This window comes from Triticum urartu, chromosome 7A (genome assembly GCF_056163025.1).
Source record: "Triticum urartu cultivar PI428250 chromosome 7A, HENAU_Tu73, whole genome shotgun sequence".
In the NCBI taxonomy this organism is placed as follows: domain Eukaryota; kingdom Viridiplantae; phylum Streptophyta; class Magnoliopsida; order Poales; family Poaceae; genus Triticum; species Triticum urartu.
The window spans coordinates 665,375,874-665,447,801 of record NC_141879.1 but is presented as its reverse complement, the minus strand read 5'-3'; the positions used below and the strand labels follow the sequence as shown (position 1 = coordinate 665,447,801).

At 48.8% G+C, this 71,928-nt stretch overlaps 4 protein-coding genes and 2 pseudogenes across 4 annotated transcripts; 1 reads left to right on the top strand and 5 right to left on the bottom strand.

Moving 5' to 3' along the window:
• Positions 1-3,061: 3,061 nt before the first annotated feature.
• Positions 3,062-4,505, bottom strand: LOC147961211 (uncharacterized). Its single transcript, XM_087535950.1, has 2 exons — positions 4,479-4,505; positions 3,062-4,360 (listed from the first exon to the last, which is right to left on the bottom strand). Exon 2 carries the CDS (start codon positions 4,312-4,314, stop codon positions 3,223-3,225), a length of 1,092 nt encoding a protein of 363 aa, XP_087392076.1. The 5' UTR covers positions 4,315-4,360; positions 4,479-4,505; the 3' UTR covers positions 3,062-3,222.
• A 5,298-nt stretch (positions 4,506-9,803) lies between these two features.
• On the bottom strand, positions 9,804-13,227 carry LOC147961210 (uncharacterized). Its single transcript, XM_087535960.1, has 3 exons — positions 13,141-13,227; positions 12,137-12,311; positions 9,804-11,218 (listed from the first exon to the last, which is right to left on the bottom strand). Exons 2-3 carry the CDS (start codon positions 12,292-12,294, stop codon positions 10,168-10,170), a joined length of 1,209 nt encoding a protein of 402 aa, XP_087392086.1. The 5' UTR covers positions 12,295-12,311; positions 13,141-13,227; the 3' UTR covers positions 9,804-10,167.
• Positions 13,228-17,539: 4,312 nt separating this feature from the next.
• On the bottom strand, positions 17,540-20,132 carry LOC147961209 (pentatricopeptide repeat-containing protein At1g71490-like). Its single transcript, XM_087535931.1, has one exon. It carries the CDS (start codon positions 20,122-20,124, stop codon positions 17,977-17,979), a length of 2,148 nt encoding a protein of 715 aa, XP_087392057.1. The 5' UTR covers positions 20,125-20,132; the 3' UTR covers positions 17,540-17,976.
• A 16,753-nt stretch (positions 20,133-36,885) lies between these two features.
• Positions 36,886-37,320, bottom strand: LOC147961208 (uncharacterized). The gene has a single exon (XM_087533713.1). The coding sequence runs from the start codon at positions 37,318-37,320 to the stop codon at positions 36,886-36,888; it is 435 nt and encodes a 144-aa protein (XP_087389839.1).
• Positions 37,321-44,085: 6,765 nt separating this feature from the next.
• On the bottom strand, positions 44,086-51,804 carry LOC147961207 (heat shock 70 kDa protein BIP1-like; annotated as a pseudogene).
• A 6,378-nt stretch (positions 51,805-58,182) lies between these two features.
• LOC147961206 (uncharacterized) lies at positions 58,183-59,183 on the top strand (annotated as a pseudogene).
• The last annotated feature ends 12,745 nt before the right edge of the window (positions 59,184-71,928 follow it).

Sequence of the window (71,928 nt, the reverse complement as noted above, 5' to 3'; positions counted from 1 at the left end):
CACAAGGGCCGACGCGGGAGTGTTGGACAAAGTATATATTGGGCCTCGCCCTGCGCTGGCAACCTTTAGGGGCCGCCGATGCGGGCCCCTTTTTTAGCCGGCAACCCCAAAGTCTTTTCGGGGTTCCTTTTCGGGGCTGCCGGTGGAGATGTCCTTACGTACGTACGTGTTGCACTAGTTAGCCAGGCCCAGGGGTGGCAAGAGCATGGTGGAGTCGTCAGACAGGGAGGGGAGGAGGAGGCAGGCCGATGACCTACCATTTGGAAATTAAAATATTTGTCAACATTTCCAACTTATATCAAATATAATATTTAGGAAATGCAGTGTATCAAAGTTCATAAATAAGAGGCATTTGACACCGCCCATTAACATATAGTTTCTTTATATGTGGTATATGCAAGGTAGATAGTCCAATACACATTAATAACATGATAGCATGGATTAGCTCAACATAGAGGAGAGAGAGAAAAATACAGCACAAGTGTCAATTTAAAATTAGAGATAAACAAATACCTTTATGTCTGGAAATTCTGTTGTGTGAATATCAGCGCTATTTGAAGAGTCCCTCTAGCAGCTGGCAGCTTTATCAATGTTCAACTGTAAGTAACACAATGAACTTCCTGGTACAGGCTTGTTAACAATGATAGTATGGCTGACTTGTGTGCGAAAGTTAAGGAGCTGAAGGCTAGGTTTATTCAATCTCAAATCAACCATGTTTTGAGGGTAAGTATCTCATATTTTCATCACTTCCTTTTCTTGTCCAAGTTTACCATGCATCTGCCAGCTTTAGGTTCTGATGTATGAATGCTTGGCAGCATATTACATTTTTTTTCCTGATAAAGGCACCATATTAGAAACGTTGGTACAAATGCCTACTGTTGGTATTATTAATGTTGGTACAAATGCCTACCGTGTTTTGTAACAACTGTTTTATTCAATGGCATGAGAAGCAGCACAACAAGACACTTGTTTAGGCATACTTGTACTGTTTGTATAAAAGCCTACAGTTTTTCGTAACAAATATTTTTCAATGGCATGAGAAGCAGCACACCAAGACCCTTGGTTGTGCAATTCACCATTAATATCTTTCTTGTCTCAAGTTAATGCCAGTTGCTACTTCACATATTTTTTGATGGTGCAGAGCTGGTTCGAGTAACCTAGCAGCGCTAGCGATGGAGCACTTCCAATTGGAATCCAAGTATGGATGGCTATTCTTCATAGGTTTGTTTTTGTTTGTCGCTATGGTGCAGTACTTGTTATTTGCTGGCATACAGAAATGTTGATTTATCTTTTTAGGCATCGATCTGTAGGCCCCAAGCAGAAACTGAAAGCAGAATCAAGGTGGGGCGCGAGTGTGGAGGCGGAGGACCCCTGACAGTTGCATTGTGCGAGGAGCTCGATATGGATGTTTGGGCACTGCGGGAGGGTAACAACCAAGAGGAGTGTTTTTCTTTTTCTTTTCGAGCTTTTTGTTTAGATGGATTGGGTGGGTAAGTTGGGTTGTGCGGGATTTGAATGCATATAGATGGGTAGATCTCAGATGACTTCTGTTTCCAGTCCAATTGAAGCGAGAATTTCAGCTCGTTGGATCAGCTGCTGTTACTCTGTACAAGTTGTTCAAGTGAACTAGTTGTAATAATAATAATACAGGCTATACATCATACGTGTGTAAGTTGCTCGTTATCAATTTTGGGATTGATGAACGCCTTCCTGTAGTTGGAGCAGTAGGAAAAATCCACAGGTTTGAACAAGAGCGGTATTCTGGAAAAAACTGAGTATGCAGCAAACTGGGAGTGAGATGAAAAATGAAAGTCAGAGTGTTATGGATGTATGGTGAAAACTTGGTATTTCTGCTTAATCCCTGTCGTTTTCGATATTTGAATTTTCCAGGTAGCTGGTATGCGTTTTGAGCTCCTCAATTCGAGAAAATCAACTTCAGGATTGTTGATTTTTCCGAACTATATTATTCAGGCTGACAAGGAACAGAAGACGAGGCTCCCTACACATGTTGAGCGGATGCAGGCCAAGGCTTTACATTTTCCACACTAACAAATGTGTCAACATAATTAGCTATAAGACTAAGGAGCTGTTCGGTGATCCACTAGCTCCACCAAATTTGAGGATCTGCATCTCTTCTCCCTTCTTCTCTCTTCTCTTTCTCTTTTTGCATCTGTAGTTTAGTGTAGGGTTTAGTGTAGGACTTGCAAGTACTCCCCTTGTGCCTTCCATTCCCTTCTCTTCTCTGAATGCACTCCCCTCTCCACAAATGGAGTACTTATCACCACAAATGGAGTATCTCACAGCTAAGCTCATTACTGAAGGAGCCTAAACTAAGATAATTATGTCCCGTAAGTACCCCATTATTATCTGAAGAAAAAGATGATCTCACTGTTCTTGGTGATTCATTGACTAGTAGCACTCCAACCATGTTTAAGTTTCAGTGTAGTTCAGCAGCTGTGTGCTTTGTTTTTGTGTTGTGTTGTGTGAGCCCATGGTTACTGAACCTGATTGATATTCAATGTTGATATGGCTAGCAAATTATTCATGCGTCCACTCACTACTATGGGGTTATAATCTTGTAGCTGCGGTCTGTGTGCTGCTGGGTCCTAACTGATTCCATGTCCATGTCAGTTTTTGCCAAAATGACCATTAGGTAAAATGCAAAAGCAAAATATTCTGCACTTAACCGCGTCTTGACGGTCAATTTCTCACCCACTGCTACATTTTGCATTCATCATTTCTATTGGCTTGTTTTGCAGGTGTTCTTCATGTTGTGATGTGAAACAAATTCGGAATCAACACTATAGTAGTAGCAGGTATCTTCTTGGCTTGTATGGAAGCTTGTGTTATTGCTTACTAAGGTACTGAACTGATCAGAACTTCAGAACAGTGAGCTTTACATACTAATTTCAGTGTGCAGAGGCGTGGCAGAGGACTCACCTACAGCAGCAGCGAGGAGTAGAAGAGTAGCGAGGAGCAGCAGCAGCAGCAGAGATACTCCAACAGCAGCAGCCACCTGGTCGGAGAGTCCCCAGCGACAAGTATTTAGGAACAGAGGGAGTATGAGGTACATTTGGGGCAGCAAACGGAGCAGGAGGAAATTTACATTACAACCAAATCAAATCGCACACAAGTGCTGCTGTACAAGAAACTAGTCAATCCTCACATCACATAGCACTCGTCTAGAAATTGTTTGCTCCCGTGCTAGTACTTGGCATTGTTCTAGAGGATACACTCGATCTCATCCCTGGTAAACTTGTAGAACTTGGACTTGTGCTTGACCATCACGAGTTTGGATGGCTCGCCGCGGCGCACCACCTCCAAGCCAGAGATGACAGCGCCCATCCCCAACCGGTCATCGCCGACGCGGAACTCAAAGATTTTGGCGACGCAGAACCTGCCGCCGCCCAGGTACACCATGCTGCAGTCCATCATCACCCAGTCGTCCGGCAGGCTAAGGTCTCCCCAGCTGTACGCCAGCCCCGGAGCCTCGGCTCCGGCGCCGGCGCGGAGGGAGTAGAGGTCCATCGCGCACAGGTCGTAGGGCCAGCCGGCGCCGATGCCAAACCAGAGGTTGTCGAGCTCGCTGACGCGCTCGGCGCGGCCGACGAACGGCAGCGTCCAGCGTCCGGCCTTGAACCACCTGTTGGTGGAGGTGTTGAAGCAGTGGGTGCCAACGCCGCTCGTCTTGGCGGACGAGACGACGAGGACGGGGTCGCCTTCGTCGTGGATGAGCGCGTGGCACCTGACGGCGGAGGCGGCGGCGCGAGGCACGGGCGGCGGCGGGAGCTGATGCCACCGCCAGCCTTTCCTGCCGCTGGAGGGGCCGCAGTACATGAGGGTCTCGGAGTCAAAGTAGTCGCAGCACCTGCCCATGACGTACAAGGCGTCCGCCCGCCCGGGGTCCCGGGGCTCCCTGTCCAGGATGGAGAAGGAGACAGGGTTGGGCCCCTTGGGGGTGCCGAGGCAGGGCATCGAGTGGAGGAGGCCGGCGTCGGTGTCGTACAGGACGGTGCGGCCCTCGGCGTCGACGCAGAGGATCTTGCTGTGCCCGCCGCTGCCGCTGCCGCGCTCGTAGAAAGGAAGGAAATCCAGCCTCTTGTCCTCCCTGGAGACGGGGAGCTCCAGCCTCAGGCTGGGCGCGGGCATCCTGGAGATGGAGATGGCCTCCATCTCCCCCGTGCCGGATGCTTGCGCCTCCTTGGTAGATGGGTAGAAGAGCTGCTCCTCGGGCTTGATGCGGCTCACCGCATAGAGGCTGCTGCCCATGCCGTACCTCCGCATCACCACGTTCACCAGCTGCCGCGCCCTCATCTGTCCGAACTTGCTCCTCCTCTTCTCTCTTCCGGATCCGGACGAACTATAGACAAAAAGACGGAAAATCAATCAGAACGTGCCACTTGGTTCCCCAAGAACGAGCAACTCCAGGAAACGGGACGAATCGAACGGGAAAGATTAAGCAGCGGGACTCGACGAACCGAAGCAGGCGCTGCGGCGGCGGCGAGATTTTGGGGAATGGAACGAGACGCTCCGTTCTTCTCGTCTTATATGGTAAACCATGGGCCGATTGGGCCATATTACCAAGCATCAGCCCACACCAAGCCTTGTCTTCCCTGGACTCTTTTGGGTATGTGTTTTGAGTATATATACAGGAGTGTTGGGGAGTGCAGCAGTTTATGGTTCAATTGTTCGAGAGACTTTAGACCTTTTTTTTTGCGAGGAAGAGAGACTTTAGACCACTCCAGTTTATTTATTACTACCTATCTTTATCTTTATCTTTATCTTTATTTTTATCTTTATCTTTACCTAATATTAACGGAAATGTTAACGCCCACACGTGTGGGCGTTGACCATCTCGACCACACGCATCCATCACCGTTCAGTAACTTTTGCACGAATCTTGGCACGAATTAGCTGATTTTGTATGCCACGTAGAACAACTCGTGTGTGTGTGGTGTGTGAGAGAGGTCGCCCACACATCCGTTTTACCATACGGAGGGGCCGGTGTGTGGGCGTTTAGCAGTTCGCCCACACACTAGTTTTCAATCACGCGCAAGGGCTGGTGTGTGGGCGTTTGCCATCTCGCCCACACGCCCGCCTCCTCTCCCACACCAAGCTGCCAGTTGCCATGCGTTTTGCAGTGTACATGGCAACTGCCCTAGTGTGATTGCAAGCAGATGGCAACTCTCTCTTTTTTTTACTCGAACATGTCAGTTGCCATATGTTTTGCATGGTAAATGGCAAAGTGCCCTAGCGTGCACGTAAGCAGATGACAACTCTTTCTTTTTAAATGGCAACTACCCTAGCGTGCTTGTGAGCACATGTCAACTCTCTCTTTTATCCGAACATGTTTTTTGCCATGCATTTTTTGTAGCGCTACATGGCAACTGCCTAGTGTTAGTAGGTGGCAATTCTTAAAGTTTTGAAATCATGGCAACTGCAGTAGACCAGACCACACATGGCAACAGCTGTAGTTGTCCAAAAAATGGCAATTTGGAACTTTGACTTGAGATGGCAACTGCATTTGAGCAAACATGGCAATTGTAGTTGTCCGACATGGCAACCGTAGTTCAGCGACATGGCAACTGCACTTAAACGAACATGGACGAGGGTCCTGCCCATGGCAACTGCGGGGCGCGCGGTAAAGTGTCACGTGAGGCGTGCGGGACCACGAGGTACGAGGCCTGACGTACCGGGCGTGTGGGCGTTATCTATTTTGCCCACACACACGCGTATAAGAGGGACCAGGAGGAAGAAAAAGAGACGTGTGGGCGCTAGTTGTTTTGCCCACACACAGACGTGTGGGCGGGTCCTCTTAGGCACCATACAGAACGTGTGGGCAGATTTCTTAACGCCCACACGTGTGGCAGTGATCGGCGTCCAATATTAAAGAAAGAATTGTTTCTCTAGTTTTTTTGGTTTAGGGTGGGACCTAGATAATTTTCATACGTCAAAAAGCAAATCACAGGACACACACGCGTATAAGAGGGACCAGGAGGGAGAAAAAGAGGCGTGTGGGCACTAATTGTTTTGCCCACACACAGACGTGTGGGCGGATCCTCTTAGGCACCATACAGAACGTGTGGGCAGATTTCTTAACGCCCACACGCGTGGCAGTTATCGGCGTCCAATATTAAAGAAAGGATTGTTTCTCTAGTTTTTTTGGTTTAGGGTGGGACCTAGATAATTTTCATACGTCAAAAAGCAAATCACAGGACGCACAGGCCGCAATGGGCCGGCCCATTGGCGTACGAACAGAAACAAAAATTCCAAAAAATTAATACTGCAATGCTAGGAATCGAACACAGCAGCTCACGCTGGAGCGTTTAGAATGCTATACCACTAGACTAAAAAGACTTGGTGAATAATTGGCCGCACGAAAATTTAAATTAAACTCACACTCATGCCTGTTACTAAGAGAAAAAGTTGTTTTTAAGTGAATATATTTTATAACGTGAATTTTTACAAAGTTTGTAACAAATTTTTTAAAAATCGAACATTTTTATAAAAAAGAACAATATTTTTATTTATTTTTTCGAAACCTGAAACTAGGAGGTACTGTTCTGATTATTTTTCAAATTGGCAAACATTTTAAAAAATATTTTATTTAAATTTAAAAAGGAAAATATTTTTTAAAACATGATTTTTTTAATCTAACTTATTAGTAAGACTTGGGGAATTTTTGAAATGTGCCCACTTGATGCATTGTTTTAGACTAGGATATGAAAGGAATCTTTTTATCTGTTGCGTCTTCATGTACGACCAGTCTCAGTCGGCCCAGTGACTCCCGTCAAAATGCATGAGGAGTCCAGCTAGGTTTCATGGTCTATCTGACACAAACTACTCAATTTTCATGATGACAATGACATATATTATGTGTGCTTTTCCCTATTATATTAGCCAGATTATTAAAAAAAACGTTGTTCAACGCTTTTGATCTTTGCCGGACACGAAGGCGGCTCAACAATCCAGCTGTTAGACCTGGCCAACCTTGGTTAGTGATAACTGATACTGCGACCACATGCGACGAGGATAGCAAAGATGACAAGCGGAAAACATGTGTCTCGTGTTATATTGAAATGGAGGATGTGGACTTGAGGATGAGGTATTAGTCATGTTTATTATGTTATGGGCATGAGAGTAAGGTCTTTAGCAATATTCAGCGGGTAAGGACGTGTGAGGACTGTTTTCTCCCATTGCAACGCACGGACATGTTGGCTAGTATATCATAATACTCCCTCCGCTTTTGTTTTGAACCCGTGTAATCAGTTAGTCTGAACAACAGGAAAAATAACATTTAGTCAGATATGCACCCCTAAATCATGTGCCAAAAGAAGAAGGAAAAAAAAGTCCTAATACATGTTTGTGAGAAAACAAAAAAACAAATGCACATAGTGCTGGGGCCTGCAACGAGCGGATGATGCATGGTACTGTAGGCGACATCGTCTGAGAGCAACGAGTGGATGGAGTCAGGCGGGGTGGTGGCACGTTGGGCAGGAGGAGCGGTGGGGTGTCCGCTCGGTTTTGGAGCACGGGCGGACACGGTGGACATCACATGAGCCCAGACAATGGGCCTGGCTGCCTCTAATTATTTATCAAACCGGCTAACCCTCTTTGCGTGTTTTGTTCAACAGATCACCCCAAATAGTGGTGTTTTGTCGTCTAAAAAAATAGTGGTGTTTTGTGAAGAAAAAAACAATTTGTACTTTTACACGAAGAAATGAGTGGCAATAAGATTCGATCCACATGTGTGGGTACATATATACACCCATATTCGAATAGCAGTGTCCATAGTTTATAGACGACTCAATGAACCGTAGCGTTGCATTAGATAACTACTGCAACCTTAACAATTGCTAAGGTTGGAACAAGGGAGAATTCCTGGGATTCTTGTTGGGGTTAAGTTGAAAGGATTGATGGTACTCAAAGTTGTCGCTACCTCACCCTTATTATAAAACTGTTTCGTGGTCGGTTTACATCTGTTTAAAGCAATTGTAGCTAGATAAAACTACCTTTCTTCCACACAAAAAAGCCATGTTGATACCCGATGCATTCTTGAGTTCAACAGCACTGCACGAATGTAGCAAAGATATCATCGGACCACATAAATACGCAGACATCAAGCATAAAGCATACATGTCACAAATATAATCAAAGAAACGCAAACTGCCTAGAGGCATATGATAGGAGGTTAGCTTGAATTAAAATAGTGAGTTTTCTGAGGGTCTTGGGAGGGTCATAAACAATTTGCAGTTAGGGTTCCTGCAACACCGACTCCACGGAATCGAATGCAACATATAAATAAATACATAACTAAAATATTTATAATTTTAGAAAATTCTGAAACCAGCACCAATGGATAGCAATCTCCAAATAATGAATTAAAAACTTATAATTACTCAATTTGGAGCTAAAGATGATTCAAGCTCAGTAGCAGTAAAGATGATTCAAGCCGACGACGTTGATAGGTCGATGTATTCTTCCTTGGTGAAGAAGATAAAGTATCTTGTGAGTCTTTGTAGAACTAGTATTACTCATATTAGTCGGTCTCAGAATAAAGTTAGTAATTCGTTGGCGAACTTTGCTCGTTTAGAAGGTAGGACTATGACCTGGCTAGGGTGCGGGCCACCTGAAGCTATTGAGCTGAACAACATTGATTGTAATTTTCTGTGATGTGAGTAGTACAAGTTTTACCCGCAAAACAAAAAAGCATCATCACCAAGTTGTTCATGTGCGACCGTTAGTTATCGTCCGCTCACCCGCAGGATAGATATCTCGGCTCGCGCTGAACTGGCGATGATAGCGTACTCCACCGAATACGCCTTCGCCCATGGTCACGTCGGCAGGGTTGGACAGACGGTCTCCGGCGACGGTTCCGGACGACTGGGACCTCCATTTGCGCCTCCGAGAACGCGTACGTGCTCCGGAGAGCGGCGCGAATCTCTGGGTATACCCCTCAGTGGCCGGTTGAAGGGCGGAGCTCCGGCGAGCTTCTTCCTGGTGGTCGAGCGACGGCGAGCTCCTCAGCCTGGGTTCGACAACGTATCCCGCGTAAGATTTGGATATCGGGCTCTAAGTAGCAGAGGGCGTTGCCGTACGTGGTTGGTTCGGCAGATTATTGTGGCGAACTAGGGCACCAAGAACAGCTGCGAGAAGGCCGACGGCGAGGCAGGGCTGAGCTGATTCATGCTCTGGCCATGCAAGACACGCACAAAGCCATGCCGCTCGCATTCCCGCTGACCCAGAGCTCCCAATGCTCGCCACCGGGGGCGTCTTTTAGTAAAACCAGCTACATGGTGGGTGTAGGGAACTGATGGCCGGCGTGTGTGTGCGCTCCGGTCGATGGCGTCTGCCTTCGTGTGCTTTGTTCCTTGTTGCATGTTGGTGCGTCGGCTCCATGGACATCTACTCCCTCCATTCCCAAATATTTGTCTTTGTAGACATTTCACATGAACTACAACATACGAACGTATGTAGACATATTTTAGAGTGTAGATTCACTCACTTTGCTTTGTATGTACTAGTCACTTGTTGAAATCTTTAGAAAGACAAATACAGTACTATTTAGGAACAGGGGGGTAGCAGATAAGACTTGTCATTGGAATCCCTTCAAATCTTCACCTGCAAATAAGTACTAAAGGAGCGTCCATGGGCACCCGGAGTAACACAAAAGAGCTGTAGCCAAACTTATCAAACCACATGGACCAGCCACCCGGAGTAACCACAAGAGAGCTGTAGCCACACTCATCAAACCACCTGGAGCAGGTTGCGCACAACTCAGCAGAGTCTCATAGACACAAGAATGATGACCCTAGACAACAATCTCCAAGAAACCTGACAAAATGGAGCACCAACGCACTTTGTGCTCCTCGCCTTCCTGTTACAATAGGTCGAAGATACAACGCCACAGATAACATCTCAACTCCAGTAAGATACCACACAAAGACACAACGCAGCAACCACAATGTGCCCCGGTTATCAGAGAACTCAGAGGAACACATGCAGGTAACCAGCCTACAAACAGCTACAGCAGGAGCACTACAACGACAACAAAGTGGCACTATCCCAAACATTTCGATGACAAAGCAAACCAGCAGTATGACATTCCAGCCACTTGCGACAGGAGACCCATTCATTTGCCTGATTAGCCGCTTTGGGTGTTGATGCCTATGTCAGCAGCACCAAATTCTTCTCTTTTAGTTCCCGCACTGCCTGAATATCCTTCTCGAGTGCTTCAATGGCAGTCCTCCAGGTCTCTGGGGTCTCGAAGAATATCCCTTCGATGCTGAGGAGCTCCCGCAGCTCATTATCCTCGTCGCACAGATCAATGTATGTCTGGTCCAGCTCATCAAACTCCACATGTAGCAGCTGCGATATGTTTTGTGCAGTGAGCATAAATCGTTTGATCTCTTTGAGGTGTTTCGCCTTGGTCTTTGTCCCATGTGTCAAACCGCCGCGGTTGACACAGACCAGCCATCTCCCCAAGTCTCTTTTCCTGGCCTTCTCAGTGCTCAAATAGTTAGGACCAGTAACCCTATTTTGTGCATCCTTCCTTGACTCAGCGAGAATAGCACGGATGAATTCCTCATTTACTGACAGCCATTTCAGCGAGCCCTCCTCCTCCACTCCTCCTTGATAAGGTAGCTCTCCAAAGAACATTTGCATCTTATGCTTCATGTCTCTGGAGAGGGATTCGAAGTCTTCTCGGGACATCTGATTAACATAGACTCTTAGCCAATAGTGGGCTTCTGGGGATAAAAACAATGAATTGTACAGAAGACGCCAAAGTTTAGGTTCCGCTGACCGCATATTGTTGATGTATTTCTCAAGGTCCTTGGGGTAAGGGGTACCCACACCCAAAACTCTCCTAGCAATCGTATCAAGGACATCTCCACCCAGGTTCCAGTCCTGTATGAAGATTCCCTTCTTCTCAGTGGGACCAATTTCTTCAGTGTCTATAAGAACAAACCTCCCTGAAGACCGAGAAATCTTTAAGTTCTCTAACCGGAGACGGTTGCCCAGTGTACATCCATGCAATTGATATGCTGCAATCAGCTCTGGCAGACTTCTGATGGTTTTCCCTGCTTTCCATGCAACCAGTGTCTTTCCTCTGGGTCCTCCAACGGTCTTCAAGAGAATATTGCCGTCTAAGGGTTCAAGCAGTGAAACTTCCTCCGTGAAATACTTGATCGGGCAAACTAAATCATTCACAAGCATCCTGTATAGAACAGAAAAACAAAGAAGTTATACACAAATTATAATCCTTTAGCAAAGGAAGTGAGTCAGCAATGCACAGTTCTAGTAACAAGCAGTGCACAGTTCTAGTACAATGACTAATTCTTGGTAATCTATGAGATTGCATAGAGGTAAAAAGGCATGCATTATGGAAACGTTGTTATATTCAAGCAGGACTGAACTGCATATATTACAATTGATGTCAAAACAGACTTGTACAAACTAATGTAGAATGAAATTTATTCCATTAAAAAGTGGAGACCGTGGGCAAGGAAAAGAAAAGTTGCTATGATTTCTTATTGCACGACCCATGTCATATATCGATAACTCTTCCAGTTAGCAGTCCGTACACATGTGAAAAAAAAAATCAGTACCCTCTAATGCCACACCCATTTTTGTAACTTGATCTTTGATACTCTCTTATAACACATCTAAAATGAAATACGTTTTGAATTTTGGACAGAGATGGGACATACTTAGGGCCTACATACAGTGATTTGTAGCAAAGGAAGTGAGTCTGCAATTAGCATGGACTTGTTAGTTCCTTCCCTACTATTTTAGCCATTTCAAGAGTGATAATATTCTGTATTTTAGAACTAGCAAACATAATTCTAGGAATTTATTAGCTTCGTAAGCAGAGCTTTCCATGCTCTCTGCTTTGTTCAGCTCTATGTCTCCATAGTGGTTACAGATTTGTTGAAACTGCAAAATGCATATTTATAGAACTAATCTGCTATTGCAGGTTTGTTTCATGCTATTATCAGCTGCTGTAAACGCACTTTTACAATATTAAGAACTAAGAATCATGTCTAGATGAACTCTAAACACAACTTCCTAACTGCTTTACAAGGAAATTACAAGAGGTGAAAGAATTACAAATAATCATTGGTCACGAACTTACATCTTTTCACCGGGTAAACCATCGGATGTAGCAATCCATCTTTTGGACCGCCCAAACCTCTGAGCAGCCAGTGGAGATGACCTGTGAAATCCACTGGACTTGGGTGGGTGGCCCTGGGAAATCCTCCGAAATGAAGAGTATAAGATGCTGCCTCTCATGGTTACAAGACAGGTATCTGAAAAAGACATATGCAAATTATTAAAATCCTTGGACAGAACATGCTGTTGAAAAATAAACCATAGGTGCAAGTTGAATAAAAAACAAGATTTACTTTGCTGAGAGAATAATGATCAGGATATCACTAATCGTTAACTTATCAGCCAGCCTCAAAATAGAGATCAATCGCTTATCGGTCGACCATTTATCCGCCAGCTTTTTTGTAAATCCAAGATTCTAGCACTAGTATTGTAAACTACTCCCTCCGTAAAGAAATATAAGAGCGTTTAGATCACTACTGGTTTAGATAACTAAAGTAGTGATCTAAACGCTCTTATATAAAGTAGTGATCTAAACGCTCTTATATTTCTTTACATAGGGAGTAGTATTCTAGTAAAATATGTTATGCAAAAACAATACAGGAGTAATGGACAGAAGCGATTAATCCTTGAAGATGCAGAGGGAGGGGTGGCCGGAGGAGAGCTGCTTATGGAGGAAAGGGCCGTCGTGCTGCTGCCTCCTGGACCTGGACGACCTGGGAGCTGCGTCGCTCGGTGCTCTAGCTGCTGGGGAAGACCTGCTGGGGAAGACGAGGAAGGGGAAGATCCAGACGGCGGGGAGGGGAGGCGGAGCTAGCTCCGGCCGCCGGAGGCGACCATGATGGCGGCAGCGTCGTGGTGCATCTGGAGCTGGCCATCACATATCACTGGGCGTGCATGCCTTGGCTCGACATCAAGAGATGGCAGCGTTGGGACGGTGCTAGGGCGTGGCTTGGAGGGGAGGGGGGAGTCGGTGCGGGGGGGAGGAAGATAGGAGAGGAGGGGATGGGGAGGAGTTGAAGAGCATACCGATGGGAAGAACTGGTCGCTGAACCCAGACAGAGGCGGCGGCGGCGGCCCGGTGCGTTTCCTCTCGCGTGAACAGAAGCTGGGTCATTGGGCCACCAACATTCGGAATACCTCACTCACAATTTTCCCAAAATTCTGGGTGGGCCACAGCCCACCCGGCCCGTCCCCTGCGTCCGCCCACCCACGACAAAAAAAAAACGAGATCGATCTGTAACCCCTCAAAGAAAAAAACGAGATCGATCCACACGGCAATGTTCGATGGGTGCCCACTACCTGCGAATCCGGCGGATAGAAAAACTCATTAGGACAAAAAATATCCATGGATTTTCAAATGGAAAAAAATTGCACCCATCGGATAAGGCGGGTGCAAGTACGGGAAGATCCCATACCCGCGAACCCGCAAACCCATAAACTACTACATCATGTCAAGTAGATCCCATGGGTCATTGACTATTTGAGAAAAAACCCTAATCTATCAAGCGCTAACTACATCCTATCAAGTAGATTTTCTGGCATCTGTCTCTTGCATGCGACCCCACTCGGGCGGTTGGAGCACATCCTCCTAGCCATCCTCCATGGAGACCGGCCAAGAGAACATGCGCAACACTCTGACACCGACGAGCTCCTTCATGCAACTCAAGTGGATGGAACCGGCAAGAGTGGTTATCATAGGACGATATGGATGTTAAAGTGTAGCTCTTTGCCTCCCTCCTCATGCCTCCAGCTAGCTTCAAAAGGGCAGATGTCTAGGCGCCAGGCGACTACATGGTCGTGGCTGCCTTGCACAATGTCCGGCTGCTCCTATAAGGAACACATGTGCTCCGCAAATGAAAAGGACGAAACATACCAAGCATCTAGTTTGGTGAATAATTTTGCACTCCACACATATAACCTTTTTTTATTTCTAAGATGCATGGGTGTGGTTATGATTGGTCTATTGATGAATGTTTTATGATGTATGAATGGATTATTTGAATGTCTTGATGGTTGTTTAGTCAACTTTGAAAATGCTGGAATATAAATGATCAGATGATTATTTTTACCCGCAGGTATTACCCGTACTGTCGGTTTTCTAAGAACCTGCATATGAGTTGTGAGCAACAACTCTTTGAGAGTTTGGCGAGGGACTGAACACGTCCATTGCCCCAAGTAGCCCAGAACTGAAGCAACAACTTTCATTGCACCACGTCGGGCTGTTCAAGTAGCCCAGCATTCTCATGGTTACCTTCCATTGCCCCAAGCTCATTCACACACGACTTCAGTTTCTTATTGCCCTCTTCATCGATCATCTCCGCCTCCATCCGCTGACCCGACACAACGACCTTCTGATTCTCTCCCTCTGCCTTCTTCCCTTTCAGCCTCTTGAAACTACCAAACCTGTTTTTGTCACCCTCAACTTTGTTCTGCATACCCACACCCTCATCCCCTTTTGTCACCATTGCAACATCTACGTCGATCACCAAAGATCCCTGCATGGCCTCGGTTCCCCCCGCCCTTGGCCTCATTTTGCTGTACCCGATAACCACAACCCAGTACAACTGCCGTTTGCATGGCCTTGGGGTTAGCGCTAATCTCCTTTGGTTGTTCTCCTCCCAGACCACCTAGTACAGACCGATTCTACACCCCATCCTATCATTAGTTTTAGACGCCATCTGCACCACTACTGGCCGAGTCTCTGATAGTTGTGTCCTGCCCTCAGGATCGGCACCAACATTATTGTCTTCCCCTATGTCCTTTCCGCTAGCCACGACTCCACTGCATTGCTTATTCGAGGCTGTAAAGGTCAAACTTTCATGTACTCCTCCCCGTTTACCATTAATTTGTCTCAGAGGCCTTAAGACTCTTTTGTCTCTCTCCTCCTCATCTACCATGTCTGCCCAACTCTTGCCTTTCTTCCTCCACGACGAGTCATCGCTCCTTCCTTTATTTCCTTTCTAAGAGCCAAAACTTCTAGATCCGGTGCTCCGACCTCCTGAGTCCACCCTGCATGCACCCCACCTTCCTCTGCCCTCCGCACCCCTACTCTTTTTGATGAATGCCTTGAGCCACGGCCCAAATTGCCGGCGACCACTCTTAGCAGGCTTCTCCCCGCACATCTTATCCACATGTCCAATAATGCCACATATATAGCAGAAATCAGGAAGAAACTCATACTCAAAAGGACGCCGGTTTTCCCTCCTCATCTTCACCATTTGAGATCTCCATCCCCTTGCTACCCTGAACTCCTTCATCCTCATCTTCATCAAGTGTTAAACCCCCTCATCAGCGGCACCTTGATGTTTAACCTCACTTTGACCCGCAGGAACTTCCCAAAAGCCCTCCCATCAGAGCGTGTCTCCACATCCAACACCTCTCCTATCACCGCACCAATGGCCTCTCCAGCTTTTCTGTTCATCTTCCCCAAAGGCAAACGAAGGATACGAACCCAGATTGGAATGGTGTCAAAAACATAGTCCTCGATCCTCTTCTTAGGCACACAGTCCTCAAAAACAAGTAGGTCATTCCCAAACTCCCACGGTCCTCCCTCCAGCGCCATATTCTTGCCTGATTCCTCACCAAAGGTGAAAAGAAAGGTGTTCTCCCCAACCTCCTCGCAACCTAGACCACGAATAGGACACCGGATCTGCCCCAACGTTTCTGCCATGGCATCCACAAACACAGGTTTCTCTGAAAGTAACTTGGCTAGGGCTTGCGGTTCAACAACACCAAACTTTCCAGAGCCTGCCCACCCAATCTTGATGCTCTTCTTCTCCTTCTCCGACAGCCTCAAGTCCTACAGCAATCCTTCCACCTTCTCCATCACCAGATCTACACAAGAAACACGCCCAACTGAATTTGACAGACGATGGACTAGGGACCGGGTTGTTGTACGATCGCACGCCCTAGATCGTGCAAAAGGCTTTTGGTGGATGGGTTGGGGAAGGAAAGAGAGGAACACAATGGGGAACACACAGGAAGGATTGGCGGCGACAACAAAACCCTAGGTCGCCCACAAGTCGCCCGACGCAAGACCAACCGTCACACACGGGACGGACGCTGAAATTAAAATATGGGAGTGCAGAAGCCGAAGCTAATCGGTCATCATTGGCATAGTTATTGGAGGGTTAGTGGCAATTGAATTCGTATGAGCTTTTCTCTATTATAAATGCATGAGTAGAAATCTAGTTTACATAGATTTCAGTACAACTTACAGGATCTCTCTCGAATCTATCGGAGAGTGAGACTAGCAAGCTAAGTGAGTTCATAGTGACCTATCAGATTCACTATTATTGATTAGATTTGTTGTTATTTTAATGCGATGTAGATTTTCTCTCACAAAATTAAGATTAAATTTTACACATGTGTAATAATCTTTTAACTTAATAGATATAATAGTATAGTGGTTAGTACATTGTGGGGCCTAGAGCGGTCGCCCTCTTTGGCCGGCCCTATCTATAGGTTATGTTGTTATAACAATCCATGCATGTATTTCATCGGCGTGAAACTCTACATCAAATCTACCTGAGACATGAGTTTAGTTTCATTGTGCTAGGATCTATGTCTCTTCTCTTCTACTCCCTCCGTCCCATAATATAAGAGCGTTTTTTTACACTCTTATTATGGGACGGAGGGAGTAGTTGACTTATCTTGTGCTAGTTCTTGCTTCTAATATTTATAGTATTGTAGTTTGTTTAAAGTAGTATAAGGTTTTTAAAATCATTTTTCTCACATGTCCAGCGAACTAATGTTAATCAGAGTATCTAAGGACGTATCCATGCATCCTTCTACCCATGTGACTAGTGAGTCTCCAACCAAAGTGACCTTACGAGTTTTCTGTTTTCCATTCAGTGTGTTTGCCTACCACAAGGTAGACTACAACAAATGCATGGGTAGAATAAACCTTGAAATCACAATAAGAAAACACACACACACATATATATGATATTAACGCCTCAAAGATGTTGGTTGGAAATAGGAGAATTCTCCAAAAGTAGTCAAGAGGCGTGCAACTGAGCCCAGGGTTTTGCGGAAGCATTCTGATTTAGAGAAATACTTCCACCTGCATCAGAAGCCACCTGCCTAGTTACTTTGCCCAAATCAAATTATATTTGGACTCCCAGGATCTTGATCTTGCTAGAGAGAGAGAGAGAGAGAGAGAGAGAGAGAGGGAGAGAGAGATTTTTATGACTAACAGGGTAGGAAGCATGTCATACATGCTAATGTCGCCCTGACGCCAGTACAGATTTCAGTGGGCACAACAGCTAGCCTTCGGGCCAGCAAATGTTAAAACGGGCTGTAAGAGGAGCAGCTCTTGCTAAAGCACCAGCTAATTCGTGTCTTCCCCAATTACTAGCTTAAATTTCCCTTGCAGCAGACAAGAATTTAGCCAAATCACATCAATATGACCTACAAAAGCACATGTTTCAAACTGAAATTCATTAGTACCATCTTTGGAAAGCCTCTTCCTTTTTGGGAACAGAAGCCTGGAGCAGCCAGACTTGCCTGAAAGCATTCACTGTGACAATGAGGCCATGGATGCAAAATCACGAGTGCTGCGAGAACAATACCTAACAAGCAGCGCTTGTCGAGAGGAAGTAACACTCAGGTGAGCATTGGACATAAGCACACTGCTTTGTAAAGGCCAATGTAGAGAAGACATATCAGTTAGGAACATGTCTTGTTCAGCAAACATTGAGGAGACCTCTTGTAGTGCCTTTCTCCCCAAGATTATCTGTAGATGTATCTGTTGCTTCAGTGTTTCTTCATGTTATCACCTCCATGCTTCAATGTGAAATACCACTAGAGTTAATTAATTAACTCTATTTTACAAGGAATCAAGACCTACCATTGCCTGGTTTACTCTATGAGTCCCTCTACCATTTCTAGATCACTGCAGCTATTTATATCCTTCATTTGCTCCGATAGTTCATCCAAAACTTCATAGATCTCTGGTGCTAGAGGGTTTGACCTATCTCCAACCAAAAAAGGGGTAAACCCATTACCGAGATCAGCCCATGCCAACCCAGGTGCTTTCATGACACCTGAGTCTCGCATCAGCTTCCTGACTTCTGCTAGCTCATCCCAACAACCTGCAGCTGCATACATGTTGGCAATTAGAACATAGTGACCAGCATTCTCTGTCCTCATCTCCAAGAGTCTCCTTGCTGCCCTTTCACCAATTATTATGTTACCCCTGTCATGACAAGCCCCAACTAACGCCGCCCACATCGCGGGGGTTGGAATGAAAGAGCTCCGATTGAGCATCCCTTCTGCCTTTTCTAATAGGCCAGCACGCGCATATAGATCAACCATGCAAGTATAATGCTCTGTCTGGGGCTTTATACCATATGAACTGGTCATCTTGTCAAAAAGCTCTTCTCCTTGAGTCACAAGTCCAGAGTGGCTGCAAGCAGAGAGGACGGTGACCATGATAATGCTGTCTGGCTCAATCCCACTATCAATCATCTGGTCGAAAAGCCTTAGCGCAACTGATCCTTTCCCTTGCATCCCGTATCCTGCTATCATTGAAGTGTAGGATATCATATCACGGTCCTCCATGGTATCAAAGACATTTTGCGCTACAGAGAGCCTGCCTGATTTGGAGTACATGTCAATAAGAGAGTTCCACAGCAATCGATATCCTTTAAACCCGTGCTTAACAATGTGGGTGTGAAGCTCCCGCCCATGTTGCAGATTTGCAACACGGGCGCAGAGGGCAAGATAGGTGACAACAGTGACATAATTAGGCTGTACGCCAGTAGATACCATTTCACGAAGAAATCTGGAAGCCTCTTCTGCCCCATCTGACAATGCAAAACTAGCTATCATCGTATTCCATGTCACCACACCAGGGCACCCCAGCATTGTAAACAGCCTGTGAGCGCAATCCATATCCTTGCACCTGGCATACATGGTGATCAAGGCATTGCTGACACTCTGTTCCCCGTCACAGCACATGCGTACTGCCAATCCATGGATCTCCTTCCCGAGCCTCAGCCAGCCAACCCGCGAGCACGCGTTCAGCCCAATCACCACTGTCACGAAATCCACCTCTGCTCCACCCCTTACCATCTCCCTGATCAGCGCAACCGCTGCCTTATGGTCGCGCATCTTAATGTACACCCCAGCGATCGTGTTCCACGTGACCGAGTTCACCTCTGCCTCCTCGTCTCGCATCTTCTGAAACAGCTCCACCGCCTCTTCCCATTGCCCGGCCGTAGCATACGCCGAGATCATCGAGTTCCATGACACGACATCCTTGTGCCCCATTCCGTCGAACACCCTTCGCGCAGCAACCAGGTCTCCGCACTTGGCGTACATGGACACCAGCGCGTTCTGGAAGAACAGGTGCCCGTCCATCCCGGCGGCCGCGGCGTGCGTGTGCACCGCCCGGCCCATCGCGAGGTCCCGGGCCTCGGCGCAGGCGCGGAGGACGGAAGGGTAGGTGAAGGCGTCGGGGGTGACCGCGGCGCTGCCGAGCATCTGCTGGTAGGCGGCGAGGGCCTGGCGCGGGAGGCCGTGGGCGAGGCACGAGGACATGAGGATGTTGTAGGGCACGGGGCAGGCGGAGCCGGCGGCGAGGGAGGCGGCGTCCGGCAGCAGGGAGGGGTGGGAGCAGTAGAGCGAGACGAGGCGGCGGAGGAGGAGCGGGTCCCGGGAGAGGCCGAGGGAGAGGGACAGCGCGTGCAGCTGCAGGCCCAGCCGGGGGCTGGAGCCGTGGAGGTGGAGGAGGGAGATGATGGGGCGGAGGAGGAGGTGGGGAGAGGGGAGGAGGCGGCGGAGCTGGGAGAAGGCGAGGACGGGGCAGGGGAGGAGGCGCGCGGCGGAGGGGGTGGAGAGGGAGCCGAGAAGGGAGGTGAGGGAGTCGGGTCCAGTCGGCGCTGGCGGAGGTGGCGGCGGCGGCCATGGCGATGGCGGGTGCGCCGCCGCGGCGGACATGAGAGCTGAGCTGATGCGGCGCGTTGCCTGGTTGGCTCTCGGTGTTGCCTGATCGGCCCGTACCATCACCGCTACTTGCAAGATCCAACGGCGCCGACGATGCGGTGACATGTCTTTTTCTTTTTGCTGCCCTTTCAAAAAAAAATGCGGCCGGAAAATTACAGTTAAAACAGATGTCTAATACTCCTTACAACATAAAAAATAAAACATTTTAAAAAAGAATAAAAATATATTGGTGTTTCAACTTTACGACATGAAAAGAGAGAGTATAAATGGAATATTCAAAGCAAGAACCTTTTTCCTACCACTTTGATTGCCTTAGTGCAATCTGATGTAAACTGATTCAGAATTGAATAAAGTGCCTTAGAGGGTGGTTTCTCAAAAAAAAAGAAGCAAGAACCTTTTTCAATTAGCCAATAAATTAGCTATGGTCTTTTCAACATAAATTATTGCAATAATACAAAATATTGCAATAATCATGGCTCGGAAAAATACACATACTTAATCATGGGGACTATTGGAAAAATCAAGGAGGCATTAGTCCGTACATCCAGCCCGTACCATTTATCCCGTGACTATCATTTTTGGTGCATGAACGGGTAGAGAACTAGAGATGGCACCGGAAGGCGTGGCTTGACATGTAGCACTAGCGGCTTCTCCATGAAGAGACCATGCTTGGACTCGCTGAGATGGATGGCCGAGGTTTGGTCCAGGTGAATCTGTGCAGTAACTTGGCAAAGAGCATGACGCTAATGGTTGTTCCAAGATCTACCGCCGGGCGGCCGCCGCAGCTACGTTGACGTCTTCTTCCAGGCGACACGTCTTCTTCTAGACGGCGTTCTGTCCTGAAGCAAAGTGGTTCATCCTAAAATGGTCGGGTTCTGTCCCATGCCGATTCGGGTGAGGGAGGGAGGCATGGCTATCCTTTGTCACGTGGTAGCCAACGACCACGCCACGCCGCCGGCTCCCGCAAGAGACGCGGCGCGTCGGGAGCACCACGAGCTGGCGCGCGTGCTCGGGAAGGGCGGCTTCGGCGTCGTCGTCAAGGCGCTAGCTGTTCAATCCGTTCACCCGACGACGGCAGCAGCAAGCAAGAGGAGGCTCCACCGCGGCCTGCTGCGTGAGGCGTGCTACGTCGCGGCAGGTGGTGAGCCTGCTGGCCCCTCCGGTGTCCGCCTTCAGCTCCACTCCCTGCGTGCGCGCCGGCCGCTACGGGCAGCCGAGCCCTCTGCTCATCAACCTGCCTCGCAGCCGGGAGCCGCTGGACGTCGTGATTTTAACCGTCGACTCAAGAGGTCAGTGCACTAATGCTGATTCAGCAATCTTGTTTTTTCTTCTTAATTGCTCTTTTTCTGCTTGTTCGCCATTGTTTCAGTCTGGGTGAAATTTCAGGCACTAATTAAGAAGGCAGTAGATGGTCTGAAATGGACCTTGTTCCGGATAACTTTGTGTTACTCTGCGTTCTTTAATTTCTATATTACCTATTGTACTTTCCTTTTTGAGGTTTTTTTTTACCACCTGCTGCTATACCCAGATGTGAATGCAGAGGAGACGACAGGGGCAGCACACCAAGACGACGAAGCACTGCTCTGACGATCGACTGCGCTGCAAATCTGCGTCTTCGAAACCACCATATTGCAGATTTTATAGCAATATATAGGAGGAGATTCGGTGTTTCATCTAGGATTGTATACGTAGTTTCCATGCTGTAGAACGGCAGGAATCAATTTTGTCAGGGTTGCCTGTCTTGCACACGTTGACATTGGCTACAGCTTCTTCCGAGTTATGAATGGACGAAATAGTGGTTACACTTACAATCTTCAGAATGATACCACCACACCGGAATAGAATTTCCACTTGCCTGTCTTGTTTTTACCACTTATCACCTGCGATGGGATAAAAGAATTCCCTGATATTCTACATAGTGTTAAGGAATTTCTTATTTTACTGTCAAGATTGATGAAGGTAGCTGCCGGTGTCATGGGCTTCCTATTGTCTCAGTGTTTCATCATCAATCTAATGTCAGATATATATGGGTATGAATATTTTTTATTTTATTTTGGTATTCCTGAGATGATACTCCACATTGCAATCTTCAGAGTGATACCACCACATTGGAATAGAACTTCCACTTTCAGTCTGTTTGCCTGTCTTGTTTTTTGTTTTTACCACTTATCACCTGTGCTGGGATAAAAGAATTCCCTGATATTCTACATAGTGTTAAGGAATTTCTTTTTTTACTGTCAAGATTTATGAAGGTAGCAGCCGGTGTCATGGGTTTCCTCTTGTTTTCAGTGATTCATCGATCTAATGTCAGATATGGGTATGAATATTTTTTTTCGGCATCCCTGAAATGATATGAAACACCCTCCATGTGAATGTCACGGTAGAATGGAGGTCTGAATTCAGCTGTTCATTTCGCATTGCTGACGTAAATTTGTTGAATGCTAACGGTCCCCAACTGTTTTTTTTTGTTTTAACAACAGATAGAAAAAAAGAGTTTATGTACAAGAGAAGCCGAGTGAAAAATCTCTGCATGGATGGGTGTTCTGCTAGCAGTCACCGACTTATGCACTATTAAAAGCTATGCTATATACATCTTCAAGTGTGGAGGGAGGTCTGATGGAAAACTCTGACGATTACTCCTTCCAATCTTTCCATATGGCATACATGGCTGCTCCTCAAAAGATGCCTCCGCGGTAGCTTATTGTCAAAGATTGTGATACACACTTAGCTTGCCTCCTCCCTGTATCTGAGCAATGAACAAGTTTGAAGTATCTGTTTGAACGAAATTAGTGTAATAAGGCTGTAAGATTATAAACGGTGATGGATGAAAAACAAGAAAAACTGGTAGTACGTACCAACTTTTGACGACTTGTAGAAGCAATGCAAGTGCAGTGGCGTTAGAGCAGGTAAAAGAGAAGCTGAGCAGGAACAAACAAAGGAGCCTGCAAAACTGAAGAATAAGTAGAACAATGGGAGCTACCGATAACAGGTACAGAAAATAGCAAGACTGCAAGAGAGGGAGAGGGAGAGGGAGATATGTAGATGGGAGGGGAGGCAGGGAAGAGGCGGTGCAGGGAAGGAGCAACAACAACAACAACAGAAGCCCTGGTATCTCACAACTCTCTTGATATTTTCATAATCAAGATTCAGGAAGTGAAGTTTGTTGTTTGCCTCATCCCTTGCTCTGCTCCATCCGTCTCCTCTCCCCTCTCCGCTCACAAAATCCTCTCTCCAAAACTTCAGTGAAGAGGAGCAACTCTCACCTTGTTCGTTGCCATGCCATCATCATCATCATAAGGAAGATCTATGGGGGTGTTTGGTTGCTTGGGTGGCTCTAGCCTGCATCGCATGAGGGATCCTGGGTGAGTCTAGCCTGGTTGAGCTGATGCAAAGATGAGTCGAGATGTGTGTTTGGTGGATTGTATGATATAGGCACACGAGAGATGCAATATATAGCAGACATTGTTTGGTAGGCTGCATTTGACCTTAATTATGTGAATTTTTTCTCTTCCAATAAAAGATGCGTTTAATGAGATGGATTTACACGGACTGCAGGTACTTACAGATCAAGGCTACGGCATGAGCTTACATTAGTTATCAAAAAAATTAAAGACGGCCAAAGACATGCATCCGCCCATAGATGAACATGCGGCTAGATCTACTAGAACATCCTACAAACTACAGACGAAATCGACATGCATCACCGCAAAAAGAGCTAAACCTGGATCTAGTCGCAGACTGCTACTATGGCGGGTGGCGTGGAGAGCTTGTCTGCACGGCCGGAAAGCGCTAGGCTATGGCAGAGCTCGCCAGCGTTGGGGCGGTGGTGAAACCCGACAAATCTAGGAGGGGAGGCGAGCCGCCAGTTGAAACACTGGGTTTAGGGTTTTGCGTGGGTGACTAACATCCAGCCTCACGTCTCAGTGTATAGATGATCAGAATACAATTACATATGTATACAAATACGTGTACATGTACAATACGCTAGACCTTATTTTACATGCCCCCTCAATCTAAACTACATACAAGATTCAGATTGGTTCTAAAACGGTCTAGCATCTGTCGAGTAGCGGGTTTAGTAAATACATCCGCTAACTGATCATCAGTTGATATAAACCTGACTTCCAGTTTACCAACAACTACCCGTTCCCTCACAAAATGGAAATCAATCTCAATGTGTTTGGTACGAGCATGAAACACTGGATTCGCCGTCAGGTAAGTTGCCCCTAAGTTATCACACCACAATATGGGTGTGCGCTGCCGTGTGACTCCAAGTTCTGTGAGAACTGTGTCTATCCAAATGGCTTCAGCCGCGCCATTTGCCAATGCCTTATACTCTGCCTCGGTGCTAGACCTCGAGACCGTAGGTTGCTTCTTGGAACTCCAAGATATAAGATTGGGTCTAACAAATACAGCAAAGCCACTAGTAGAACGCCGGTCATCAACACAACCTGCCTAGTCTGCGTCGGTGAATATACTGACTACAGTAAATCTGGACTTACGAATCTGTAGTCCCGTGTCTAGCGTACCTTTGATATACCTCAGAATACGCTTAACTGCTTCCCAATGAACCTGGGTAGGCTGAGACAGGAACTGGCACACTTTGTTCACGGCAAAGGAGATATCTGGACGGGTGAGTGTCAGATACTGCAGTGCTCCAACTACACTGCGGTACCTGAAAGAGTCATCGATACTCAGCAATGCTCCACTGTGACGCGAGAGGCTCTCAGATGTAGCAAGTGGAGTGGAAGTGGACTTGCAGTTCTCCATGTTGACGCGATGAAGAAGATCAAGTGCATACTTCTTCTGTGTCAATGTCATGCCCCCTGAATGAAAGGATGCTTCCAATCCAAGAAAGTACTCCAGCCTGCCCAAGTCTTTGATGGAAAAACTCGCAGACAAGGATTGCACAAGGCGATCCACCACATGAGGTGTAGAACCGGCAATCACAATATCATCAACATACACCAGCATGTAGATCTGAATAGCACCATGTGAAAATATGAACAAGGACGCATTCGCCTTGGAAGGAACAAAGCCAAGCTGTGAGAGACGCTGACTCAACCGAGCATACCAGGCACGCGGCGACTGTTTGAGCCCGTAGATGGACCTCTGGAGTTTGCAGACATGAGAGGGATGATAAGCATCCTCAAAGCCAGGGGTCTGCTGCATGTAGACATCTTCGGCCAAAAATCCGTGAAGAAAAGCATTACTCACATCAATCTGGCGAAGACACCACCCGCGGGAAACGACGAGAGAGAGGACCAGACGAACCGTGGTAGGCTTCACCACGGGGCTAAAAGTATCTCCATAGTCTATCCCTTGCTGTTGAGTAAAACCGCGAGCAACGAGGCGAGCTTTGTGCTTGTCAACAGAACCATCCGGACGATGTTTGGTCTTAAAGATCCACTTGCAACCCACAATATTAACACCAGGAGGCGGAGGCACCAACACCCATGTGTTTGTGTGACGAAGGGCAGCAAATTCCTCAGACATGGCGGCACGCCAAGCCGGTTCATCAAGAGCATCACGATGAGAGGTGGGTGCGGCGAAGAATGCACGCCGACGAGTGTCGTACCGCACCGTACCATCCGTGTATGTCTTGGCCTTACGCGTATGATCGCGGTGACGGGTGACCATAGTGTGCCCGGTAGCTGCATCACCGGTAGAAGGTGGCGGCGACGAAGGAGACCCGGCCGGTGGTGTCGCGGTTGAACGATCATCAGCAACAGGCGACACTGGCCGGGGGACGCGTCAGACTGGGCCGAAACAGGCGACGAGGGAGATCCAGGTGGAGACGGCAGCCCAGAGGATGCGGCTGGCGACTCGACGACAACCGAAGTAGGCGAGGCGGGCTGGGCCGACCCAGGCGAGGCGGGGAACGCAGCGGGCAACCCAGTCATGCCTGCGGTCGTGCTAGCGGGCGAGGCAGACGGGACCGTGGACGCGCCAGTGGGCGAGGCCGACAAGGCTACCTCGCGAGGCGTGACATGCACGTCGATCGCGCCGGTGGATACAGGTGTGACGACGGGTTCCTGGGAAGAAATTAGAGTAGCATCTGCAGAAAACAAGTCAGGTGACAAATAGGACAGGTCGTATTTCCGCACATGGACATCCGAAACTGGTTCATTAGATGGAAACATGAGAGCATGCTCAATGGAGGCAATGTCAACCGAGACACCCGGGCTGGAGTAAGGGAAAATTGACTCGTCAAAAACAACATCACGGGAGATGTAGATCCTACCCGAGGTGCGATCAAGACACTTATAGCCCTTATGCAGAGGGCTATAGCCAAGGAAGACACACATCTTCGAATGGAACTCCAGCTTGTGAGCATTATACTTGCGGAGACTAGGCCAGCAAGCACACCCAAAAATCCTGAGAGAGGGATAATTGGGTTGAACATGAAACAGGCGGAACAGAGGTGTGTCTTTGTTGAGAACCGGAGTGGGCATACGGTTGATGAGATAACACGCCGCAAGAAAGGCCTCATCCCAAAACCGGAGTGGGAGAGACGAGTGTGCCAGTAAGGCAAGACCGGTCTCGACCAAATGACGGTGTTTGCGCTCGGCAATACCATTTTGCTGAGATGTATGTGGACACGACACACGGTGAGAGATGCCCGTGCGTTGAAAATAGCGATGGAGCTTGTGGTATTCACCACCCCAGTCGAACTGAACAGCCTTGATTTTGCAATCCAAGAGGCGTTCGACATGAGCCTGAAAGTTATAGAAGACTTGCTCAACATCGGACTTATGTTTAAGCAAATAAATCCAAGTGAAGCGCGTGTAATGATCAACAAAACTGACATAATACTTGTACCCCCCCCCCCCCCCCCGAAGACGCAATAGCGGGACCCCAAACATCTGAATGTATTAATTCAAGAGGTACAGTAGTGACATGATAAGACGTGGAATACGGTAGCTGATGACTCTTAGCACGCTGACATGCATCACACACTAATGGTGAAGTATTTGAACTAGAGCAGGGAAGATCATGACTCCGAACAATGGAGGTGACCACATTATTTGTAGGGTGACCTAGACGTTGATGCCATTGCGACGACGAAACACGGACACTGGATGAAGCATGGCGAGATGACGAAGCACGAGTAAAGGGAATCGGATAGACCCCCCCCCCCCCTCGACTGCTACCTTGAAGAATGACGCGCCTGGTTGCTTTGTCCTTAACAAAGAAAAAACGACGGTGAAATTCAACAAACACGTCATTATCACAAACAAGGCGATAGACAGAAAGAAGATGCTCTCTGATGTGTGGAACATGAAGGATGTTGCACAGTTTGAGAGATGAACCGGGTAAACGGGAATGACCAATGTGTGAAATAGACAAACCTGCACCATTGGCCACCTGAACCTGGTCCTTTCCATCATAGCGCTCATGAACCTGGAGGCGTTCAAGATCACTCGTCAGGTGATCCGTAGCCCCGGTGTCCAGCACCCAAGGATAGTCGACGGTGTTGGTGGAGGCCGAGTTGGCGGAGCGAGAGTTGTGGTCCTGGTCATAACGCTTGCGGCAATCATCGGCCTCATGCCCCCAGTTTTTGCAAATTTGACACCGGGGGCGCCAGCGGTTGTTGCGACGGCTGTTGGGGAACGTTGCAGAAAATAAAAATTTTCTACGGTTTCACCAAGATCTATCTATGAGTTCATCTAGCAACAAATGATCTGAGTGCATCTACATACCCTTGTAGATCGCGAGCGGAAGCGTTCAAGAGAACGGGGATGATGGAGACGTACTCGCCGTGATCCAAATCACCGATGACCAAGTGCCGAACGGACGGCACCTCCGCGTTCAACACAAGTATGGAGCAGATGACGTCTCCTCCTTCTTGATCCAGAAAGGGGGAAGGAGAGGTTGATGAAGATCCAGCAGCACGACGGCGTGGTGGTGGATGCAGCAATGATCGCAGCAGGGCTTCGCCGAGCTTCTGCGAGAGGGAGAGGTGTAGCAGGGGAGAGGCAGGCGCCAAGACTTGAGGTGCAGCTGCCCTCCCTCCCCCCCTTTATATAGGCCCCCTAGGGGGGTGTGCCGGCCCTAGGAGATGGGATCTCCTAGGGGGGCGGCGGCCAAGGGGGAGGAGTGCCCCCCAAGGCAAGTGGAGGCGCCCCCTCCCCTAGGGTTCCCAACCCTAGGCGCATGGGGGCCCAAGGGGGGAGCACCAGCCCACTATGGGCTGGTTCCCTCCCCACTTCAGCCCATGGGGCCCTCCGGGATTGGTGGCCCCACCCGGTGGACCCCTGGGACCCTTCCGGTGGTCCCGGTACAATACCGGTGACCCCCGAAACTCTCCCGATGGCCGAAACTGCACTTCCTATATATAATTCTTCACCTCCGGACCATTCCGGAGCTCCTCGTGACGTCCGGGATCTCATCCGGGACTCCGAACAACTTTCGGGTTACTGCATACTCATATCTCTACAACCCTAGCGTCACCGAACCTTAAGTGTGTAGACCCTACGGGTTCGGGAGACATGTAGACATGACCGAGACGGCTCTCCGGTCAATAACCAACAGCGGGATCTGGATACCCATGTTGGCTCCCACATGCTCCTCGATGATCTCATCAGATGAACCACGATGTCGAGGATTCAAGCAACCCCGTAAACAATCCCCTTTGTCAATCGGTACGTTACTTGCCCGAGACTCGATCGTCGGTATCCCAATACCTTGTTCAGTCTCATTACCGGCAAGTCACTTTACTCGTATCGTAATGCATGATCCCATGATCAACCACTTGATCACATTGATCTCATTATGATGATGCATTACCGAGTGGGCCCAGAGATACCTCTCCGTCATACGGAGTGACAAATCCCAGTCTTGATCCGTGTCAACCCAACAGACACTTTCGGAGATACCCGTAGTATACCTTTATTGTCACCCAGTTACATTGTGACGTTTGGTACACCCAAAGCACTCCTACGGTATCCGGGAGTTACACGATCTCATGGTCTAAGGAAAAGATACTTGACATTGGAAAAACTCTAGCAAACGAACTATACGATCTTGTGCTATGTTTAGGATTGGGTCTTGTCCATCACATCATTCTCCTAATGATGTGATCTAGTTATCAATGACATCTAATGTCCATAGTCAGGAAACCATGACTATTTGTTGATCAACGAGCTAGTCAACTAGAGGCTTACTAGGGACATGTTGGTGTCTATGTATTCACACATGTATTACGATTTCCGGATAACACAATTATAGCATGAATAAAAGAAAATTATCATGAACAAGGAAATATAATAATAATCCTTTTATTATTGCCTCTAGGGCATATTTCCAACAGTCTCCCACTTGCACTAGAGTCAATAATCTAGTTACATTATGATGAATCGAACACCCATAGAGTTCTGGTGTTGATCATGTTTTGCCCTAGGGAGAGGTTTAGTCAAAGGATCTGCGACATTCAGATCCGTATGTACTTTACAAATATCTATGTCTCCATCTTGAACATTTTCACGAATGGAGTTGAAGCGACGCTTGATGTGCCTGGTCTTCTTGTGAAACCTGGGCTCCTTGGCAAGTGCAATAGCTCCAGTGTTGTCACAGAAGAGTTTGATCGGCCCCGACGCATTGGGTATGACTCCTAGGTCGGTGATGAACTCCTTCACCCAAATTGCTTCATGCGCTGCCTCCGAGGCTGCCATGTACTCCGCTTCACATGTAGATCCTGCCATGACGCTCTGCTTGCAGCTGCACCAGCTTACTGCTCCACCATTCAACATATACATGTATCCAGTTTGTGACTTAGAGTCATCCAGATCTGTGTCGAAGCTAGCGTTGACGTAACCCTTTACGACGAGCTCTTCGTCACCTCCATAAACGAGAAACATGTCCTTAGTCCTTTTCAGGTACTTCAGGATATTCTTGACCGCTGTCCAGTGTTCCTTGCCAGGATTACTTTGGTACCTTCCTACCAAACTTACGGCAAGGTTTACATCAGGTCTGGTACACAGCATGGCATACATAATAGACCCTATGGCTGAGGCATAGGGGATGACACTCATCTCTTCTATATCTTCTGCCGTGGTCGGACATTGAGCTGAGCTCAATTTCACACCTTGCGACACAGGCAAGAACCCCTTCTTAGACTGATCCATATTGAACTTCTTCAATATCTTATCAAGGTATGTGCTTTGTGAAAGACCTATGAGGCGTCTTGATCTATCTCTATAGATCTTGATGCCTAATATATATGCAGCTTCTCCAAGGTCCTTCATTGAAAAACTCTTCTTCAAGTAGGCCTTAATGCTGTCCAAAAGTTCTATATCATTTCCCATCAAAAGTATGTCATCTACATATAATATGAGAAATGCTATAGAGCTCCCACTCACTTTCTTGTAAACGCAGGCTTCTCCATAAGTCTGCATAAACCCAAACGCTTTGATCATCTCATCAAAGCGAATGTTCCAACTCCGAGATGCTTGCACCAGCCCATAAATGGATCGCTAGAGCTTGCATACCTTGTTAGCATTCTTAGGGTCGACAAAACCTTCCGGCTGCATCATATACAGTTCTTCCTTAAGATAACCGTTAAGGAATGCCGTTTTGACGTCCATTTGCCATATCTCATAATCATAGTATGCGGCAATTGCTAACATGATTCGGACGGACTTCAACTTTGCTACGGGAGAGAAAGTCTCATCGTAGTCAACCCCTTGAACTTGTCGATAACCCTTAGCGACAAGCCTAGCTTTATAGATGGTCACATTACCATCCGCGTCTGTCTTCTTCTTAAAGATCCATTTATTTTCTATGGCTCGCCGATCATCGGGTAAGTCAGTCAAAGTCCATACTTCGTTTTCATACATGGATCCTATCTCGGATTTCATGGCTTCCAGCCATTTGTCAGAATCCGGGCCCGCCATCGCTTCTTCATAGTTCGAAGGTTCACCGTTGTCTAACAACATGATCTCCAAGACAGGGTTGCCGTACCACTCTGGTGCGGAACATGTCCTTGTGGACCTACGAAGTTCAGTAGCAACTTGATCTGAAGTTTCATGATCATCATCATTAACTTCCTCTCTAGTCGGTGCAGGCACCTTAGGAACATTTTCTTGAGTTGCACCACTTTCCGGTTCAAGAGGTAATACTTCATCAAGTTCTACTTTCCTCCCACTTACTTCTTTCGAGAGAAACTCTATCTCTAGAAAGGATCCATTCTTGGCAACAAAGATCTTGCCTTCGGATCTGAGGTAGAAGGTATACCCAATAGTTTCTTTAGGGTATCCTATGAAGACGCATTTTTCCGACTTGGGTTCGAGCTTTTCAGGTTGAAGTTTCTTGACATAAGCATCGCATCCCCAAACTTTTAGAAACGATAGCTTAGGTTTCTTCCGAACCATAATTCATACGGTGTCGTCTCAACGGATTTCGACGGAGCCCTATTTAAAGTGAATGCGGCAGTCTCTAAAGCATAGCCCCAAAATGATAGCGGTAAATCGGTAAGAGACATCATAGATCGCACCATATCTAATAGAGTGCGATTACGACATTCGGACACACCATTACGCTGAGGTGTTCCAGGCGGCGTGAGTTGTGAAACTATTCCACATTTTCTTAAGTGTGTGCCAAATTCGTGACTCAAGTATTCTCCCCCACGATCTGATCGCAAGAACTTGATTTTCCTGTCACGTTGATTTTCAACCTCACTCTGAAATTCCTTAAACTTTTCAAAGGTCTCAGACTTGTGTTTCATTAAGTAGACATACCCATATCTACTCAAGTCATCAGTGAGAGTGAGAACATAACGATAACCACCGCGAGCCTCAACACTCATTGGACCGCACACATCAGTATGTATGATTTCCAATAAGTTGGTTGCTCGCTCCATTGTTCCTGAGAACAGAGTCTTGGTCATCTTACCCATGAGGCATGGTTCGCACGTGTCAAATGATTCGTAATCAAGAGACTCTAAAAGTCCATCTGCATGGAGCTTCTTCATGCGTTTGACACCTATGTGACCAAGGCGGCAGTGCCACAAGTATGTGGGACTATCATTATCAACCTTACATCTTTTGGTATTCACACTATGAACATGTGTAGCATTACGCTCGAGATTCATTAAGAATAAACCATTCACCATCGGAGCATGATCATAAAACATATCTCTCATATAAATAGAACAACCATTATTCTCGGATTTAAATGAGTAGCCATCTCAAATTAAACGAGATCCTGATACAATGTTCATGCTCAAAGCTGGTACTAAATAACAATTATTGAGGTTTAAAACTAATCCCGTAGGTAAATGTAGAGGTAGCGTGCCGACGGCGATCACATCGACCTTGGAACCATTCCCGACGCGCATCGTCACCTCGTCCTTCGCCAGTCTCCGCTTATTCCGCAGCTCCTGCTTTGAGTTACAAATGTGAGCAACCGCACCGGTATCAAATACCCAGGAGCTACTACGAGTACTGGTAAGGTACACATCAATTACATGTATATCACATATACCTTTCGTGTTGCCGGCCTTTTTGTCCGCTAAGTATTTGGGGCAGTCCCGCTTCCAGTGACCACTTCCCTTGCAATAAAAGCACTCAGTCTCGGGCTTGGGTCCATTCTTTGGCTTCTTCCCGGCAACTTGCTTACCGGGCACGGCAACTCCCTTGCCGTCCTTCTTGAAGTTCTTTTTACCCTTGCCTTTCTTGAACTTAGTGGTTTTATTCACCATCAACACTTGATGTTCCTTTTTGACTTCTACCTCTGTTGATTTCAGCATTGAATATACCTCAGGAATGGTCTTTTCCATCCCCTGCATATTCAAGTTCATCACAAAGCTCTTGTAGCTCGGTGGAAGCGACTGAAGGATTCTGTCAATGACCGCGTCATCCGGGAGATTAACTCCCAGCTGAGTCAAGCGGTTATGTAACCCAGACATAGTGAGTATGTGCTCACTGACAGAACTATTTTCCTCCATCTTACAGCTGAAGAACTTGCCGGAGACTTCATATCTCTCGACCCGGGCATGAGCTTGAAAAACCATTTTCAGCTCTTCGAACATCTCATATGCTCCGTGTCTCTCAAAACGCTTTTGGAGCCCTGGTTCTAAGCTGTAAAGCATGCCGCACTGAACGAGGGAGTAATCATCAGCACGTGTCTGCCAAGCGTTCATAACGTCTTGGTTCTGTGGGACGGGTGCGTCACCTAGCGGTGCTTCTAGGACATAATCTTTCTTTGCAGCTATGAGGATGATCCTCGGGTTCCGGACCCAGTCCGTATAATTGCTGCCATCGTCTTTCAGCTTGGTTTTCTCTAGGAACGCGTTGAAGTTGAGGACAACGTTGGCCATTTGATCTACAAGACATATTGTAAAGATTTTAGACTAAGTTCATGATAATTAAGTTCATCTAATCAAATTATTTAATGAACTCCCACTCAGATAGACATTCCTCCAGTCATCTAAGTGTAACATGATCCGAGTTAGCTAGGCCGTGTCCGATCATCACGTGAGACGGACTAGTCAACATCGGTGAACATCTTCATGTTGATCGTATCTTTTATACGACTCATGCTCGACCTTTCGGTCTTCTGTGTTCCGAGGCCATGTCTGTACATGCTAGGCTCGTCAAGTCAACCTAAGTGTTTGCACGTGTAAATCTGTCTTACACCCGTTGTATGTGAACGTTGGAATCTATCACACCCGATCATCACGTGGTGCTTCGAAACAACGAACTGTCGCAACGGCGCATAGTTAGGGGGAACACTCTCTTGAAATTATTATGAGGGATCATCTTATTTACTACCATCGTTCTAAGTAAACAAGATGCAAAAACATGATAAACATCACATGCAATCAAATAATAGTGACATGATATGACCAGTATCATATAGCTCCTCTGATCTCCATCTTGGGGCTCCATGATCATCTTGTCACCGGCATGACACCATGATCTCCATCATCATGATCTCCATCATCGTGTCTCCATGAAGTTGCTCGTCAACTATTACTTCTACTACTATGACTAACACGTTTAGCAATAAAGTAAATTAATTTACATGGCGTTTCTCAATGACACGCAGGTCATACAAAAAAATAAAGACAACTCCTATGGCTCCTGCCGGTTGTCATACTCATCGACATGCAAGTCGTGATTCCTATTACAAGAACATGATCTCATACATCACATATATATCATTCATCATTCATCACAACTTTGGCCATATCACATCACAAAACACTTGCTGCAAAAACAAGTTAGACGTCCTCTAATTGTTGTTACAAGTTTTACGTGGCTGCAATAGGGTTCTAGCAAGAACGTTTTCTTACCTACGTAAAAGCCACAACGTGATTTGTCAACTTCTATTTACCCTTCATAAGGACCCTTTTCGTCGAATCCGCTCCAACTAAAGTGGGAGAGACAGACACCCGCTAGCCACCTTATGCAACTAGTGCATGTCAGTCAGTGGAACCTGTCTCACGTAAGCGTATGTGTAAGGTCGGTCCGGGCCGCTTCATCCCACAATACCGCTGAAGCAAAATAAGACTAGTAGCGGCAAGAAAGTTGACAACATCTACGCCCACAACAAATTGTGTTCTACTCATGCATAGTAACTACGCATAAATCTAGCTCTGATACCACTATTGGGGAATCTTGCAGAAAATAAAAAATTTCTACGGTTTCACCAAGATCTATCTATGAGTTCATCTAGCAACGAGTGATCTGAGTGCATCTACATACCCTTGTAGATCGCGAGCGGAAGCGTTCAAGAGAACGGGGATGATGGAGTCGTACTCGCCGTGATCCAAATCACCGATGACCAAGTGTCGAACGGACGGCACCTCCGCGTTCAACACACGTACGGAGCAGATGACGTCTCCTCCTTCTTGATCCAGCAAGGGGGAAGGAGAGGTTGATGAAGATCCAGCAGCACGACGGCATGGTGGTGGATGCAGCAATGATCGCAGCAGGGCTTCGCCGAGCTTCTGCGAGAGGGAGAGGTGTAGCAGGGGAGAGGCAGGCGCCAAGACTTGAGGTGCGGCTGCCCTCCCTCCCCCCTTTATATAGGCCCCCTATGGGGGTGCGCCGGCCCTAGGAGATGGGATCTCCTAGGGGGGCGCGGCCAAGGGGGAGGAGTGCCCCCCAAGGCAAGTGGAGGCGCCCCCTCCCCTAGGGTTCCCAACCCTAGGCGCATGGGAGGCCCAAGGGGGGGCGCACCAGCCCACTATGGGCTGGTTCCCTCCCCACTTCAGCCCATGGGGCCCTCCGGGATGGGTGGCCCCACCCGGTGGACCCCCGGGACCATTCCGGTGGTCCCGGTACAATACCGGTGACCCCCAAAACTCTTCCGATGGCCGAAACTGCACTTCCTATATATAATTCTTCACCTCCGGACCATTCCGAAGCTCCTCGTGATGTCCGGGATCTCATCTGGGACTCCAAACAACTTTCGGGTTACTGCATACTCATATCTCTACAACCCTAGCGTCACCGAACCTTAAGTGTGTAGACCCTACGGGTTCGGGAGACATGTAGACATGACCGAGACGGCTCTCCGGTCAATAACCAACAGCGGGATCTGGATACCCATGTTGGCTCCCACATGCTCCTCGATGATCTCAACGGATGAACCACGATGTCGAGGATTCAAGCAACCCTGTATACAATTCCCTTTGTCAATCGGTACGTTACTTGCCCGAGACTCGATCGTCGGTATCCCAATACCTTGTTCAGTCTCGTTACCGGCAAGTCACTTTACTCGTACCGTAATGCATGATCCCGTGATCAACCACTTGATCACATTGAGCTCATTATGATGATGCATTACCGAGTGGGCCCAGAGATACCTCTCCGTCATACGGAGTGACAAATCCCAGTCTTGATCCGTGTCAACCCAACAGACACTTTCGGAGATACCCATAGTACACCTTTATTGTCACCCAGTTACGTTGTGACGTTTGGTACACCCAAAGCACTCCTACGGTATCCGGGAGTTACACGATCTCATGGTCTAAGGAAAAGATACTTGACATTGGAAAAACTCTAGCAAACGAACTATACGATCTTGTGCTATGTTTAGGATTGGGTCTTGTCCATCACATCATTCTCCTAATGATGTGATCTCGTTATCAATGACATCCAATGTCCATAGTCAGAAAACCATGACTATCTGTTGATCAACGAGCTAGTCAACTAGAGGCTTACTAGGGACATGTTGGTGTCTATGTATTCACACATGTATTACGATTTCCGGATAACACAATTATAGCATGAATAAAAGACAATTATCATGAACAAGGAAATATAATAATAATCCTTTTATTATTGCCTCTAGGGCATATTTCCAACAACGGCCACCACCACCGTTGTTGCCGCCGTTACCCCCGGCACCTTGCCGACCATTGCCGGCGTAGGAGTTGCGGTCGCGGCCACCGTTGGGGCCGCCGTTGCCGCCTTGACGGCCTTGCCTGGGCTGGCCGTTGCCATCGGCCGGGCGACCCCCACCCTGGGAGGGGTAGGGCTCTGAGTAGGGAGCGCGTCCACCATGTCCGGAGGGGCCAGAGCGAGTCACGGCGTTAGCCAAGGAAGTCCACCCCTCCACCGCACTCTGCTGTGCCTGCAGTGCCTCGAAGGATAGAACCAATGAGTAAAAGCTGGAGTAGGGCATGGGTGCGTTACTCACACCCAAGGAGGCGGCGATGGAGTTGTAGGCGGAGCCGAGGCCGGTGAGGATGTGATCGATAAGCTCATCATCGCGGATCGGGGAGCCGGCGGCGGCCATAATGTCGGCAAGCGCCTTCATCTTGTGCATGTATTCCGCGGCGGAGAGATCATCCTTCCTCAGCGACTGAAGTTACCGCCAGATGTGACGGACGTTGGCGCGGCTCTGGGCGCCGAACATGGCGGCGACGGCTGTCCACACCGCATGCGCCGACTCGTAGCCAATCAGTTGGCATGCAATATCCTCATCCATGGAGGTGAGAAGGAGCCCCTTGACGCGCTGATCTTGAACCCACCATTGGTGGTACTCCGGGTTGTCGACGGCGGTAGCAGCGTCGCTGGTGCCGACAACGAGTGTTTTGGCCGGTGCCGCCTTGGTGCCATCGAGGTGTCCGTGGAGGTTGGCACCGGCAAGGACAGTGCTAGTGATGCCTCCCCAAAGCATGAAGTTGTGACGACCGAGGCGGACGGAGATCGTCGGGACGGTGAGCGCGGCGGGGATCGTAGCGATGGGGGATGAGACGAGGGCGCCGGCAGTTTGGCCGGTGGAGAGGGCGGAAGACGACATCGCTGCGGCAGCATGGAGAAGAACGTCACACGGCGGCGGCTGAGGCAAGATGCGGCGGCGGCACGGAAGATGACATGCGCGGGAGCAGTGATAGGAAGCGGCGCAGCGTACAGGCAAAGCTAGCTAGCTAGCTAGCAAGCAGCTGGATGGATTCCTCTGGCTGGAATAATCTCGTACGTGAAGCAGCAAGCGGAAGCGGCGGCTACGCGGAGAGAGGATCGGGCGGCGGCGGAGGGACCTGCGGCGGCGGCCTGACCTAGCTGATACCAAGTTGAAACACTGGGTTTAGGGTTTTGCGTGGGTGGCTAACATCCAGCCTCACGTTTCAATATATAGATGATCAGAATACAATTACATATGTATACAAATATGTGTACATGTACAATATGCTAGACCCTATTTTACACCGCCGGCATGGGCGTGGAGGAGCGCCGGCAACAGAGATCGGACCAGTGGCGGGCGAGGGAGCTCCGACCAGCTACGCACGCGGGGGCTCGGATAGTGGCGGCGGCGGGTTGGTGTTCTCCGATCTGATGCGTGTGAGCGAGAAGAGGAAAGGGAAATATGCAAAGTCGCGGTCGAGGCGCGGATGCGGGCACGGGCCTGGCTCCCGCATACGCCCGATTTCCTGCGTTCCCCTTGGCCTGGCTGAGACGGCCCTTTTTGCATCGGTCGGGCCAGGCTGAGGAGGCCATACAGGGAACCAATCACACTCGAATTTGCACGGCGGATGCGAGCCAGGTGCGGCCCAGTCATCCAAACACGCCCTATATATATGCAAAGAACGGTGAGTTGCTCCTCTTCACTGGCTTGGCAGTACACAAGTATAGTAGTACTAGCACGAAGCTGCCCCAACGCAACTGGAGTACAGAAACGACTACTACCAGTAGTAGTACAACAGCCCAAGATATATGTGTACTGCACTCAGCACAGCAGCTCGCGTACCTACCACAGCAACAAGCCATGTCGTACACTTTCTTTCTTTTTCTCTTCTTCAGTTGGCATAGACAATACTCCTTGTTAGCACAGACTAGGATATCTCTCCGTTGACGAACATCACTCAGATCTGTAGCTCTAATTCGAAATTACAAGCAGAGAGGAAGGAGGAAGAGAGTTACAAGCAACGGCGGACTGCCCTGCCAAACCGGCCAAATCCTCAATGACCATTCCCCTTTCCTATTTAACAGAGCATGTGGCCCACTCCTTGCCTGTGTAGCGAGTGGACGGACGTCGAATCCTCTTGCTTGGTCCACTGTTAGCGACGGAGCTCGAAGGGTTGACGTAGTCGTCGCTGACTTGGCTCGTGCCGTCTCTTGTAGTGGACTTGATGGACCGGCTGCTAACATTCTCCCTCCCTTGAAGTTTTTTTTGAAATGGAGGAGGACCTCCGGCCTCTGTATCTGGACGATGCATGCAGCCACTTTATTAATTATTCACACAAGATCTTACAAAGTCATACAACAGTAAGACTGAAGCAACCGTTTAGACAACAAAAGTGTCGCTACTCCTATCCAAGAGATGAAGGGATGCTGATAGTCTGGCCTAGTACCAAATAGACCTCGCAGCCAAACCTAACATCTAAGACCTGAGGTCCCATCCAGGACCCCTGCCGGGTATGGGTCACCTACTAGTGCGGCGCACTCCTCAACAAGGACGCCTGCCGGGTCTGAGGCCGCCGCAGCCACCTGCCACCAATCCATCTTTAGAGCTGTACTGCTACATCTACGTTGCTCGGTCTAGCTGCCGTCGACGCCACCACGACGCCAGACCGCGTCACCCTCCTGCGCGAGTCCATCTCCGCGCATCGGATGCAGAGTCACCACAGCGCCATGCCGCCGAGACCCGCCGCCATCAATGAGTGAGATGCCGCACCGCTCCACCAAAGAATCCGTCCTCTGATCCTGCATCCAGCTGCTCCTCAAAAAACGATGCCCCCATGAGGGAAAACGACGCCCCAAAAGCACCGCCATCGTCCGATCCGGAAACTCTGGATCAAGGTTTTCACCTAGAGCAGCGCAAGCAAGTCAACAGAAGCTGTAGAGGCGATGTCTTCAACAAGATAACGACGCAAAAACGCCGCCATCGCCCTCCATGACCCGGGTCATAGCACGGTTTTCACCGGCAGCCCCGTCTCCCCACTGTACGCCAGGACTGGATGCGAGAATCCACAACCATCTAGCCGACCACCTCCGGCGAAGAAGATGGCCACTACCTCCACGCCAAGGGCCGGAGCCCCCGACGTCCTCGTGTCGTGTGCCTAGTCCAGAGGCTGCTTGCCGTGCCGGAACAAAGGATGCGCACGACAGCTCGAGGAACCACCATCCAGATCCGAATGGGATCCAGATCAGACACCCTAACCGCCGACGTTATCTCTTCGTCGCCGCCACCAGCACGACAACCCTGGGCGCCACCGGCCTGCGCCATCGCCCTTGGATCGGCCGGAGTGGGTCGCCGCCACCCAGATCCAATCGCCGGCCGAGGAAGATTGCCGCCGCCGCCGCCCGAGGGCTTAGCCTGCGATGCCCTCGGCAGCGGCGGCGGGAGGAGAGGGAGGCTCGGCGGGGAGGAGAGGGGAGCCGGCAGGGAGGCCCCGGTGCGGCGCGGCGCCGCCACACGGGGGGAGAAGGTCACCCTCTGTCGAAAGGTGACCTCTCCCTTGAAGTACAGCTTGTCCCCAAGCTGTTGCTCACGAAAACCGTTGCTTTAGTTCGTCGAGGTCCTCCCAGGTTGCCAAATCTTCAGATTGCCCTGACCACTGTATCAGCCCTTGCGGTATAGCAGAGTGGCCTTCCCGTCGGAAACGGCGCTGCAATACTTTCACAGGAACAGTAAGAGCAGCACTGGCAGGAGGTAGCTCGGCTTCCACCTTATACTGATCTCCCAAAGCTTTCTTCAACTGGGAAACATGGATTACAGGATGGATGCGTGAACCTGGAGGTAGTAGAAGACGGTAGGCAACCTCGCCAATGCACTCCAGAACTTGAAACTGACCATAATACTTGAACAACAGCTTATGATGTGCTCGCGGAGCCACTGAAGATTGTATATATGGCTGAAGTTTCAGGAACACGTAATCACCAACCTGAAAGACACGATCAGATCTTTTTTTATCAGCCTGGTTCTTCATACGAAGCTTGATGTGTTCCAAATGCTGCTGCAACAGACGTAATGTCAGTGCTCTCTCTCTTTAAGCCATTCACCCAGTTCATGCACAGAACATGCATCGGCCGTAGTAATGCCAAAGTGTCGTGCCATATGTCCATACAGAACCTTGAACGGAGATTTACCATCCAGAGCAGAATGCAAACTGGTATTATACCAAAATTCTGCCAGTGATAGCCATTGGGCCCATTTGACCGGACAAGCATGCGTAAAACACCGCAAGTAACCTTCCAAACATTGATTCAAACGTTCAGTAGTTCCATCTATTTGGGGGTGCTGCGAAGAACTCATACGAAGCTTAACTCTAGTGAGAGTAGCCAGTTCACGCCAGAAGCGGCTGGTGAACACGCGATCTCGATCAGACACAATGGACTCTGGCATACCATGTAGCTTATGCACATTATCCATGAAAGCTGTGGCTACCACAGAGACAGTGAATGGATGTGAAAGGCCGATAAAGTGGGCATAACGAGATAGTTTGTCAACTACCACCATGACACAATTGAAATGGCCAGAACGAGGCAAACCTTCGACAAAGTCCATAGTAAGCATTTGCCAATACTGTGAAGGAACAGGCTGAGGTGCCAGTAGGCCAGGATAGTTAGCTCTGTCAGGCTTAGCACGCTGACAGACAGTGCACTCCTGCACGTACTGATGCACTAAAGCCCGTATCCCTTTCCAATAGAAATTCTGCTTAATTCTTCATAATGTAACTGGAATACTAGAGTGGCCTCCGAGGGGTGAGTCATGGAGAGCTTCCAAGATCTTGGTACACATAGGAATGTTATTGGGAATCCAGATACGATCCTTGTAGCGAATCAAGCCATCACGCAAAGAATAGTGATCTTCAGCCGGACCAGAGAGAGCCAAGCGAGTGAGCAGTTCTTGAGCAACTGGATTGGCTATATAGGCCTCCACAATATCCAACATCCATGTAGGGCGATACTGAGTGATGGTGAGCAAACAACTATCAGGGGCAGGTCGCCTTGATAAGGCGTCCGCGGCTCTGTTATGAATTCCCTTCTTATACTTAATCTGAAATTGCAATCCAAGTAGCTTAGTGAATACTTTTTGCTGCCAAGGAGTGTGCAAACGCTGATCACCCAGATGTGCCAAACTGCAATGATCAGTAAGGATCAAAAATTCAGTGTGTTGCAAGTATGCACGCCACTGTTCAACAGCTAGTAGGATAGCCATATATTCCTTTTCATAAGTTCACAGGCCCCTAGTTCGCGATCCCAAACCCTTGCTCACATATGCCAGAGGGTGTCCATGTTGCATCAGCACAGCGCCCACACTAGTGTCACTTGCATCTGTCTCAATGACAAACTGAACTTTGAAATCCGGCAAGGCCAACACAGGAGCACTCACTAATGCTTGCTTCAAGGTGTCAAAGGCTAGTTGAGAGTCAACTGTCCAGACAAAAGGAACGTTCTTACGGAGCAAGTGTGTCAGAGGTTGGCTGATGACGCCATATTGATGGACAAATTTACGGTAGTAGCCCGACAGTCCCAAAAATCCATGAAGTTCTTTGACAGAAGTAGGAATAGGCCAGTTTTGAACATCTGCCACTTTCTGAGGGTCAGTAGCAACACCTTCTTCTAAAACCACATAACCAAGATACTGCACAGATCGCTGGGCAAAAGTACACTTGGATCCTTTGACTTCCCATTGCTTCTCTGCAAGTAACTGAAGCGCCTGACGCAAGTGCTCGATATGCTCGGTATACGTCTTGCTGAAGATAAGACTGTCATCAAAAAACACCACAGCACAATGACGTAGAACATGTGAGAGATATGTGTTCATGACGGACTGAAAAGTATAATGGCCCTCAGTGAGCCCAAAAGCCAAGACAGAGAATTCAAAATGGCCATTGTGTGTGTGGAACGCCGTCTTGTACTCATCCCTAGGGGCCAAACGGATTTGATGATAACCTGCACGGAGGTCCAGTTTGGTAAACCAAGATGCACCGGATATCTCATCCAAAAGCTCATCGATAACAGGCATTGGATACTTGCTCTTCACTGTCAACAAGTTCAGATGGCGGTAATCAATACAAAGGCGCAATGTTCCATCCTTCTTCCGGACCATGATAATGGGAGAAGCGAAAGGGCTAGTACTAGGTTTGATGATCCCTGATTGCAACATCTCTGCAATTTGCTTCTCAATTTCAGTCTTGAGCTCAGGAGAATAATGATACAGCCGGATGTTTACTGGTTGTGCGCCCGGAATCAACAGAATCTTGTGATCACAAGAACGACGAGGTGGAAGTCCAGTAGGAGCATCAAAAACTGCAGAGAAACCATCCAACAAGCATTGTATTTCCTCAAGAAGTCGAGATTCTGTTGCCCTTGAATTAATTGCAGCTCAACAATAGTAATATCAAACACAGCAGGGGGATGCCCTTGGAGGAAGATTCGTTGCCCAAAATGCTCAAATGAAAGCCACTTTTGCTCCCAATTCACTTGCATGGTGCCTCTAGCAGCCAACCAATCCATACCAATGATCCCATCATAAAACTGCAACGGCAAGATTTTAAAATCAGACTTGAATATGTGTCCATCTGCTGACCAAGAACATTTTGGTATCATATGCGCGCACTCAAGATGACCCCCGGCCGTCCTGCCACTCGAACTTTTTGCTTACGAGCTAATAGCTTGTGTAGGTCCTGCTCGGCGCCATCGGTGTAGGCTTGCAAGTCCCCGACCACGGATCCCAACGCATGGTTGACTGCGAGCGGGACAGACTTGGAGATCGCCGCGTCGACGGCGTGGCCGACCGCCGCGATGATGAGCTCCTCAAGCTCTTTCTTCTGTTGCTGGTGGACGATCGTCGCCGCAGACGTGAGCGTCTCGTACAACGCCTTGACCTCCGCAGCGAGGTTCTCCATCAGCTCTCGCCGCTAGCGCGCCGCCGCCACCGCCGCACGCGCGTCGTGGTGATGCTCCAATGCAGCGGGGGTGGAAAATTTTGGCTCTGATACCAATTGTTAGCACAGGCTAGGATATCTCTCTGTTGACGAACATCACTCAGATCTGTAGCTCTAATTCGAAATTACAAGCAGGGAGGAAGGAGGAAGAGAGTTACAAGCAACGGCAGACTGCCGTGCCAAACCGGCCGAATCCTCAATGACCATTCCCCTTTCCTATTTAACAGAGCATGTGGCCCACTCCTTGCCTGCATAGCGAGTGGACGGGCGTCGAATCCTCTTGCTTGGTCCACTGTTGGCGACGGAGCTCGAAGGGTTGACGTAGTCGTCGCTGACTTGGCTCGTGCCGTCTCATGTAGTGGACTTGATGGACCGGCTGCTAACACTCCTGCCAAATGTTTTCCAGAACATCGTTTTTGTTTTCTTTTTCAGACCCACACAAATTCTTTTTCATTATGAAATTTTGCATGTTGGTAAAACATTCAACAATGTTTGTCCCAAAAAAGATATATATTTTTCTAAAAGTTGTTCTTTTTCTACGCTTCAGTCACGCGAATGCACCCGTGTCCAGAAACTCCATGCCCTAGTTCGTCTCACCCAAAAGAAAAGGTGACGAATACAAAGGAGCACGTACAATTTTATTTGTAGCACCACAAGACTCAAAACCCTATGATCTATTCAATTATATTTTCAGACGCCTGCAAAGGACTTCCACGGCAATCACAGTTGTCGTAGGTGAACATTGCATACTCGGGACGGGAGAGCAGAGCAGCACCGCGAATCAACGCTTCCTCGTCCACAATTGGCTCTTGGCCATGGAAATAGTGCCGGAAAAACGCAAGAATCTTGGGGATCCTCACGCTGCCGCCGACGAGGATGATCTTGTTGACGCTGTCCCACCGGCCGGGAGGGTGCCACCACTGCCACGTAACCAGCAGGTCCACCATGCTAGTGGCTCTCGCCAGCAGATCACGGTTGAGCTCCTCGAACTTGTCCCTCGTGAGCGGCTTGAAGAAATCCGCGCCGTCCAAGAGCGACTCTACCTTCACAAGCGTGGTATCCCAGTAGGTCAGTGCCTTCTTGGCCCTCTCGCACGTCGCCCTCAGCTCGCGGAGCGCGCCGTCGCCCCGTCGAAGGTCCCGGCGGTGCTTCTCCCTGATAAGCTTGACGAAGTGGTCCACGAGCCGGCCGGTGAAGTCGTTGCCACCTAGGTGGGGATCATGGCGCCCTTCAATGAGATGAGTCGTGCCATCCTGAAACTTGAACATGGTGCCGTGGGTCGTGCGGCCACCCATGTGGAAGACGAGGATGACCTTGCCTTCGCGCGCCTTCTTGTGATGGCTATGCGCCACGGCCGCCGCGACATGCTCGTCGATGTACCTCACGGCGGAGAAGCCGCCCTAGAGCCGGGCGGCCGTTGCGAGAAGGTGTCTTTGGTAGTCCCTCGAGTGCCAGGGGACGGCCAAGAGAGCGCTCCTGATCTTGCAGCCCAGGTGCGCCTCCGCCATCTGCTTCAGCTTGGGGATGAGAATGCCGGTGACTGTGTGGGCGGAGAACACCTCGGCGCCGCCGTCCTCGGTCTCGATCTGGATAGCGCACTTTCCGGTCTGGGTCCCGACGAGCTTGTACGGCACCAGCTCCATATCTTTCTTCACCACATCCTCAAACATCCTGCAACCACATCCAGATATAGATAACACTTGAATTCATACCGTCGGCGTTGGCGGAGGAGGGGAGAGGAGGGAAGAGAACAAGAGCGAATGCCCCCCACTGCTGCCCATGCCCCCCACATCCTCTAACTCCCCTGGACTGCTGCCCATGCCCCCCACTGCTCCCCAGCTCACCGACGTCCCATCCTCGCCTTACGGCGCCATTGAAGAGCCCCCTCTTTCCGCGCCGCTCCATCAAGACCACGCCGGCGTGCTGCCTCTCCTCGAGCCCGCGGCCACCGGCCTCGGTACGGAGCATAGGCCTGCCCTCCCCTGTCCTGTCGCCGAGCTAGTCTCTCCCTTGACGGATATCAATGACACTCCCACCGCCGCTCTCCACTCCCCCGCCCTCCCCCCCTCTTATCTGCAGGTCCTTCTCTGCCCAGCGACGCCCTCCTCCCCACCCCTCACCCCACCTCGCCCCCTTCGCCCGCTCACAGGGTGCTTCCGGTGCCTCGCCTCTCGCCACCAGGTCGTCGATTGTCGCGACCCCATCTGCTGCAGGGGTGCGGCGGCTCCGGCCACCGCCTTCATCAGTCCTCCCGCCCCCCTCCCCTCCACCTCAGCCCCCCACCATCGAGCCTCGCCCAGCTGCGCCCTTCCCCTCCGCTCTTCCCACGCCGCCGCTTCCCACCAACGCGCCTGCTCTCATCGTCGGGGAGTGCTCTGCTTTGGCCTCCCCGAACGCCCTTTGCCTGCACAAGCGTGCAGCGCCTCGGTCCCCCCAGCCTCCTCGCCTCGGTTTCGCAACATTGGCACCTCGCCGACCGGCTCGGTCGCCTCCTTGCCTGCCTCCCCCAGCAGCGGGCGTCGTTCCCCTCCGTCGCCAATGCACCTTCCCTTGGCCCTTGGCCTCCGCCGCCGCGCGGCCTCTGACAAGGCAGGCTCAGAATCCTCTGCTACCTCTGATGAGCAGCCCGCCTACGACAGCGATGGGGGCCTGATGCACAACTCATCCTCGGGCTCAGAGGCCAGCTCCAGCGCTGGCGCTCCGTCCCTGGTTGCCGATTCTGAGCGGCCGCACTTCCTCGAGGTCTTCATGCCCTCGGGGGACCTTGCGGTGGCTCGCCGGCTGGCTGTGGTCTACATCGACCCCCCCGGTGCCTTCCCTTCCCCAACGACGTCTGTCTGCGACGCCCTGCTGGCTGCGGCGCCCAACCTCTTCTTCGACACTGTCGGCTCGTCCATTGGCGCCATGTACTTGCGGTTCAACTCGCTCGAGGACCGCGAGACGTGTGTCGCGCTGCGGGAGTTGCCTTTTGAGGACGCTTGCATCATCTTCGCCCGGGAGGAGGAGGCCGATCGGGTTCCGCCGAGGGCCAGAACCCACGCCTTCATCTCTGCCACCAGATTTCCCGCCGAGCACATCAACCCCGTAGGCATCGCTCGCGCCTTCTCTGGCTTTGGCGACCTGGTCGAGATTGACCACAGGTTGCTCTCCGGCGCTGACCTCTCTGCCGTTCATGTCGTCCTTCTCCTCGAGCACGCTAGGGCCGTGCCATGTGACCTGTGGCCGCGCGGCAGGTTTTGGGGCTCCCGCGTCATCACCATCAGTACGCTCGCCCTTTGGCCGCAGGTGGACTCCTACGACGACGATGGGGTCTACATCCCCTTCTTCGACCCACCTCCACCCCGCCTTTCACCCACAATGGAGCTCCGCCGCCTCTGCACGGCTTTTCCTCTGGGGTGGCCGGCTCCGGCCCCCCCGCGGCAGCAACCTCCTCCGCGCCAAGGCGGAAGGGGGGGTGGGCAACAGCTCGCCACCTTGCTCCGCCTACATGGAGCTCCTCCTTTCCCTGGGTCTCCCGCCCCCATCCCTGCTCCTCCGCCGTCGGTGGCGTCGGGCTTCTCCGGCAGCATGGCGGCCTCCCCCACGCATAGCTCGGTGGTCATCACTGAGCTGGACGCGGGCTCCGATGATGATGCATGCGACTGCGGGTCTAGCGCATCCGGCGCCCGCGTGCACGCCGCGCTAGCGGGTACTGGGCTGCCCCCGGCACCCATTATGCATGTGCCATGCAATGCGGTGGCTGATGCTACGCCCGCCCCTGCTGTCCCGGTTGTGCGCCACAGCCGCCGCCTGGCCCTCAAAGAGCCCGAGGGGTACATCTCCATGACCGCCAAGGCTGTCAAGCAGCGGGAGCTCAAAGACGCCCTCAAAAGCTGCTCCACGGCTCTCCAGGCCAAAGTGCTCAAGCACAAAGTGATCGCCGCCGTCCTCAAGCCTCTGGGAATGAACTCTGTGTCCGAGCTCAAGGCTGCGGCGACCATTCCATCTGCTCCGGTGTCGGCAAGAGTCAATGATTAGTGCCCTTTCAGCTGCTTCGTCCCTCTAGATGCCCGGGGCTCTTTCGTACGGGCGTTTTGTATCTCTGTTCCTTCTAGCTTCCTCCGTTGTAGTTTGGTTACCCGTGTACGTCCCCCTGTACTGTGTTTCCCATTGCTATGTCGTGTTCCTTCTTACGCTCCTCTCTCCATGTGTGTCTGGTGCTTTCCTTGGTTATGGATAGTGCCGGCTACAACTGCCTCTCATTTCTTTCTTGGAATGTTCAAGGTCTCGGTGACAAGGACAAGTGCTCGCTTGTCCGTGGAGCCGTGACCGCTGCCAACCCCTCCGTTGCATGCATCCAGGAAATGAAACTCGCCTTGCTCTCCTTGGGCAAAGACCGCTCGTTCCTCTCTCCCCGCCTCTCGTCTCTCAAACATCTGGATGCGGACGGCTCGCGTGGCGGGGTGGTTACTGCTTGGGACCCCGCCACGCTCCATCTTGTCTCCTGCCACTCTGGCAGGTACGCTCTCACCACCGAACTGCCCTCCACCTCCTCCGATCTCGCCTTCTCAGTCACGAATGTTTACGCCCCATCTGATCATGCATTCACGCAAGATTTTGTGGACGAGATGATGGCGCTCTCGGACACGATCTCGGGGCCCTGGCTTGTGCTTGGCGACTTCAACCTTATCAGATACCCCGAGGAGAAAAACAATGATAATTTTTGTGCGTCTCTTGCGTCGAGATTCAATGCCATGATCGATGCCCTCTCGTGGGTTGAGCTCCCCCTCTCTGATCGCTTGTACACGTGGACTAATCGTCGCACTCCGCCCACCCTGGCGCGCCTCGACCGTGCGTTTTTCAACGCTGATTGGGACATGGCTCTCCCCAACTCCACTCTCGCCTCCCGCCCCCGCATCACTTCTGATCACGTTCTGCTTCTTGTCACCGCCTCTACCCACATCCCCGCCTTCCGTCAATTCCGTTTTGAGAATAAATGGCTCCTACACCCCGTTTCCTTCCCTCCACTTCCCCATCCTGGGCTCTCCCATGCAGGACCGGGGACGGTGCTAAAGACATTGCTGCTAAGGTCAAATCCTTCTGTCGTGCTGCAAAGGTTTGGAAGGCAAATCACCGGTTTTTCCCTCGTCATGATAATAACTGCAGATTTCTTATTGATCTGTTTGACTTTTTTGAGGAACACCGTGTGCTTTCAGTGGAGGAAGCTGCCTTGCGGCTTGACGCCCGTGCTGCCTTGGCCTTCTCGGTTCGTCAGCAAGCTGCGTTCTGGCGGCAACGGGGGAAATTTCACCGGGTGGGCGAGGGTGACGAAAACACCCGCTTCTTCCATGCCCAGGCATCCCAGCGCTTCCGGTCAAACCGGATTAAAGCGCTGGATGTCGGGGGCACGATCGTCGTCGGCCATGTGGCCAAGGCAGAGGCCCTCCACGCCTTCTACTCCGCCCTTCTTGGCCGGGCTGGGGTCCCCGTCTGGCGCTTCGACCTGCACGCGCTCTATGAGGGGGTGGCCGTTGTTGATGGTGCCAAGCTCGTCGTCCCCTTTGAGATGGCCGAGGTCAAGGCGGCCGTTGCCAGCCTCGACAGGACCAGTGCCCCGGGTCCTGATGGCCTTGGTCCTGGCTTCTACCAGGCCGCCTGGGAGATGGTCTCCGGCGATGTGATGCGGTTGATGGAGGGGTTCTTCGACAACTCTGTGAACCTCTCTTGTATCAACCGCGCCCATGTGGTTCTCCTCCCCAAGGCCGAGGGGGTGCTTGCGCCCGGGGGTTTCCGACCCATCTCCCTCTAGAACTGTGATGTCAAGATCCCGTGCAAGGTTCTGACCACGCGCCTTCAACAACAAATCTCGGATGTGGTGGATGTGGACCGGTCCGGGTTCATCAAAGGGCGGAGCATCGCCGAGAACTTTGTGTACGCAACAGAAATTGTCCAATGCTGCGAGACCCGTCGGGCTCCCTCGCTGGTCCTGAAGCTAGACTTCGCCAAAGCCTTCGACTCCATCGACTGGAGAAGCCTTCGCCGGATTATGGAGGTGCGTGGCTTCCACCTCTCTGGTGTGACTGGATGGACTCGATATTCCAGTCCTCCATGTCTGCTGTGGTCCTCAATGGCGTGCCCGGGCGATGGATCAAATGCAAGAAGGGGTTGCGGCAGGGGGACCCCCTCTCCCCCTACCTATTCCTTCTAGTCGCGGATGTGCTCCAACAGATGGTCAAGAGAGATGGTGGGATGCGTCACCCCCTGTTTGACGATGCGCCGCCGCTCGTCCTCCAGTACGCTGATGACACCATCATCATCATGCGTGCGGAGCTGGACGCGGTTCGGCGTCTCAAGGGCATCCTGGACGACTTCGCGGCGGCGACGGGGCTCGTCATCAACTTCCACAAGCACCGTCGCGCCCGTCCATGTCCCCGAGGATGACCTTTGTGAGATGATTCAAGTGTTGGGCTGCTGTGTTGGGAGCTTCCCCCATATCTACCTCGGCCTGCCGCTCTCCAACCGCAAGCTCTCCATGGACGACTTCTCCCGCTCATTGCCAAAGTTGAGCGCTTCCTCTCCGGCTGGCGTGCTCAGCTGCTGTCCTTCGGGGGGGCGCCTGGTGCTGCTCAACGCCGTGCTGGACGCTCTCCCCACATATGCCATGTCTGCGATGGAGGTCCCGCCCTCCGTCCTCCGGGCGATCGACGCCCTACGCCGCTCCTTTCTCTGGACCACGACGGACAAAGCCTCTGGGGCCCAGTGTCTCGTGGCTTGGGACTGCGTCGTCCGCCCCAAGGGGGAGGGGGGCTGGGGGTGCATGCCCTCCCGGTTCAGAACCGGTGCCTCCTGCTGAAGCTCCTTCACCGTCTACACTCGCGCTAGGATGCGCCGTGGGCTCGCTGGGTTTGGGGTGAGCTGGGACACTCTCTGCTGACCTCGGCAACGGCGGTGTCGTTCCCCGGACCACACTGGGCTTCCCTCGCCAAGCTTATGCTAGTGTACAGGGCGGTCACCACCGTATCCGTCGGTGACGGGCGCACCACATCGTTCTGGCTGGACTCTTGGCTGCCCGGTGGTGCCCTCTCCGCCCAGATGAGCTCCCTCTTCTCCCACACCACCATGCCTGCGGTCTCGGTTGCTCACGTCATTCAACACGGGCTTGCTGGGGTCCTCGTCCCCCCGCCTGAACCATGCAGGCGCCGGGGAGTGCGCGGTGCTCCTCCCAATCATCCGGGCGCTGGCCCTCACTGCCAGGGCGGATGTTTGGACCCTGCGCCCTGGCTGTGACAAAGGTGCCGGGCTCTCCTCCGCTGGCCTCTACCAACTGTGCCACTTTCGTAGGGTGCTCGCGCCGTACGCCGACTTCGTCTGGAAGAACTACGCTCCCAGTCGCGTCCGCTTCTTCGCCTGGCTCCTGGTCCAGGCTCGAGTCCAGATGAGAGACGTCCTCCTGCGGAAGCACATCGTGGAGGCGGATGGGGCTGGCTGCCCCATCTGTTCGGCGCCCCTGGAGACGGCGGAGCATCTCATCTTTGGCTGCCCCTTCGCTCAGAGCTTCTGGACCACGGTGGGGGTTGTCCCGTCGGTCTCGTCCGTCAAGCTGTTGCACACTATGCAAGCTCCTAGCTCGGTGCCGGCGCGGACGGGATCGACCTTCCTCCTCCTCTGTTGTTGGCAACTTTGGAAGCACCGTAACGCGGTGGTCTTCCAGGGGTTGCCCCCGTCACTTCCCCGACTGCTGCTGTTGTGTAGAGAAGACGCCGTGCTTTGGCGGGTGCGTCTGCCTGTTGCTCTGAAACAGGCGTCGGAGACATGGCTTGGCTGCCTGGCAAACACTCCTGCTGCCTGATGCATGCCTGATGCGTGTAGCCTGCCGCCCCCTCCCCCCTCCCTCTCTCGCTCCTCCCCGTAAAATGTACTTGTGCATGCTTACCTTGGCATTTTGGCCCCCATATATAAAAATTCAGGTGGGGAAATCTCACCCCCCCTCGTGAAAATTTAAAAAAAAAGAGCGAAGGCTAGTACTTGGAGCCGAGGACGCGCTTGAAGCAGGAGACGGCCGTCCCGGGGCAGACGGCGGCGTGGTTCAAGGCGGCCTCGCCGAAGAGGGTGCCGTTGGGGGTGAAGGCGACCCAGGAGGGGATGCAGAGCTTGTACGAGAAGCCCGGGTCGTGGAGCCCCCCGTAGCCGGCGATGCAGGCCTTGGTGTTGCCGATGTGGATGGCCGTCGTGTTGCCCGTCCGGAACGCCGCCGCGCCCGATGCCGCCGCTGCAAGAATAGACCAAGTTAAGCAGCCTGCCGAACCAACTCTCCGTTGAATTGAAAAGGATAATACGATTTACTAGTTTGTAAGCACAAATTACCCACCGACGAGCAGTAGTAGAACGCCCAGAGCGAGGCGAGAACTCGCCATGGTTTGGAACCTTTTCTTTCTTTTCTTTTACAAAAGCTTTTACCTTGGGGTCTGGCTTTAATTGCTGCTAACTATGCGGTGGTGGGCGCACCGGGACATGTTACCGGGTCGTCGACGGCCGTCGGATCTCAAGTAATCACTCGAGTGCACCGTCGAGGGCTTTGGGTAAAGTAGCGTCCTCCATCCGTTGCTTCCAAAAAAAAAAATCATTCTTCCCAGGAAAAGTTTAATTTTCCTTTAGGAAATATTAGAACGAAAAGTATGATTGTTATTTACGGTCTGACTAGCACAAATATATGCCCATGCGCTGGAACGAAAAAAGCATTGATGTGAATTCAAATTTAACGAGAATCATGAGATCTCGCTCATTTCACAAACGTGCTCCACGCGCCACTTCTTCTGTCCAACTCTAACAAATTGAATATGGATAGAAGAACAAAAAACATCTACTGCACTACTTTTTTTCCTCTATTGTTCTTTCCTCGAGTAGCGGGTATTTAAGAAAAATCACAAATGAGGTTACTTTGCTTTGTAGTGATAGTGTAAAGACAATGTCCCCTAAAAAATGTAAAATAATGTTATTGTCGCCATGTGTACCAGAGTTTTAGTAAAAGAACCAAAAAATAGTTAAAATTGTTGAGTTTAACTGACCCATGTGTTAATTATGGAGAATCTCCAATATCCCTAACCGCCATGTACGAGGGACACGACTGTTCGCTCGTGTCTCTTTGGACCATCGCGTCTGTTGGATGCATCCCCTCAAGGCTATAGATGTTTGTACTCAATTATCAATAAAGACAACTATTCACTTTTACTTCTTTGTCTCCCGTCTCTCGTTTTACGTCAACACGATGTCAGCACTCTGCTCTGCCGAGAGCGAAGAGGCCACAAGGAAAAGAAATCAGCGCGACTACACAGTTCCAGGCACGGAGTAGCCAGCAACTCCGGCGATCTTCAACTCCGCCCGACTCCTTCCTGGACCTCACAGAGAACAAGTTTGAACTGAAGTATCTGTTTGAACGAAATTAGCGTAATAAGCATGTAAGATTATAAACAATGATGGATGAGAAACAAGAAAACAGGGAAGGAAATTGGTACAAGTAGTTACCAACTTTTGACGACTTGTGGAAGCAATGCAAGTACAGTGGCGTCTGAACAGGTAAAAGGAGCATATAACAATTATTCAGAAGGTAAAAAGAAATTAGCTGAACATATCGAAGGGCATGTATCTATCTAGACCATGACAGTGGCAGCATGAGAACTTAAGCAGGAACAAATAAAGGAGCCTGGAGAGCTGAAGAACGAACAGAACAACGGGAGCCATGGAGAACAAGGGCAGAAAATGGCAAGAGAGGGAGAGGGAGCGAGATTTGGGAGGAGAGCCAGGAAAGAGGCAGTGCAGGGAGGGAGCAACAACAACAACAGACAGAAGCTCTGGCCTCTGATCTCTCACAACTCTCTTGATATTTTCATAATCAGGATTCAGGAAGTGAAGTTTGTTGTTTGCCTCATCCCTTGCTCTGCTCCATCCCTGGCTCCTCTCGCCTCTCCACTCTCAAAATCCTCTCTCTCTCTCTCTCTCTCTCTCTCTCTCACACACACACACTTGTTCGTCCACCACCTCACCTGATGCTGATTGCTGCCGACGCCCAATGCCATGCCACCATCATCACAAGGAAGATCTATATAGAGAAAGGTGAGATCTTCACTCACTGAAGTGGCAGTACACAAGTACAGGGGTAGTACTAACACGAAGCTGCCGCGATGCAACTGGAGTGCAGAAACGCTGACCTGTTCCGTTACCAGTAGCAGTAGTAGTACAATGAGCCAAGATATATGCGTACTGCACTCAGCACAGCAGCTCGCCCACCTTGTTGTTGTTGGATGGATCGCTGCAGTACGCGTACCTACCGCGCCAACAAGCCATGTCGTACACCTTCTTTCCTTTTTCTCTTCTTCAGTTGACATACACGATACTCCTGCCAAATGTTTTTCAGAACGTTGTTTTTTTCTTTTACTTTTCTAGACCACAGCAAAAATAGAGAATAAAATTGCATCTCGCAGCATGGTGCCCACAGTTCATTGGCCTAACCAAAACCCTATCAAATATGTTCAAATATAGTGAAGTAAGGTTAAAATTTAGGAGCGGACTAAGGCCAACTCCACTGCGCGACCCCATCCTATCCGCGCGTGTCTGTTTGGGGTAAAATGAATGAATAGCGCGGCCTCAAACGGACAAATGTCCGGATTCCGTCCGTTTTCGACTCATCCCCGGCCCAAACTTGCGCTCGGTTTGGGGTGAAACGGACGCGCGCGGACGGCCTGGACACACGCCCTTGTCCCCCCGTGGCCCGTCTGTCGGGGACACTAGCAGTCCCTCCGCTCCCAACGCTTCCACCCTCTCTCTCCCGCCCCGCCCCGCCGCCGGCGCCGCCGCTATTCTCCGGCCGCCTCCTCACCGCGCAGCCCCCGGCCGTCCCTACCAAACCACATCTCGACATGGCCGCCACCACACCTGCGCTTTGGCCGTAGTTTTGGCCGTCGATCAGAGGTTTGGCCGTTGCCGTCTTTGCCGGTCGCAGAGGGGACACGACCGTCGGCGACGTACCACGGCGGCCTCGGCAACTTCCAATGAGAGCTCCAGAGCGGCCAGTAGCCGGCCAACAACCACCCCTGCTGCGTCGAGGTGATCATCGCGGCCTCTTCGCCACCACGACCGCAAGGTGTTTGGCATTTTGCCCACAAAGGTATGGACAGTGGAGACGAGTTTTTCTTCCATCACTTTCTTTGTTCATTGGACGATTCATCGTCGTATGATGAAGATCTTGTGGTGGCTGCACTGGTCGTTCACGACCACATTCAACGGCAGCTTCCTCAGTACAGGGGGTCGGTCCCTGGCCGTGCTCCCAACCTGAACCACAACAGGGAGAGAGGCCACGCCCTGCTCTATGCCGATTACTTTGCCAACACCCCGCTCTTCAAGCCGGATAAATTCCGTCGCCGTTTTCCAATGGCAAGGCAGGGCCAGTACAAGGCGCATAGATTGTATGCACTGGGAGTGGAAGAACTGTCCATTTGCTTGGCAGGGCCAGTACAAGGGGCATGTCAACGGGTGCATTGTCATATTAGAAGCGGTGGCATCGCAGGATCTTTGGATATGGCATTCTTTCTTCGGCATGGCAGGTTCTCACAATGATATCAACGTGCTGCAACATTCTCCAGTCTTTGCGAGGCTTGCAGAAGGCCACTCCCCACCTGTCAACTTTGAGATCAACGGCCACCAGTACAACAAGGGATACTATCTAGCAGATGGTATATATCCTCAGTGGTCAACTTTTGTGAAGACAATCTCGAAACCCCAAGGTAAGAAGAGAAAGAGATTTGCCCAAATGCAAGAGAGTGTTAGAAAAGGATGTGGAACGTGCTTTTGGTGTGCTTCAATCCCGGTGGGGTATCGTTCGAAACCCTGCACTGTCATGGGATGAAAGGAAGCTTTGGGAGGTGATGACTGCTTGTGTGATCATGCACAACATGATCATCGAGGACGAGCGTGATGAGAGTATCTTCGACCAAGGATTTGATTATCAAGGTGAAAATATTGAGCCCCTCCACCAAGACCCGGCCACATTTGAACAATTTGCCCAATTCCACCATGAGATGCGTGATTGGCACACTCATTTGAATCTTCAAAATGACTTGTTGAGCACGTGTGGGATCACATTGGCAACCAATAGATGTATTGGTCCATTTTATGTTCAGTCAAGACAATTTCGATTTGGTTGTAAAACCATTTTATTAAAGACAATTTCAATTGGGTTGTAAAACTATTTTAATTTTCAGACAAATATTTGGGGTGTAAAACTAGTTTTGATGAAAATATGGGTATTTTTGGCCCTGGCGGACAGGATGGGGCAAAGGGATGGGGGGCGCATTGGACGCACGACCACCGCATCCTAGGACACGCCCGGACACGACCCCATTGCCCTACTCAAACGGACAGAAACCGGCCAAAACAGACGTCCGTTTGGGATCGCGCGGTGGAGTTGGCCTAGCTTCCAACTGACCGCTCATTAGTAATAGATCCGAACGATACGCAGCGGAGCAATCGCACATGCAGCCCAAGAAATTTTTTAGCCCGCGCGAACTCCCCTCTCCTAATTAGCTTCAATTGATTTAAAAGTATGCATGCATGCATGTGAGACAAAAATGTTGATGTCAGCAAAGATTTCACTAAAAGTTTAAAATTCAAAACATTTTGTAGCTCAAATGGTTGTTCTGATTGAAAAACTATTTTGACATAAAAAAATCGTCGCGGCGAGACCTTCGAAACTAGATCCCATATTGATATATTCTGACAAATTTTTTTCCAATAAAAAGTTACCACGCGTCTGCTACGCAAATTATCACCACGTCAGTTGTGCATAAATTATCGGGGCATAAAAATTGTTAGGAATCTAATAGTATTAGTATTAGGCTAATTAGGTGATTAGTAGATTCCTTAAGAATATTCTAACCGGTGGTTAGAATCCTGGCGTTGTCCAAATGCGGTAGATAGCGAACCATCGTCATGTCTTTTCAAACCGGCGTCGTGTCTTTCTAAAACGACGCGAACCTTATAACCGGCATGTAAACACGATAGCTCAGGACATATAAGTACCTGCAGTCACTATCAATGAAATCAATCTATTCACTTCAATCTTTCTGTTTCTCTTCACGTTATCATGCACGCATCGCTCTAGTACAGAGAGAATATCCAAAAAGGAAAGAAGAAATGATGAGGACACCACAATCATCGACAAGTCTCCAACAATTATAGGTCCAATCACAAGAAGTCGCACCAAACTAATAAGTGACCAGGTGAACGCTAACTTAAGTTTACCTTGTAACCTTCATGACACAACTATGATTTCATCTCCATTGTTGTTGGTTGAACTTAGGTATCACATGGAAGAAACCCAACAACCTATGAGCTCTTAAAGCAACCGGTTTGGAGGAAACAAGTTTCAAGTGAAGCTGATGTGGTCAGTTTTTACCTCTTATGATTTGGTGTGCCACACCCATGTGATAAAGAGACGGGGCTATAGGGGTACATCAACAGAAGCTACATCAAATTATCTTTTCAATGCAAAAAAACCTCACATCATTTGGAGTTGTGAGTCAAAAGTTGTAGTCATTCTCGTGGAAGGTGTCCAGACTGTCAAGGCTTCGCGAATTTCTGAGGAGCTCTTCAACAACTCCCGAAGTTGACTGCTTATTCCCCCCAAAAAGCCATGCAAACATGTTTACTTTTGAAATCATTTTCACACCTAGCCAAGGGGGGTTGTCCCTGCTATAAAACCCCATCTCCCCCATCCTCTTGAGAACCTTTTGTCAAATCATTTAGCTACAAGCTTATGCAGTAAGACTGCTAGAGAGATCCAAGAGATCTTGCTACCTTTGCTCTTGTGAGTTCATTCAAATTCGTGAGAAGGAGCCTATGGCTCCCCCTAGTTTGTGCTCTACGGTTCCGGCCGTTTTGTGTGGATTAGTACCGGTTTGTGGTTCTGCGATTGTTCGGACAGCGGGTTGGAGTTCTTGTAGCTTCGGCCAGCCTTCCCCAACGTACGGGTTGCATCCAACTTTGGCAGGTATAAAGCTAGTTATCCCTCCCGATTCGATCATACGACGTGAAGATCGGGCCACCCTCGGGCGTGAAGTCGTTCATCGGGTTCCCACCTATCATCTGGCATCAGAGCCTTCGTTGACATGGTAGGATCTGTTATCCAAGTTTATCTTGCTATCATCCTTTTAGATCGAGTGTTTTTTCATGCTATATTTTCTGTCCTAGAAGTCCAAAGCCCCACCAAAAATAAATCCAAGCCTTGTTGGTGTTGAGATCTTGTTGTTGCATACCTTGCATGTTCTTCATCTTTTAGATCAGCATCAAGTTTATCTTTATAGTTGCTTTCAGATTTGGTTGTTGTGCTTTGGAGAAAGAGAGAAAGAAAAAAAGTGGCAAAAAAGAATCAAAGAAAGAAAGAAAAAGAGTGGCAAAAAAAGTCAAGAGAGAAAAAAAAGTAAGATCCAAAAGTTTCAGCTTGATAGAAAATTTTCAGAACCTTGTGTGTTGTGTTTGTCAATGTTGGTGCAAAGTTGCAGTAGATCTATACACATATTTTTCTTGGTTTGCATCAACTTGATTTCAGCACAAGCCCCTTTTTGTTTACCCCACCGAGCTCCACCAAAAACCGAAGCTAGTTCTTTGATCCCTATCTTTCAATCGCTTTAACACATCCGGGAGAAGCACAATCTGATGTGAACTCATAAGAACTTTGGTGAGTAAGAGGTGAGGTTGTGTGATTCCACAAAATTATCCTATTCCACTTTTGCCTTACTAACATGGCAGGATCTAGATCGAGTGTTCATGGAGAAAACCATGGGGAAGAAGATGCCCCGGTCACACGTGCCGAGTTGCAGCGACTCGAGAACAACTTACTCCAAGCCATGAAAAGGATGATCCATGAGCGTCCTTCAGCAGGTGGTGATAGGATTCGACACCGACAACACCCTATTGATCCACTTGAGGAAGTTGGCGATGAGAATTCCGTGCATGCTGCTATGGATGGTGACTTGGAGGATGATAACAGCAACTATGGTGGACATGTGGCTGGTGCTTGTGGGCGTGGTGTTGTTGCTCATGGAGGGCAGCGAGGAGGAAAACTTCGAGGGCGAGGCCATGGTCCTCGTGGGCACTACTATGACCATCATGAGCGTGTTGCTCATGGTCATGGAGATGATTTTGATGATTATGATGGTGTCCCATACCGTCGTGCTGCTGAAGATGGGCGTCATGCAGAACGTCATGATCGAGTTGGTCGAGATGACATGTCAAGAATCAAGTTGCACGTCCCCAAGTTCACAGGAAAAGAAGACCCCGATGCATGTTTTGATTGGGAAGAGCGGTGTGATCAGAATTTTCGTATCCATAACCTTGCTGATCCAAAGAGAGTCAACCTTGCTTGTGTTGATTTTTCTGGTTATGCACTCACTTGGTGGAATCAACTACAAGAAAATCAGTTGTTGCTAGGCCATGACCACATTGACACATGGGAAGAGATGAAACAAGCCATGAGGCGAAGGTTTGTTCCTTCACAATATCAAAGAGATCTCCGAAACAGATTGCAACGCCTCAGCCAAGGTACGCGCATGGTGGATGAGTACTATAAAGAGATGGAATTGTTGCTGGTCGTGCTCGTATTCATGAAGATGAGGAGTCAAAGATGACAAGATTTTTGCATGGTCTCAACAGTGAAATTTCTGATTTTGTGGAGATGTTTCCCTATAGCACTCTACAAGATATTCTGGAGCAAGCAAAGCACACGGAGAGGAAGGTGCAGTGAAGTGGTCATGGACGGATATCTCATAACCGCACCACCACACCATGGCAAAGGTTGCAGCCAAGTGCCTCTCATGATGGTTCTCAGTTTCAGCATACTTCACACCCTACTGCCACCCGGCGAACAGCGGCTTCATCGGCATCATCACCGGCTCCTAGGAATGTTGACAAGTGTGCTCCTTCTGCTGCTGGAAGTACTTCTAACCCCACGGATGTACCATCATCTCGAAGCCGAGATATTGAGTGTTGGAAGTGCAAAGGGCATGGTCACATTTCTTCTGAATATCGAAACAAGAGAGTTCTCTTTGTGAATGAACAAGGTTAATGGGAATCTGAGAGTGAGCATGAAGATAATGGAGCATCGGATGATCATGGGGATGAAGAGGGCGAGAAGAGTGGTTGTGATATTCAGGCCGACATGGGAGATTGCTTTGTTTCTCGTCATGTTCTTAGTGTTAATGCAGCTAGAGAAGAGAAAGGGCAGCGACATAATATTTTTCACACCCGTGGCACCATCAAGGACAAGGTTTGCAGAATTATTGTTGACAATGGCAGCTGCAACAACATTGCAAGTTCATATTTGATAGAGAAATTGGGACTGAAACAAAGAAGGCACCCAAGTCCATATAAGATGCAATGGCTCAATGATTGTGGTACACTTCGAGTAAGCAATATAGTCACCGTTCAGTTTTCCATTGGGAAGTATCGAGACCAAGTGGAATGTGACATGGTGCCAATGCAAGCATGCCAATTGTTGTTGGGAAGACCTTGGTTGTATGATCGTGACGTGCAAATCAACGGCCGTGCTAATCGTCTCTCGTTCCAATACGAGGGAGAGCGCATATCTTTGCTCCCTTTGACACCCGAAGAAATATTGATGGATGATGTGAAAAAGAAAGAGAGAGTGAGCGAGAAACACTTGAGTGACATCCACCAACATAGTGAGCGAGAGAATCCAAAGCCAAATAAAACCCCACAGCTTAAATTGACCAAGACATGGGAAAAACAGGGATTAGTTATGATGGCAAGGAAAAGGGACATGAGAGAGTTGAGAGAACCCAATTCCGTGTTCTTTGTACTTTTGTACAAGGACAACTTTCTTTCTACTAACGAATTACCTTCTACCACTCCTAGTGTGGTTGCTGAAGTTTTGCAGGGGTATAAAGATGTGTTCCCCGAGGAGATACCACCAGGGCTGCCACCACAAAGAGGCATTGAACACCAAATTGATTTGGTTCCAGGAGCCCCATTGCCGAACCGACCACCATACCGCACAAATCCGGAGGAAACCAAGGAGATTCAACGACAAGTTGAAGGCCTACTAAACAAAGGTTATGCAAGGGAAAGTCTCTGTCCTTGTGCTGTACCCGTTCTTTTAGTACCAAAAAAGATGGATCTTCCCGAATGTGTTGTGATTGTAGGCCTATTAACAACATCACCGCGAGGTATAGGCACCCAATACCTAGGCTTGATGATATGCTTGATGAACTTAGTGGTGCCACCACCTTTTCTAAAATTCACTTGCGAAGTGGTTACCATCAAATTAGAATGAGAGAGGGTGATGAGTGGAAAACTGCTTTCAAAACAAAATTTGGTTTGTATGAGTGGTTATTTATGCCATTTGGATTGACAAATGCACCTAGTATCTTCATGAGATTAATGAATCATGTTCTTAGAATGTTCATTGGCAAGTTTTTGGTTGTTTACTTTGATGACATCCTGATTTATAGCAAAACTTTTGATGAACATGTTGAACACATCCGGTGTGTGCTTGTTGTCCTAAGAGAGGAGAGATTATATGCTAACAAGGAAAAGTGCATATTTTGCACAGACAAAATTGTGTTTCATGGCTTTGTTGTTTTAGGTAAAGGTGTGGAGGTAGATGAGGAGAAGGTCAAGGCCATCCGTGAGTGGATGCCTCCACAAAATGTAAGCCAAGTACGAAGCTTTCTGGCCTTGCTGGTTTTACCGTCGGTTTGTGAAGGACTTCAGCACCATTGTTGCCCCAGTGAATGAGCTAACCAAGAAAGATGTTCCCTTCAAGTGGGCAAACGTACAAGAGAAGGCCTTCCGAGAGCTGAAATAAAAATTGACATCTGCCCCATTGCTTGCGCTACCCAACTTCGGTAAGACTTTTGAAATTGAATGTGATGCAGGTGGTGTTCGTATTGGAGGCGTACTAATGCAAGAAGGTAGGCCTATTGCATATTTTAGTGAGAAGCTAAGTGGTCCAACTCTAAATTACTCAGTTTATGACAAAGAATTATATGCACTGGTGAGATCTTTGGAAACATGGCAACATTATCTGTGGCCTAAAGAATTTGTGATACATTCCGACCATGAATCTTTAAAGCACCTTAGGGGTCAACATAAACTAAACCGTAGGCATGCAAAATGGAGTGAATTCATAGAATCTTTTCTCTATATTGTCAAGTACAAGAAAGGAAAAGATAATGTTGTTGCCGATGCTTTGTCTAGACGCCATATTTTACTCTCACAACTTGATACTAAAATTCTTGGGTTGCAAAGCATCAAAGAATTGTATGCCAATGACCCATATTTTGCCGACCCACACTCAAAGTGTAGTGAGGGAAAAGGTTGGGAAAAGTTTCACTTGCATGATGGATTCTTGTTTCGAGCTAACAAATTGTGCATCCCAGATTGCTCTGTTCGCTTGTTGCTTTTGCAGGAGGCTCATGCTGGTGGTCTCATGGGACATTTTGCAGCAAAGAAAACTGAGAGTGTGTTGATCGACCATTTCTTGGCCAAGGATGAGGCGTGATGTTGAGTGATGTCTACTACACAACCTTCTTCTTGTAGACGTTGTTGGGCCTCCAAGTGCAGAGGTTTGTAGGATAGTAGCAAATTTCCCTCAAGTGGATGACCTAAAGTTTATCAATCCATATGAGGCGTAGGATGAAGATGGTCTCTCTCAAGCAACCCTACAACCAAATAACAAATAGTCTCTTGTGTCCCCAACACACACAATACAATGGTAAATTGTATAGGTGCACTAGTTCAGCGAAGAGATGGTGATACAAGTGGTATATGGATGGTAGATAAAGGTTTTTGTAATCTGAAAATATAAAAACTGCGAGGTAACTAATGATAAAAGTGAGTGTAAACGGTATTGCAATGCTAGGAAACAAGGACTAGGGTTCATACCTTCGCTAGTGCAAGTTCTCTCAACAATAATAACATAATTGGATCACATAACTATCCCTCAACATGCAACAAAGAGTCACTCCAAAGTCACTAATAGCGGAGAGCAAACGAAGAGATTATGGTAGGGTACGAAACCACCTCAAAGTTATTCTTTCCAATTAATCCGTTGGGCTATTCCTATAGGTGTCACAAACAGCCCTAGAGTTCGTACTAGAATAACACCTTAAGACACAAATCAACCAAAACCCTAATGTCACCTAGATACTCCAATGTCACCTCAAGTATCCGTGGGTATGATTATATGATATGCATCACACAATCTCAGATTCATCTATTCAACGAACACATAGGACCTCAAAGAGTGCCCCAAAGTTTCTACCGGAGAATCACGACGAAAACGTGTGCCAACCCCTATGCATAGGTTCATGGGCGGAACCCGCAAGTTGATCACCAAAACATACATCAAGTGAATCACGTGGAATCCCATTGTCACCACAGGTATGCACGGCAAGACATACATCAAGTGTTCTCAAATCTTTAAAGACTCAATCTGATAAGATAGCTTCAAAGGGGAAACTCAATCCATTACAAGAGAGTAGAGGGGGGGAGAAAACATCATAAGATCCAACTATAATAGCAAAGCTCGCGATACATCAAGATCGTATCACCTCAAGAACACGAGAGAGAGAGAGAGATCAAACACATAGCTACTAGTATATACTGTTGGGGAACGTAGCAGAAATTCAAAATTTTCCTACGTGTCACCAAGATCTATCTATGGAGAAACTAGCAACGAGGGGAAGGAGAGTGCATCTACATACCCTTGTAGATCACTAAGCGGAAGCGTTCAAGTGAACGGGGTTGATGGAGTCGTACTCGTCGTGATTCAAATCACCGATGACCAAGTGCCGAACGCACGGCACCTCCGCGTTCAACACACGTACAGCCCGGTGACGTCTCCCACGCCTTGATCCAGCAAGGAGAGAGGGAGAGGTTGAGGAAGACTCCATCCAGCAGCAGCACAACGGCATGGTGGTGATGGAGGAGCGTGGCAATCCTGCAGGGCTTCGCCAATCACCACAGAAGAGGAGGGAGAGAGAGATGCAGGGCTGCACCAACGAGAGATCGAATCGCGTGTGTTATGGGCAGCCCTAGGCCTCATATATATAGGGAAGGGGAGGGGCTGCGCCCCCTCTAGGGTTCCCACCCCTAGGGGGGGCGGCAGCCCTAGATGGGGATCAAGGGTGGCGGCCAAGAGGGGGAGAGGAGAGGGAGGCGCACCAATATGGGCCTTAAGGCCCATATCCCTTAGGGTTTGCCCCCTTTCCACCTCTTAGGCGCCATGGGCCCTTGTGGGAGGCGCACCAGCCCACTAAGGGGCTGATCCCTCACCACTCTCAGCCCACGCAAGCCTCCGGGGTTGGTGGCCCCACTTGGTGGACCCCCGGGACCCTCCCGGTGATCCCGGTACGTTACCGATAAACCCCGAAACTCTTCCGGTGACCAAATCAGGACTTCCCATATATAAATCTTTACCTCCGGACCATTCCGGAACTCCTCGTGACATCCGGGATCTCATCCGGGACTCCGAACAACATTCGGTAACCACATACAAGCTTCCTTTATAACCCTAGCGTCATCGAACCTTAAGTGTGTAGACCCTACGGGTTCGGGAGACATGCAGACATGACCGAGACGTTCTCCGGTCAATAACCAACAGCGGGATCTGGATACCCATGTTGGCTCCCACATGTTCCATGATGATCTCATCGGATGAACCACGATGTCAAGGACTTAATCAATCCCGTATTCAATTCCCTTTGTCTATCGGTACGATACTTGCCCGAGATTCGATCGTCGGTATCCCGATACCTTGTTCAATCTCGTTACCGGCAAGTCTCTTTACTCGCTCCGTAACACATCATCCCGTGATCAACTCCTTGATCACATTGTGCACATTATGATGATGTCCTACCGAGTGGGCCCAGAGATACCTCTCCGTCACACGGAGTGACAAATCCCAGTCTCGATTCGTGCCAACCCAACAGACACTTTCGGAGATACCCGTAGTGCACCTTTATAGTCACCCAGTTACGTTGTGACGTTTGGTACACCCAAAGCATTCCTACGGTATCCGGGAGTTGCACAATCTCATGGTCTAAGGAAATGATACTTGACATTAGAAAAGCTTTAGCATACGAACTACATGATCTTGTGCTATGCTTAGGATTGGGTCTTGTCCATCACATCATTCTCCTAATGATGTGATCCTGTTATCAACGACATCCAACGTCCATGGTTAGGAAACCATAACCATCTATTGATCAACGAGCTAGTCAACTAGAGGCTCACTAGGGACATGGTGTTGTCTATGTATCCACACATGTATCTGAGTTTCCTATCAATACAATTCTAGCATGGATAACAAACGATTATCATGAACAAGGAAATATAAGAATAACTAATTTATTATTGCCTCTAGGGCATATTTCCAACAGTCTCCCACTTGCACTAGAGTCAATAATCTAGTTCACATTGATATGTGATTAACACTCAAGGTCACATCCCCATGTGACTAACACCCAAAGAGTTCTGGGTTTGATCATGTTGCTTGTGAGAGAGGTTTTAGTCAACGGGTCTGAACCTTTCAGATCCGTGTGTGCTTTGCAAATCTCTATGTCATCTCCTAGATGTAGCTACCACGTTCTATTTGGAGCTATTCCAAATAACTGTTCTACTTGGATCTATTCTAAATTGTTGCTCCATTATACGTATCTGACATCTCTACTCAGAGCTATCCGGATAGGTGTTAAGCTTGCATCGACGTAACTCTTTACGTCGAACTCTTTATCACCTCCATAATCGAGAAAATTCCTTAGTCCACTAGTTACTAAGGATAACTTTGACCGCTGTCCTGTGATCCATTCTTGGATCACACTTGTACCCCTTGACTGACTCATGGCAAGGCACACTTCAGGTGCGGTACACAGCATAGCATACTGTAGAGCCTATGTTTTAAGCATAGGGGACGACCTTCGTCCTTTCTCTCTATTCTGCCGTGGTCGAGCTTTAAGTCTTAACTTCATACCTTACAACTCAGGCAAGAACTCCTTCTTTGACTGATCCATCTTGAACACCTTCAAGATCATGTCAAGGAATGTGCTCATTTGAAAGTACCATTAAGCGTTTTGATCTATCCTTATAGATCTTGATGCTCAATGTTCAAGCAGCTTGATCCAGGCTTTCCATTGAAAAAACACTTTCCAAATAACCCTATATGCTTTCCAGAAATTCTACATCATTCTGATCAACAATATGTCAACAACATATACTCATCAGAAATTCTATAGTGCTCCCACTCACTTCTTTGGAAATACAAGTTTCTCATAAACTTTGTATAAACCCAAAATCTTTGATCATCATCATCAAAGCATACATTCCAACTCCGAGATGCTTACCCCAGTCCTCAGAAGGATTGCTGGAGCTTTGCATACTTATTAGCATCTTTCAGGATTGACAAAACCTTCCGGTTGTATCACATACAACCTTTCCTCAAGAAAATCATCAAGGAAACAATGTTTTGACATCCTATCTGCAAGATTTCATAAATGATGCAGTAATTGCTAATATAATTCCAACAGACTCTTAACATCGCTACGAGTGATAAAGTCTCATCGTAGTCAACTCCTTGAACTTGTCGGAAAACATCTTAACGACAAGTCGAGCTTTCTTAATGGTGATACTTACCATCATTGTCCGTCTTCCCTTTTAAAATCCATATGTACCCAACAGCCTTATGACCATCAAGTAGTTCTTCCAAAGTCTACACTTTGTTTTCATATATGGATCCTCTCTCGGATTATATGGCCTCGAGCCATTTATCGGAATCCGGGCCCACCATCGCTTCTCCATAGCTCGTAGGTTCATTGCTGTCTAGCAACATGACTTTCAAGGCAGGATTACGTACCACTCTGAAGTAGTACGCATCCTTGTCATCCTACGAGGTTTGGGAGTGACTTGATATGAAGTTTCATGATCACTATCACAAGCTTCCACTTCAATTGGTGTAGGTGCCAAAGGAACAACTCTTTGTGCCCTGCTATACACTAGTTGAAGTGACGGTTCAATAACCTCATCAAGTCTCCACCATCCTCCCACTCAATTCTTTCGAGAGAAACTTTTCCTCGAGAAAGGACCCGATTCTAGAAACAATCCTTTATTGCTTTCGGATCTGAGACAGGAGGTATACCCAACTGTTTTTGGGTTGTCCTATGAAGATGCATTTATCCGCTTTGGGTTCGAGCTTATCGGCCTGAAACTTTTCCACATAAGCGTCGCAGCCCCAAACTTTTAAGAAATGACAGTTTAGGTTTCTCTAAACCATAGTTCATACGGTGTCATCTCATCGGAATTACGTGGTGCCCCTTTTAAAGTGAATGTGGTTGTCTCTAATGCCTAACCCATAAACTATTGTGGTAATTTGATAAGAGACATCATGGTATGCATCATATCCAATAGGGTGCAGTTATGATGTTCGGACACACCATCACACTATGGTGTTCCAGGCTGTATTAGTTGTGAAACAATTTCCACAATGTCTTAATTCTGTGCCAAACTCGTAATTCAGATATTCATCTCTATGATCATATCATAGATATTTTATCCTCTTGTCACGACGATCTTTCAACTTCACCCTGAAATTACTTGAACCTTTCAATAATTCAGACTCGTGATTCATCAAGTAAATATACTCAACATCTACTCAAATCATCTGTGAAGTAAGAACATAACGATATCCACTACATGCCTCAGCACTCATTGGACTGCACACATCAAAATGTATTACTTCCAACAAGTTGCTTTCTAGTTCCATTTTACTGGAAAACGAGGCTTTCAGTCATCTTGCCCATGTGGTATGATTTGCATGTCTCAAGTGATTCAAAATCAAGTGAGTCCAAACGGTCCATTTGCATGGAGTTTCTTCATGCATATACACCAATAGGCATGGTTCGCATGTCTCAAGTGATTCAAAATAAAGTGAGTCCAAAGATCCATCAACATGGAGCTTCTTCATGCGTTTTATACCGATATGACTTACGTGGCAGTGCCACAAGTAGGTGGTACTATCATTACTATCTTTTGGCATGAACATGTGTATCACTACGATCGAGATTCAATAAACCATTCATTTCAGGTGTAAGACCATTTGAAGGTATTATTCAAATAAACAGAGTAACCATTATTCCCCTTAAATGAATAACCGTATTGCGATAGACATAATCCAGTCATGTCTATGCTCAACGCAAACACCAAATAACAATTATTTAGGTTTTAATACCAATCTCGATGGTAGAGGGAGCGTACGATATTTGATCAACCTTGGAAATACTTCCAACACATATCGTCATCTCACCTTTAGCTAGTCTCCGTTTATTCCGTAGCCTTTTATTTCGAGTTACTAACACTTAGCAACCGAACCGGTATCTAATACCCTGGTGCTACTAGGAGTACTAGTAAAGTACACATCAACACAATGTATATCCAATATACTTTTATCGACCTTGCCAGCCTTCTCATCTACCAAGTATCTAGGGTAATTCTGCTCCTGTGGCTGTTCCCCTTATTACAGAAGCACTTAGTCTCGGGTTTGGGTTCAACCTTGGGTTTCTTCACTAGAGCAGCAGCTGATTTGCCGTTTCATGAAGTATCCCTTCTTGCCCTTGCCCTTCTTAAAACTAGTGGTTTCACTAACCATCAACAATTGATGCTCCTTCTTGATTTCTACTTTCGCGGTGTCAAACATCGCGAGTATTTCAAGGATCATCATATATGTCCCTGATATATTATAGTTCATCACGAAGCTCTAGCAGCTTGGCGGTAATGACTTCGGAGAAACATCACTATCTCATCTGGAAGATCAACTCCCACTCGATTCAAATGATTGTTGTACTCAGACAATCTGAGCACAAGCTCAACAATTGAGCTTTTCTCCCTTAGTTTGCAGGCTAAGAAAATCGTCGGAGGTCTTATACCTCTTGACGTGGGCACGAGCCTGAAATCCCAATTTCAGCCCTCAAAACATCTCATATGCTTCGCGACGTTTCAAAACGTCTTCGGTGCCTCAACTCTAAACCGTTTAACTGAACTATCACGTAGTTATCAAAACGTGTATGTCAGATGTTCGCAACATCCACAGACAACGTTCGAGGTTCAGCATACTGAGCGGTGCATTAAAGACATAAGCCTTCTATGAAGCAATGAGGACAATCCTCGGTTTACGGACCTAGTCCGCATAATTGCTACTATCAACTTTCAACTAAATTTTCTCTAGGAACATATCTAAACAGTAGAACTGAAGCGCGAGCTACGACATAATTTGCAAAATCCTTTTGACTATGTTCAGGATAATTAAGTTCATCTTATGAACTCCCACTCAGATAGACATCCCTCTAGTCATCTAAGTGATTACATGATCCGAGTCAACTAGGCCGTGTCCGATCATCACGTGAGACGGACTAGTCAACATCGGTGAACATCTTCATGTTGATCGTATCTTCTATACGACTCATGCTCGACCTTTCGGTCTACTGTGTTCCGAGGCCATGTCTGTACATGCTAGGCTCGTCAAGTTAACCCTAAGTGTTTTGCATGTGTTCCGAGGCCATGTATGTACATGCTAGGCTCGTCAACACCCGTTGTATTTGAACGTTAGAATCTAACACCCGATCATCACGTGGTGCTTCGAAACACGAACTGTCGCAACGGTGCACAGTTAGGGGAGAACACTTCTTGAAATTGTTGTAAGGGATCATCTTATTTACTACCGTCGTTCTAAGCAAATAAGATGTATAAACATGATAAACATCACATGCAATCAAATAGTAGTGACATGATATGGCCAATATCATATAGCTCCTTTGATCTCCATCTTGGGGCTCCATGATCATCTCGTCACCGGCATGACACCATGATCTCCATCATCATGATCTCCATCATCGTGTCTTCATGAAGTTGTCTCGTCATCTATTACTTCTACTACTACAGCTAACGGTTAGCAATAAAGTAAATTAATTACATGACGTTTATGTTGACACGCAGGTCATAAATAAATAAAGACAACTCCTATGGCTCCTGCCGGTTGTCATACTCATCGACATGCAAGCCGTGATTCCTATTACAAGAACATGATCAATCTCATACATCACATATATCATTCATCACATCCTTTGGGCCATATCACATCACATAGCATACCCTGCAAAAACAAGTTAGACGTCCTCTAATTGTTGTTTGCATGTTTTACGTGGCTGCTATGGGTTTCTTGCAAGAACGTTTCTTACCTACGCAAAGACCACAACGTGATATGCCAATTGCTATTTACCCTTCATAAGGACCCTGTTCATCGAATCCGATCCGACTAAAGTTGGAGAGACAGACACCCGCCAGCCACCTTATGCAACTAGTGCATGTTTGTCGGTGGAACCGGTCTCACGTAAGAGTACGTGTAAGGTTGGTCCGGGCCGCTTCATCCCACGATGCCGCCGAATCAAGATAAGACTAGTAACGGCAAGCATATTGAACAAAATCAACGCCCACAACTACTTTGTGTTCTACTCGTGCATAGAATCTACGCAATAGACCTAGCTCATGATGCCACTGTTGGGGAACGTAGCAGAAATTCAAAATTTTCCTACGTGTCACCAAGATCTATCTATGGAGAAACTAGCAACGAGGGGAAGGAGAGTGCATCTACATACCCTTGTAGATCGCTAAGCGGAAGCGTTCAAGTGAACGGAGTTGATGGAGTCGTACTCGTCGTGATTCAAATCACCGATGACCAAGTGCCGAACGCACGGCACCTCCGCGTTCAACACACGTACAGCCCGGTGACGTCTCCCACGCCTTGATCCAGCAAGGAGAGAGGGAGAGGTTGAGGAAGAATCCATCCAGCAGCAGCACAACGGCGTGGTGGTGATGGAGGAGCGTGGCAATCCTGCAGGGCTTCGCCAAGCACCACAGAAGAGGAGGGAGAGAGAGATGCAGGGCTGCACCAACGAGAGATCGAATCGCGTGTGTTATGGGCAGCCCTAGGCCTCATATATATAGGGAAGGGGAGGGGCTGCGCCCCCTCTAGGGTTCCCACCCCTAGGGGGGCGGCAGCCCTAGATGGGGATCAAGGGTGGCGGCCAAGAGGGGGAGAGGAGAGGGAGGCGCACCAATATGGGCCTTAAGGCCCATATCCCTTAGGGTTTGCCCCCTTTCCACCTCTTAGGCGCCATGGGCCCTTGTGGGAGGCGCACCAGCCCACTAAGGGGCTGGTCCCTCACCACTCTCAGCCCACGCAAGCCTCCGGGGTTGGTGGCCCCACTTGGTGGACCCCCGGGACCCTCCCGGTGGTCCCGGTACGTTACCGATAAACCCCGAAACTCTTCCGGTGACCAAATCAGGACTTCCCATATATAAATCTTTACCTCCGGACCATTCCGGAACTCCTCGTGACGTCCGGGATCTCATCCGGGACTCTGAACAACATTCGGTAACCACATACAAGCTTCCTTTATAACCCTAGCGTCATCGAACCTTAAGTGTGTAGACCCTACGGGTTCGGGAGACATGCAGACATGACCGAGACGTTCTCCGGTCAATAACCAACAGCGGGATCTGGATACCCATGTTGGCTCCCACATGTTCCACGATGATCTCATCGGATGAACCACGATGTCAAGGACTTAATCAATCCCGTATTCAATTCCCTTTGTCTATCGGTACGATACTTGCCCGAGATTCGATCGTCGGTATCCCGATACCTTGTTCAATCTCGTTACCGGCAAGTCTCTTTACTCGCTCCGTAACACATCATCCCGTGATCAACTCCTTGATCACATTGTGCACATTATGATGATGTCCTACCGAGTGGGCCCAGAGATACCTCTCCGTCACACGGAGTGACAAATCCCAGTCTCGATTCGTGCCAACCCAACAGACACTTTCGGAGATACCCGTAGTGCACCTTTATAGTCACCCAGTTACGTTGTGACGTTTGGTACACCCAAAGCATTCCTACAGTATCCGGGAGTTGCACAATCTCATGGTCTAAGGAAATGATACTTGACATTAGAAAAGCTTTAGCATACGAACTACATGATCTTGTGCTATGCTTAGGATTGGGTCTTGTCCATCACATCATTCTCCTAATGATGTGATCCCGTTATCAACGACATCCAACGTCCATGGTTAGGAAACCATAACCATCTATTGATCAACGAGCTAGTCAACTAGAGGCTCACTAGGGACATGGTGTTGTCTATGTATCCACACATGTATCTGAGTTTCCTATCAATACAATTCTAGCATGGATAACAAACGATTATCATGAACAAGGAAATATAATAATAACTAATTTATTATTGCCTCTAGGGCATATTTCCAACATATACCCTCAGCCCCGAGGGAGAACTACTCCCTCCTCGTCATGGAGAGCACTTGGATGATGAAGATGGCCACCGGAGAGGGATTCCCCCTCCGGCAGGGTGCCGGAACGGGTCTAGATTGGCTTTCGGTGGCTACGGAGGCTTCTGGCGGCG

Coding starts and splice junctions, on each gene's coding strand:
- LOC147961211 (XM_087535950.1), bottom strand. CDS start 4,314: ATGAGGGCGCGGCAGCTGGTGAACGTGGTGATGCGGAGGTACGGCATG.
- LOC147961210 (XM_087535960.1), bottom strand. CDS start 12,294: ATGAGAGGCAGCATCTTATACTCTTCATTTCGGAGGATTTCCCAGGGC. Junction 11,219..12,136: donor GGTTTACCCGGTGAAAAGAT/GTAAGTTCGTGA, acceptor TGTTCTATACAG/GATGCTTGTGAATGATTTAG.
- LOC147961209 (XM_087535931.1), bottom strand. CDS start 20,124: ATGGTACGGGCCGATCAGGCAACACCGAGAGCCAACCAGGCAACGCGC.
- LOC147961208 (XM_087533713.1), bottom strand. CDS start 37,320: ATGTCGTCTTCCGCCCTCTCCACCGGCCAAACTGCCGGCGCCCTCGTC.